Source organism: Camelus dromedarius, chromosome 2 (genome assembly GCF_036321535.1).
Source record: "Camelus dromedarius isolate mCamDro1 chromosome 2, mCamDro1.pat, whole genome shotgun sequence".
In the NCBI taxonomy this organism is placed as follows: domain Eukaryota; kingdom Metazoa; phylum Chordata; class Mammalia; order Artiodactyla; family Camelidae; genus Camelus; species Camelus dromedarius.
The window spans coordinates 67527439-67599527 of record NC_087437.1 but is presented as its reverse complement, the minus strand read 5'-3'; the positions used below and the strand labels follow the sequence as shown (position 1 = coordinate 67599527).

At 35.6% G+C, this 72089-nt stretch overlaps 1 pseudogene; it reads right to left on the bottom strand.

The window, feature by feature from the left end:
- Positions 1 to 23417: 23417 nt before the first annotated feature.
- LOC105093232 (Y-box-binding protein 1-like) lies at positions 23418 to 70027 on the bottom strand (annotated as a pseudogene).
- Between the last annotated feature and the right edge of the window lie 2062 nt (positions 70028 to 72089).

Here is a 72089-nt window from a genome sequence, read left to right as displayed (position 1 = left end):
TACACACAGGAATTTAATTACTGGGTGATAGAGTATATATGTGTTCAGCTTTAGTTGATACTATCAAATAGTTTTCCAAAATGGCTGTATCAACACTCACAAGCAATATGAGTGTGACAGCTATTTCACATCCTTAACTTCATTTATTTTAATTTATTAAATTCTTTTTAATTCTAGCCATTCAGGTAAGCATGTTGAAATACATCACTGTAAATTTTAACTTGCAATACCCAGATAAGAAATGAGGTTGAACTCCTTTTTCGTATATTAATTTGCCACTGGGAATATCACCTTTAGTGAAGTGCCTGTTTAAGTTGTTTGTCCAATTTTAAAATCAGTTTCTAACTTTTTCTTATAGATTTTCTCAGGTTCTTCACATATTTTTGGATATGACTTACTTAAATATATTTTTGTATCAAGTATCTTCCATTCTGTAGTTTATCCCACAATCTTTAAAGGTTTTTGGTATGTTATGATGAACAAAGTATCTTAATTTTGATAGTACAAATAATCAAATTGACTTTTTTTTATGACTAGTGCTTTAAGTCTCACTTAGTTGCATGAAGACATTCTCCTGTGATTTTTTTCCTGCACACTTTAATTTTTAGCCTCTATATTCAGCTCCTTCACATTCCATCTGGAATTGAATGTTTTGTATGGTCTGAATTTGGATGTCAAGATTCATTTTTTTCCATATGGATATCTAAGTGGTTCAACACCATTTTTGAAAAGATACACTTTCACAAACTCATTATAATGCCAACTTTATCATCATAAGTCAAGCGCTTATATATATGTGTGTTGATTTCTAGACTCCTCTTTCTATTTCAACGGTCTATTTACCTATTCTTACACCAATACTATAATAATTTAATTACTACAACTTTAAAGTAGGTCTTGATATCTGCCTGTATACATCCTTAAGTTTTTATTTTTCATGATTGTCTTGAATATACTTGTCCCTTTTCATTTCTGTGTGTGGTGAATACTATGAAGTCTTTCTTAGATCCCCTTTCATTGGAGGAAAAGTCTTGCCTTGAGGAAAGACTCAGTTTTTACACCCCTTGGGGGATTACTTCAACTGAAGAGATACATCTCACCCAGGGTCATGCCCATTTCCTAAGGGTAATCATATCTAATGACTCACCATTGTAAGGTATAAATATCTGACTCCTTTCCTCAAACTCAAGACCAAGTGAAGGGTTATCTCAGCTTCAGAGATACTCATTGAGAATTCATTCTCAAAAGTTCTCTGTTGAGACTACATTTCAGTTCAACTTCTTTTTATCTAATTCTGCTTTTGGGCCCTCCCTTCCTTAGATGTCACTCTCCAGAACATTCCTAAGAAATCTCCTGCTGCTCATCTCCATCTCAGAATGTGCTTCCTTGGAAATTCAATCTGTGACAATTGGTGCCTGGAGTGGTCCAAGAAAGTAGACTGGATCATCCATCATCTGGCTGGTGATGAAAAACTGGTAACTTCTTAAGGTGGAGTACTGACAGTCCCACTACAGGGTAGCAGTGCAATTGTTAAAATCTTTACCAGTGGTGACCTGGGATGATATACTGGTAACAGTGAATACACTAGCAGTATAATGCATCAGGACTTTAAGTAATGTGTGGGATATAATAACTGTAAGGACAGTGAAATTGAGTGACTGTTGCTAAACTCAACTGAAGACAATGAAAAGCTAAAAGTGATTAATCACAGCTAAAAGCTAAGAGCCTCCTTGGTAGTTTAAAAAACAGGACAGCAGAAAAAGATGAGAACTTACCCAGAACTTAATCACAAGAGCAGCAGAGCCTCCAGAGGGTAAGCTCTCAGCCCGAGTAAGCCTGCTGGTCCAAGGTCTAGACCCTGGCTCGGGGATTTCAGGACCATGACACAGGGGGCAGCTAAGTTGAATTACACAGAAACTTTGATTTCCTTGATTCCCTGAACCGCCTGAGCCTACAGAAGTTGCTCACTCCTCCCTCTTAAGGACTGGTACTCCCTTTTTGTTTAAAAATGATGCAAACCTCCTCCCAAACACACACACAACATATGCCAACTTCAGGATCATCCCCAACTCTTCTCCTGGCCACTAGGCTAATAACTAGAGTTACATCATAACATAGCCTGACCAGAGATGAGCTAAGTCTGATTATGTAGGAAAAGGTCTACATGCTAAAAGGTCTACAGGACCTAACCTGCATGTACTGGCAAAGACTGGGAGAATCTGTATGAGACTGGATTCTGAAGGATCTTGATCAAGGGCTGTGGAACAGAAGGTTTGATAATGAAAAGCCAACCCTGTTTAGAGCACTCTCTCAGGAAATGGGACACACTGGCAAGAATTCCAGAACATGGGCTGAACATGCTGCTAGGATGGCTGCTAAAAGTTTGAGAAAAGTGATGGTCAGCACAAAGTGAATGCAAAAACTCCAATGCAGACAGTAGAAAAAGGGATTAAAAGACTCAGAGAAGTGGGCCTGCTAAAGTGGATATACTATTAAAGGTCAGAAAGTCCAGCAGAGGTTCTACTGTACTCTATAGTAGTGCCCAAAGACTGTACCATTTACCAAAGCAATAAAGATTCGCCGGGTAAAGAGAGCACCAACGTCGCTAACATTCTCAGTATTGGTTCTCCCCTGTAGGCTGTACCTTATGTAGGAATTACTATACAGATTTAATGCCAAGAGTATTTATAGGACCCCAAAGCAATGGAAGCCAGGTAGTGGGGCTTAACCATCAGATCCCAGGTGTCTTTCATGAGGTTCAAGGCACAGCTGAGGGTTCTGACCCACAGAGAGTTACAGTGATTTTTAATAGAATATAGCAACCCCAGAGCAAAATAGATAAGCAGCCAGTAAGGGAACTACTCATTCTATGTAATCAAAGAAATCAAAGGAAGGTGAGGACAATCACCAAACAACAGTTTTTGATTCTTTGCCCAGTTTTTGGACGTGAGCCTATTTTCACACCCAGAATGCACTATCTCAAGGAAAAGCCAGGTGCCAAGCAAGAAGAATATATGGTATTCTTCACTCAGCAAAACATGTGCAGCCATTCACCCATTCTTTCCCCAAAGGGGCCTATGACTATTTACTTAAGTTAATATTCATGACCCTGGAGGTAGGAGAGAAATGGCAGAAATTAATGTTTAAATTTAAAACCTAGAATAAAGGGGTGGTGTTTCCGTAATATATACATTTAACTTATCAGTGTGACTCCTGTAAAAACTGAATGAATCAGAGAAGATGAGAGTAAATTACCAAAAATTCAACTAAGTAGCTCAGTGTGCAGCTGCTGTGTCCAGCGTGGTGTCTTTGCTACGGAAGCTTAACATGGCCTCAGGTGCCTGGTGTGCAGCCACTGATCAGGTGAACGCACTGTTTTATGTCTCTATTTTCAAAAATGAGTTTGAATGCACTTGGAATAGACAAGAATATACATGTCATAATATAGCCTAAAGAGATCAGGACAAGCTGGACACCATTCAGAACACCACACTGATTTATAATACTGATGACATCATGCTAATCAGGGAGGAAAAATCAAGAAATTGCTGGTGCACTGGAGGCAAGACAAAACCCATCAATCCCAGAGACAAAGAAAAGAGAAGAAACAAAAATCAATCTAAGTTATAAATGTACTTTTGAGAGTCAGAAACACAAAACAAGAGGAATAATAGTCATCTTACTACTCTGCCTTCAATGGGGGGATATTTTTAATAACTGATCCCATCAGTGCTATACAGCCTCCAGACTCAGCACTCTGAGGCACATGGGAATATGGGGTCTAATATAAACTGATTGCTTGAAAGTCTTTATACACAGCTGTTAGAATAGTAAACCTCTCTCCTACACTTGCACATGGATTATTAATCAACCCTCATGAAGACATACCATTTGTGAAATTTCAGAACACAGAGATAAAGGACATTCTAAAACTGCAGAAAGAAATCTTAAGGTAATAGGAGTCAGAAAGTAAACAGTAACTCTTAATGCCAGAAAAAAGTGGAGAAATGTTTTCCAGATTCTCAGGAAAAATAACTTTCAATATAAAATTCTCCATTCAACTGAATTATACATAAGTGTGAGGAGAAAATAATATCAATTTCAGATATGCAAGAATCCAAAAATATACCTGTCAAAGACTTTGTCTGGAAGTTCCCAGGACATTTACCTTAGCAAAACAACAGAGCAAAGCATAGAGGAAGGCATGGATCTGAAAACAAAAATAACATAAAAACTCTTAGGATGACCGTTTGAAGAAAGACAAAAAGCCAGTACAAATTCCACGAGAAAGAAAGATAAAGAAGGGACGCCACAAGGATGAAGATAATGATGATAATAACAGTGATAAAGTGGAAAAGGACTTATCTAATATGTGTGTATATTTAGAACATTTGTTGCTAGCCTTTTGACAAATCTATTTAAATTTTAGGGGAAAACAACATTATTTTTATAGAAAACCAAAGTAAACTGCATCCAAGAAAACAACATTTATATGTTAAAGGGGAAAAGTAATCATGGTATACTACTTGGCTTATTAAGGAATTATATTTTCATAGTCATAACATGTAAATTCTTTATTTAACCAAATAATAAAAAAATTAGAATATAACAGAAAGATGGGAGAGTAAAAAGAGAATTGATTTCTTAGGTCAAATTAAAGAAAGCCAATAAGTAATGTCTCAGTTTCATAATTTAAGAAATAAAATTATCAATGTGATATATAGAAATGCATTTAAAATACCGAAAGAAACAGCCTCAAGAAAAGAAAGTGGTTGACTCTGAGAAATGGGATTAGGAGAATGGAGCAGGAGATCACTACTTTTTGTTATGAATGCTTTTGCGTTATTTGATAGCTCCAAAATATGCATGTAATAAATTAATAAAAAATAAAATGGAAGTAACATGAATTATATATTTAACTGATGTAAATGATTATCACAACTTTACTTGGCTCAGGTTTTTAATTGTGAACATTGAAATGTCTCAAGAAAATTTTCAGGGATATGATTTTTCTACTGTCATACGCATTCTCATCTGAACAATTCTCTGTGTCCTTCGGAAGAGAACAAATTAGCTAGATAAATCAGTATATATTTTATTTTAAGGGGTTAATGTTTGAGAGAAGTTTGAGATCAAACTGATTTTTCTAATTTGTAGGTAATCTGTTTTTGTCTTTTTGTTTGTGGTCTTGTCTGTTCATGTGTAATATATTTTGGCCTTAACGTTTCTGCTATCATTAAAATCATTGACATTTTCAGAAATACATCCTGCCTGTATCTATGTATCACTCTCTTTTTATTAATTTTCCATAGCACATAGGGATGCAAGTTCAGGACTGCTGCACAAATAGCACTTTTTCGCATTTTCCATCCCCAGGTATATTTCTACACTCTTTTAATTCCTCATAATGATCGCAAGTAAGATGGCAAAAGGGGAGAAGATACCTGTGGGTTTTTCAGCCTCTTATCCATAAATATGGGAAAACTTTATTTTCCTTAGGGGCAGTTCTGTCTTGCTGATGGTTAATTGTCTCAAGTATAAATGTAGTTACAGAAGAAATGCACCTCCTAATTGCTCATATAAGACTCTCTTTGCTGGGCTTTTGATCCCTTCCCTCCCTCTCAGTACCAATTCTCTCATTTATATTTTACCCTCTCCGTTTTTACATACACTCTGTCCTTTCAAGATACAAACATGCATAGATAACACGTCTTCCAGCACTTTGGCAAGAGGTAAGTGTGCTGTTGAAAGGAAATCTATAGCGACTGCTTCTATAATGAGAACAATACTTTTGGAAAAAAAAAAAAAACTTTAGAAAGTACTTCCTAATTTATCTTTTTGGTCAAATTATAAAAATAGATTTAATTAAACCAAGACTGATATAAACCCATAAAATTATGTACATAGATCTTGGTAATAGTTTGAGACATTACGGGAAACAAGTAGAATATTTGATAAAAGTCAGAGTACTACCATCATTTTAAAATATAAAAAAGAATTACCCTAGAAACTACAGTACTATAAGCTTAATTTTAGTATCAGGAAAATGCTAACATAATGCAGTAAAAATCTTATTAATTCTTAACACAGGGGACCAAGAGAAAAAAAAGTACAGAATTGCAATTAACTTGCTTGAGATTATCTAAAATATTTTTATTAAAGTAACAGAGCATCTAGATATCTGGGGACTAGCAGTCCTCTTGCTGTCCTAAATAAACCAATATTGGATTAATAAGGTTTTCTCTTAACACAAAAGCAAAGTTGCAAATTCATGGAAGAAAATGGCATTCTGGGTAACATGGCTTTTTGAACAAAACAATTCTTGTAAGTATAAGAAATATGACTTTGCAATAGGCCTAAATTATTATACAGTTCTGTACAAATTACCTCATAGCAAAATGAAAATTTCTGAAATGCAACTATTGTATTATTTAGAAGAAATACCTAACACTGAAGAGTTTTCTAACAATAAGCAATGATGGGCATATATTGAATAGATAAACAAGATTATACTGTATAGCACAGAGAAATATATACAAGACCTTGTGGTAGCTCACAGTGAAAAAGAATGTGACAAGGAATATATGTATGTTCATGACTGAAATTTGTGCTCTACACTGGAAATTGACACAACATTGTAAACTGACTATAACTCAATAAAAAAATGTTTAAAAAAACCAACAATAAGCAATGATGAGTAATCAAAAAATTTTGCTAAGTACGTGAGAGTGAGGTCAGTTAAATAATACCAACCTCTTCAAAACGTATAGGGACAGTCACAAATTGGTTTGTTTTTTACTATAATAATTTGAGAGCTACAGATTAAAATATGAATTTTATAAATTTATTATTGGTAGAATTAAAAAATACTTCTATCTTTCAACATGTTATAAAAGCTTAAAGAAAACAAATTATGGTCTATAGCTCTGCTAACCCTAAAAGAGTAGCTACTAGCCACATGTGGCTACTGAACACTTGAAATGTGGCTAGACAAAATAGACTACTGAGGGTGTAAAATATATACTGGATTTCAAAGACTTTGTACAAAAAATAATGTAAAATATCTTACATGCAAGTTGTATATAGATTATTTGTTGAAGTGAATTTTTTATATATTGTGTTAAATAAAATATATTAGTAAGACTTATTTCTCCAGTTTCACAGTCTTACTATATAATCCAACAATCATGCTCCTAAGGCTTTCTCAAAATGAATGGAAAATTTAATTCCACACAAGAACCTGAACACAGATGTTCATAGCAGTGTATTCATAATTGCAAAAAAACTAGAAGCAATCAAGATTATCTTCAGTAGGCACATGGATAAACTGGTATATCCATACAGTAACATAATGTTCAATGATACAAAAAAAAAAAAAACCAAACCTATTAATTCATGGGATAATATGGATGAACCTTAAATGAATATTGCTAAGTGAATTAAGACAGTCAGAAAAGGCCTTATACTGTATGATTCCAATTATATGATATTTTGGAAAAGACAAACTATGGAAACAATAAAAAATGGCAATGATCGCTGGGGGATTTATTAAACAAGGGAAGTTTCCTCCCCACCCACCAGAGGTGAAACTATTCTGAATGTTATTATAATGGTCTGTATATGACATTATACATATGTCAAAATCCATAGAACTTTACTGCACAAAGAGTAAGATTTAATGTAAGTAATAAAAGAAACAAACAGAAAACTTCTGGTCAGGGAATCCTAGCATGGACTGCAGACTGACAAAAGTTAACTGTATTACAAATACAGGAAACAAGCCAACAAGCTCACTGAAGGGGCTGGGAGAAAGAGGTATGGCCTAAGTAACTTTGGAAATAACTGGGATCTGTCAACTCAAGGAAAAAACGACGACAACAAAAACAACAACAAAAACCCACTGCCAATAAGCATTGTATTCCTGTTTATAAAGCTGTTTTCCTTGGGTTTACAACTTTCTCATTAAACTCTCAACTCAGTGGGAGTTTACAGATAAAGCAAGAGGAGGAAGCTGGATGCAGTAATTGATTAAGTTGGAGACATCAGTATGAACTAATAAATACAGATGATTACATATAGAGATACTTATGGTTATGTGTATATAAGTGTTAATATAGCCATATGTATTTCCTCGATCTATTAGCTGAGAGGGTTCAGAAGGAATAACACCCCAGTAGCAATGAGCACAACTTGTGCTCAGATCTTGGTTTCTAATGTCATTCTCCAATGAAGGGAACCTGAGCTCCTTGGAGAAATGGCTGATTCTAGGACTAGGGCAAGTAATATACAAGATGATTCTAGAGCATATTGTTGTGCCAAAAAATAAGGAAGTCCTCAACAACATAAATAAATCTCTTACAAATTTTGGTGTATTTCAGAAGGACACAGAAGCCGACTGAACGACCACTGAATGGCCAAACCAAGGGTCATGTGAGCAAGAGTACAAGTAAAACAGTATCAGACTATAACCCAATATGTCAAATAAATATTGATGAGTTTACACTAATATAAATGATTGAATAAATAAATAGAAGAGAAAAGACAAACCTCCCCAAAATAATTTATATGAATATTCCACTCTCAAGGAAATGGAGAGTATCTCTCCTTTCTAAGTGTGGGCAGTACATAATGTCTTCCTTTTAAAAAGAACAGTATGAAAGGGGGGGGGGGGGGGACGAGTGAATTTATAGCGAGAGATCCACCTCAGCCAGGTGAATAAGGTCAGCATAAATAGTAACAAGTAATGTTGATAGTATATATCCTTGATATGATGCTTTTAAAATGGCACTTTACCTCTGTGGTCTTCCTCCCCAAAATATATCAATATAGCCTAATCATGAGAAAATCATGAGAAAAATCCCAATAGAGGGACTTTCTATAAAATATCTGTGTAGTACTTTTCAAAACAATCAAGGTTATCACAAACAAGGACAATATGAGAAACTATCACAGCCAAGAGGGTTCTAAAGAAAAATGACCACTAAGTGTAATGTGGTATCCTGGATGGGATTCTAGAACAGTAAAAGAATATTAGATTAAAACTAAGGAAATATGAATAAAGTAGAGATTTCCATTAATAATATCAGTATTGGTTCATTCATGGTAAAAATTTACCATATTAACTCAAGACATCAATAATAAAGGAAGGTGAGTGCAGGTTTATTGGCACTCTCTGTACAACCTTTGCAATTTTTCTGCAAATGTAAAACTGTCCTTAACAATAAAATTCTTTTTTTTAAAAAGAGTAAGAAATAGCTATATGTTGTATGGAGTCATGTTCAGGAAATATTAATTAAGAAAGCAAGGTATAGAAAAGTGTGCATAATATACTATGTTTGATAAAGAAGATTAGAGAAAATACATGCACACGCATGTGTGTATGTGTTTGTGAATATATAGAATTTTTCATAAAGAAACAATGGGATGTGAAATCAAGAACTAGTAAAAATGGTAACATTCAGAGAAAGGACAGAATGGGAGAGGATTTGGGGGGCAGTTATTGAAGTTAGACTTCTCTTCATCTCTGTTGTTTTGTACATTTAGCCTTGCAGGTATGCAAATATTTTACATAATTTTAAAATAGCAAAGTAATCCCTAAATTCAAAAACAAGCTGGAACAAAGAAGCCTAACTGTATGTCAAATTGTTGGCATAGCCATACAGAATACTATTTCCAGGGATGAGAAGTATGCAAGAGAAGGAATTTGAAACACACAGTATTTGGGCTGCACCTCCCTCAAGAGGAACTATTCTAAAAACAAAATAAGCACAAAGATACGTAAACTGCATTCATTTATCTAATTATTGATAACAATATTTGTGTTGTTATTTTGCAACAGAGAGAGAGAAAGATGATGTTTTATAAGATTTAAAGATCTTTTCGTTTGTTGGTGGTACACACAAAAACAAAATAGATAAAAGGCAGACCTCTGTTATTTACAGCTCCAAACAAAAGAAGGCCAACACACAGGTCCACACAGGGGTTTGCACTAGGGTCAAGGAAACAGCGAGCTGGAGCTGGAGAAAGCAGCTTATGTATGGCAAGCGGGATGAGGTTAGTTAGGTTTCACAGGATTCCAGTGGATTAGCTAATGTGAACAAATTCCTAGGTTCCTGGACATAGGGATTCCCTTGTTTGATAGACAGCCCCAGGATGATTAAGGGCGGGTGCACAGCAACCTCAGAAAAGGGAATTGGTTGTGGTATGAACTCTATTAGCTACTCAAGAGGGGCAAATTACTGGCCTCCAAACAGGACCTCAATATTACAGATAGATATAGATAGAAAGAAAGATGATCGATAGATGAGGAGTGAACAAACACTATTAATATTATGAGGATCCAAGATTTTCAGAATAAGAGGAAAGATATACAAATATTACAGTAATTTAAATAGGGTTGAGTAACAATGTTTTCATTTGAATTAGTAAGATGAGCAGAAACTCAATTTATTTATTTTCCCTTTGTAGAAATTACATATTTTCTAGTTTTGTCCACTCAAAATGGGCTAAAAGCAATAGCAACTCAGTAGCAGTTAGTACCCTGAGTATTCATATTATTATCCCTAAATCCCATTTATAATTAAGAGGATCCAGGATTTCTAGGAAAAATAGCTGAATCCATGTTTGGATGCAGGAAATATAAATGTATGACTTGCTTATGATTTGCTTAAAAGCAAAGCATTATCAAAGACTAGGAGGATCATTGTAAAGAGACACAGGAGTCAAATTTAAAGGACCTCAAATAACCAAAGATAAAATAATTTGATTTCCTAATTATGCTAAAAAATTTTATTGCTAACCACTGAAAGTAATCATTTTGAAAATTGATAAAGAAAAAATTCAAGCATCTATCCTGCCTTTCCCATATGGACAAAATTTCAGTGTAAACAAATAGTTGATCAAATATACCTCCTCTGTAGAAGAATCTCAGCTAATACATGCAGAAGAAATACGAAACTAAGAAATCACCATTTTATAAACCTTAATGAAATAATAGATTTAGATATTTACCAACAATAACTGCTTAAACCATCAGTAGAAACATTGTTGGAGAAATTTAAAGGAGGGAATAGACGAATAGGCCTGATCCTATAGGCCAATCTTAGCATAACTAAAAGTGCAACCACAAAATACCATGGGCCTCCATGTAATGCAATAGGAATAGCATTGTCATCATCAAGAACAACCAATTAACCTGAACATCACCAAGCTTCTAGCTCTATTAGCTTACCGGAAATCTGATTATAGGATACAAAGTTATGTGAGAGTATGAGAAAATAACCAATCAAATTCAAAATGGGGGAAATTCTACAAAGTGACTCTATTTTTTAACAGCATAAAGGAGGTGGAATAAAAGTAAGCTGAATTATTATTGATTAAAAGAAACATAACAGATATGCCAATCAAACATAAACTTGTGAACCATTTGATACTAATTCACACAAACCAATTATTTAGGCATTTCTGAAATAATTTGGAAAAAGTCAACATAATTGACAGCTAGATAAGATTAAATAAATTTAAAATGTTAGTGTAATATTAGTATCACAGTTATAACAGTTACGATTTTTAAGTTCATATCTGTTAGAAATACTGAAGAATTTATCTGTTAAACTCAAAAGAGTTTCACATTTTATTTATATATAAAGACTGGTCCATTGTATTAAAACAAAAAGCAAACAAAAAATATCAAAAAACAACCAAAGAAAAACTCTAAAGAAAGAGTGGGAGATGATATAGACAAATAGAAGATGGTAGATAGATGATAAAGAGATAGAGAAATAGAGAGATAGATAGATAGATAGAGTTTAATACCATATAGTGATCTACAGCAAGAATATTCAGATAGTCACTCAGAGCAAAAATGGTAGAATGTTAACTATTCAAGCTGTGTGAAGTTTATATCGAAATTCTTTATGTTGTATTCTCAAGTTTCATAAATGTCCACATACAAACTTCTGAAGAGTTTTTAAGGTTATTTCACTGTCTGCATGAGTGGTTAAAAAAGGAACAATATGGATACACTTACCTTGGAATACCATTTTAGTAAAAAAAATTTCTTAAAATAACAACTTTTCTTATCCAACACTAATCTTATATATGCAAAACAAATAAATGGAATAAACAATAAATATATTTAAAAAAAAATCTTCCCATTGCTTGCACATGTCCCAAAAATCTACTCCGTATTCTTCCATATTGCCACAGAGACAAAACTTCCATGTAACAAACTTCTGTGTTAGTCAGTATTGCTAGGTTAGGCTGTGTAAAAAATACCCTCCCCCCTCCCCATTTCAGTGAATTACAACTGAGTTTTACTTCTTTCTCACATTACATTTAGGTTGCTGATCAGCTGCAGTTATGTTCTATGCTAGCATTCAGTTCAGATATGTTTCACAAGTCTTCATTCTAGGGTGTGGCAGAAGCAGCATCTCCTATTTGAACCACATTATTCTCATAGCTGAAGGAGAAACCACAAGGGGCTTAACTGAATCATACAACTTTCTTTAAAACAGTTGCTTGATAATTAGATAGCATATCATCTCAATTCCACTAGTTAAAATAAGTAATGAGGGTGGCACAGCCTGAGAATAGGGTAAGGAAATATATTTCATCCACATTTGAGGATGAGATATAATAGTACAATCTATCACAGAGAATTTTCCACAGAAAACATCCTTTCCTCTATGCTATGATCCACCAAAGTGTTCTTAGCCAACAAAAATCTAGGCTCTTGGATGTTAAAGCAATTTAGATTCACCTGCAGGCTTGGTTCCTCTGGGCAAAAGCTTAATCTGAAGATGGCAGGGCTGGGAAAGTTCTTTTTCCACTGTCTCAGGAATTTAGAAGCACATTTCACCTTTAACAACCAACTTAGTGCTCAGATAAGCCCACTGATCCAGCGTATTTAAGCCTTCATGGTAATGTTATTTCAGGAAGATTAGCTATTCCTGGTCACTAGAATCTGGACAGGTCACTCTTGACCACATTGATACCTTTAAGTAACTTAAATCTTGAGGAAGGAAAGCATTTCTCAATACCAGGGAGTCCCTGGTTTTGTTTTGTTTTATTTTTTAACATAAAATGTTTCACACACTCCTCCCTTCCCCCCACCAACAAGCACCCTTCATGCTGAATACATCTTCTTAAGTCCAAAAATAATTTAACTTTCTCCTTACTAAATTCATTAACCTAATAAAAACAAAGCAAAAACTTCAACATTAACAGTATGAGATATTAAATTCAAATAAAAATTTAAAAAGAACAAATGGGGTTATTTTATATTAATAAAACGTAACCTTCAGAATAAAAGAATTACAGAATTTTAGGTGTTGAATGACAGAATAAAATATAAAAAGCAAAAATGTTAGAGATACAATAACATTGTGGGATATCTTAATGGAACTACATATTTTTGCTAGATCAATGGAAAAAATGTACTGAAAAAGGTTGACAAGTTGAAAATATTATTATGAAAGTTATTATGACATACATTTGGATTTTTAATCCTATAAACAGATTGTAGACTTTCTTTCCAAGAATCCATGGAACATTTACAATAATTGACAAGGGCCTAAGCCCTCTCATTGAAAACAAGAAGAAAGCAAACATTTCTTTCTTTAACTGCTACACAATTGTTAGAAATAATAAATATGTTTAAAATTCAAATTAATGGTATTCTAAAACTCTTCAAAATTACTATTGAATCAAAGAGGAAAACAAAATCATAAACTATTTACGGAATAGTAAAAATGAGAACATCACTTATTACAATAAGGGTATGGCTCCAAAACTGATTTTGCCTATCTTCCTATTGATACAGAATGTCACAGAGTTGGAGACATTTTCCAACCTGTTTTGTAGTACAACTGGTTCCAACCTTCTTTGTAACTACAGTTGGCCATGTAGCAACGGTCTGGCCAATGGTATCTAGAGAAATAACTGGTGCAGCTTCCAGGTCAGCATCTTATAAACAAAGTCACTTATTCTGGACTTTTTCTCTCTTTCTATTATGTAGACTAGATTTGAGAGTTGTGTTGTCTTGGTTCTGAAGATGCAGATGAAGACAGTACGGCAGGAATGACGGAATGAGAAAATGAAAGAAACTTAAGTCCCATGAATGATAGCACTTAACGGCTTACTTATCTGGACTATTGTATCGAAGAGAAACACATTATCACCTGTTTGAGCCACTGTATTTTGGGATCTGTTTGTTACAGCAGCTTGGCCTGCCTCCTCACTGAGAAGGCGTGTGGCTGAAACTATTGTTGCAATTGCATAGCATGAAATTTCTTAACAATTAAGGAATAAGGAAAATGTCATGTATCAAATACAAGTAAGGATTTAATATTTTCAAAAGAATAGCTGAAAGAAGGAAAGATGAAGTCAGAGACTAATGAATTAAAAACAGAGAAGTAACAGAAATGTTAACAAATATAGTAAAAAAAGATAAACATCAAAAGTCAAATTAATATAGAACCTGTTAGGGGAGTTGCATGAGAAAAAAACTGTATTTTTTCAATGAGGAAATGATGAGAAAGATTAGAAGACCTGATGGAGTCAATAAGATGCAAACTAAACCCAAATCAAATGTCATGCCCCTCAAAAAAAAGTGATACCTTCCTTTTTGAAGACTCCACAGAACCACAAATTCTGCAATGGATGTTCAAAAAGCTCTACTCGATGCAGCAGCTTGAAGGGCATCATAGTATCTTGATGAAGGCACATTAAACCTGAGATAGCTCTGGAGCTGTGAGCAGTAAACCCATACACACTAAACTCTGATCATTTCAGTGGCCTAATGAGTCACTGTTCAGAGAAGCGAAAACATGCCAGTTCATAGACGGGGCCTCATGGACAACTCATTGCAATGCCAGGCCAAGTTAATCCTTAGGGAGACTGATGATCTCAGCCTGTCTGTTAATGCATAACAAGATCAGCATCAGAAGAATGTTGTTGTTTTCCGACACCATAACCATCTTTTACCATACGTTTAGCCTTAAGGGCCCTTTGCCCCTTCTGAATGACTCACGTTCATGACATACAAAGTAGTGCTTAGAAGAGAGTCACAAGGACACAGTGGGCACTCAAAGAATAAACACCATGTCTTTGCTATCTCCTCCTCCAGCACATTTGAGAATGACCATCACACAACAGACACAAAGCCTACACTACAATCTTGTAGACCACAACAGAGCTCTATCCTATCACAGGTAGAAAGGAATTTATCAGTCAAATTAAGACTGCAGAAGCTTTGCTAGGCATTCCGCTTGATTATGGAGAAATACCAGCAAAATTCCGATAAAGAATGATCCTGGTAAGCTTCTGAAATTCCATCTCTGTCTGAATTCAAGTATGTTGTAAGAAGAATTATTCCAGCCACAAGAAGGCCATAATGAGGATATCAACTACTTGGTGATGAAGCCATAAAGCTTGTGTCAGCATTTTATGAAATTACGAGATTAATCTTCTATGAAGAAATGACAGGACAGGTAGATGAAAGAGAGACAATGGAGCCCCTTTTGACTTTAGCAAAGCTTTACATTCTTTCCTTCATTACACCATTATCAATTTGATGAGAAATTATGGCCCAGACTGCCTAATTGCTAGTTGGAGGGTCATTCAGAATAAATTTCCTCCATAAGAGTAATGTTACCCAGAGGGGACATAGGAAGCAGTGTTCTGCCAGGGTGAATACTGGGACCAATTTTTTTTTTTTTTTTTAAAGTTCATCAGTGTCCTCGGTAATGGGATAAAAACGTAGGTTGGTAGAGATATTTAGCAACATTCCGGTTAAGATGAGAATTCAAAATGACACTGGCAATAAACACAATGGATTTCCACATGTATGAGGCAAGGCTATTCTTTTAAAAGGAAAAATTGCATGGATCTCAAATAGGGAATCAGTGGTTATGGATAAGAGGACTAGAAAATGTTCCCTGACCACAGCAGAGCATGAGCAGAGCAGAAATTAACAAGCTGTGCAGAGGAGGTGAGCTTTAGCACTGTGCCCACCAGCCAGGCAATGGGCTGTGCATGAAAGAACACAGGAGAATCAGGTGTGCCTTTAAAATATATGGCAAAAGGGAAACATAGAAGTGACCATAAAACTAAAAGAGTCCCAAAGAATGTTTCTGTCTAAGAAGTAGTATATTTCACTCACATACAAAATAGTCTGCTCTGCAAATGATTCAGGAACCACCAGTCATCGGAGCCCCCCAGGTGAGCCTCAAGTTGATCTGCTCTGGTATTAATATGTATTACATGATGATAGCTGTTCTTTTGATGTTGACGGAAACAGTAATTTAAAGCTGCACCAGCCTTCCCAGTAATTCAGGTGGGTCAAGAGGGAGAAACTTGGAGTGTTAGCCCACTGAGTTTTGTATTGATATGCTTTCCTGACATCCAGACACAACAAAAGTATGCAAAACAACAGAATATCAAACAAACTATAATTTTGCTTAGAAATATTATAAGGTTCACTTTTCCAAGAAGATTGTTTTAGGGGAAGGTGAGCAATATAATACTATTTGTGTTGTAAAATCACTATGCTGCTACAAATCCTTAGGAGGTTTGAAAAATTCCTCTCAAAATTTATAATTAATAATCCCATGATTATTTTCATTTACCCACTATATCCTCGAGAATCACATAAGCCAAACTTTGCCCCTGGTGCGTGTAGGATCATGGAGTAGACAAAGGAGAGGTTAAGACAGTTCCTGTTTTTAAGGCACATGCAGTTTAGAGACACAAATGCATAAAAAAATTAACAATACTTGTTTATGATAGGATACAAATAAGTAGTTTTCAAAATGAGAACCATAGAAATGTGATATTTGGGCTTGAAATACACTGAGGAATTACAGAAATAATGGGAGTAAAATGGAATAAAGATGACCAAAGGGACAGAAGTCGAGTTACTGCCAGGGTTACCATCCATGGAACAACTGTTCTCGACAAAACACTCATGAAGGCAGCAGTAGAAGTCTTCACAAAGAAGGTGGAACTCAACTGGGAAAGAAGGTGAATGACAAATAAGGCAGTCTGACCTCAATTCTGTAACTAATGTGGAGATAATGAACACTCCTGCCCTCAATATAATCAAAGACATGTTTTAAGAAGATCAATACATTAGTGATGAGAAGGCAGGAGCACCAGGAGAGAAATACTGGGTAAGTCATTGCAGCGTTAGAGGCATGAGATGTTGTAGATCAAAGGGGAAGAAGGCCAGAGTGGAAAAGATGAAAATAGAAGAAATTTTTATGAGAAGGAATCTAAAGTAAACATGGAGAGAGACAGAGGACTACTAAGATCATAGCTCCAAAGTTTGCATTCTAGTTTCAAGGAACAATGTTGACTCTATGAACAAGAATGGAAGAGCAAGAAGAAACTGGTTACAGGAAGACTAATTAATGGCTTTGAGCAAATAAAGTTTTAAAAGGCAGAAAGATATTCATGTGAAATGCCTCCTACTGGATCTTTCTTCCTGCCTTCCTCCTCAGCAATGATTCCAACTTTCTCACCAATGTGATATCCTTGCCTCTCCTCTCATTCTTTATTCTTTCTCTGAGTAACTTCTCCACTCTCAAAGTTTCACTATCACATTCGTGCTGATGTCTCCCAAAGGTCTATCTCCAGCCCGTCTCTCTCCTAAACTCCAGACTAACTGTGCTGGTCTCTACTTAATACTTCCACCTGCATGAACAAGAGCCAACACATACAAAATGGAATCTATCCTTCCATCCAATCCTACCCTTTTTCTTAGTTAACAGCATCACTCTCTGTGATGCCCAAGCTAAAAATTTAAGTAGTTCTTGACATCTTCCATTTCTCAACCACCATCATTTGTCCCTGAATATGTAAAATTCTCCTTGCTTTTCAAAATCATGTGGATACTATTGAAAGGCTCTTAAAACTATTTCCTTTGTTCCAGCCCCCACATTTCACTTGCCTATCTGTTCTATCCTTATTATTTCCCTGGCAGTATTGCAACAGATCTAATTTCTAAAATCTACCTTCATTCCAAACTTTTCCCCAAACTGTATTTTTACAATACTACTATCAATGACTTTCTCAGACACTATATGACAGCCCCTAAACCTAGCACTGACTTCTTCAAGCCTGACTCCAGGCTACTTTGTGACCCATTTCCAGCAATGGGTCTGGCCACACTGGATTCTTCACTGACCCTCAAACACACTACAGAATTCAGTGCACAGATGCTCTGTCTATACTGTTCTTCTAGACTATTAAGCTCTTCTTCCACTCCTGTTTACCACTTAAGTCCTATTCATCCCTCAAGACCTGGCAAAAGTCACATTTTTCAAAGCCTCTCTTTGCCCCAGTTGAAAGAACTGAAATTCTCACCATTTTGTAGAAATAATTTTGCCACTCATGGTAGTACACTGTGGCTATTTATGTAGGTATCCGGTTTTGCTACTAAAATTCTTATGAAGAGGATCTAGGTTTTATTCATTTTGTAATCCCCAGCAGCCAGCACAATATGAAACACGGATGAGGATTTATGTTCCCTGAAGTCAGTTTGAATGGCGCTGACTTGAAGACATCTGTGAGTAGTGAGAAATATTGTAATGAAGTTTATAGAAAGGGTCTGGATGAAGATACTAGCTAAAGTCATTAGAATATCCATGTTTTCCAAGTTTCTTGTAAAGAGAGTGTTAACTCATAGTGGATGATAACATGGAGGTGAGAGGAAGGGAAATATGTAAAGGGAACCCAGTGAAGATTACAGAACAGAAGCAGTTAGGGAAGTAAAATGAGCACCAGAAATTTAAAAATGTCACTGAATGCAGTTCACTGGAAAGCAGACTCAGAAAGAAGGTTTAGAATCATTTCTTTTTTGCCAAGTCCTGAAACCCAGATCATCCTGTTCTAAAGGATAATTTTCTCCTCCCTCTCAAATGAAGATATGTAAATGGCACTCAGATGTTTTAGAATTATCATCCTTTTAATTATTTCCTTAATGTAATCTTTAGGAGACTGTAAATAACATAAATTGACTTTCCATTTGCTCACTTGTATACTAAGTTGGCTGTTATCTCAAGTACCTCGTGATGGGTAGCATTGTATTTGTACCATGTTTGCTTGTTGATGGTTGATAAACTTACTCATTTGTTAATAAATGGGTCTTTCACCTAATTGATAATATCTTTATCCCATTAAAATTTGGATCAGAAGACAAATTCCTTTTGAGTTTAAATTTTACTTTCATTGTTTTTGTTATCTACACAATGATATGTGCAGTAAACAGAATACAGGTTGAAAAAAATGTTCTAATAATTTTTCTGCAATTTGCCTTCTCTACATCATACTCTCAAATTTTTGTGGGTCCTGTTTAACATTAACAGTTCTTTTATTTTTCAGGTTGGCACTCAAAAATTTTGGTTCTGCTTTTTTTTTTTTTAATTGAAGTATAGTCAACTATAATGTATCAATTTCTGGCATACAGCACAATGTTCCAGTCATGCAGATACATATATTCGTTTTCATATTCTTTTTCATTATTTCTGATTCCAGTTAATATGTAAAAGTGTCAGAAATTATATTCTAGGACAAACTTAGTGTATTGCCTGACTTTGGCCCTGACATATATTCCAGTCATTCTTCATAAAGTCAACTTTAAAATCCCATGCTCCTTATTTTCTTTAATAACCAAGTAAAGTTTGTAAGCTGAGATGGCTTCTAGAGATTGTTCTGAGGAGATCTTAGTCAGGAAGTGATTTACTTCAGAAGGAGCTCATGAGTTCTTCAGTCTTCAGATCACTTCCCTCTAGTCCCCAAACTGAGAAATAGTGGCCTCTGTTATGACTCACCTGATTGTCCCACAACAGTGATCCATCTGGAAGATAAGATGCCCATTCTAAACCTCTGGGTGAAACCTGCCAGCCAATCTGTCAATGAACCATTCTTGAGAAATTTCTGAACACAGCCCATCCCCAGTCTTATCCCTGCAGAAATTTCTCCTCTTCAAATGTCAGTAATAAGATGTGTGTTGTAGAGTTATGACTGTGCCAGGTTCTTCTGATTTTCCTTCTCTCTAGTTCTCTCTGTTTGAAATACCCTTTCCCCTTTGTTTAACTATTCATCTTTAAAAGCTCTGTTGTAAATCCCCTGTACGTCTTTAAGAGAGAAAGAAAAGATAGAAGAACAAATAGACAAAACAATTGAATGAACTGAAAATAATATCATACATGAGCTGATACCAAACACTCTGGGGTAGAAAATTTCACATTTTTTATAAATATATTTTTAACCATTCTTTACTTACTTCTTACAGACTCCTAAATGATTTTAATATTCAATGAAAAAACTGTTCTGATACAGATATTCATGGTAATGAGCATTACATTTTATATAACTACTTTGGAAGAGCACTCTGTTAAACCAAAGGAACTAAAAATTCAGCAGTTCTCAAATAGTAATAATAACCATATTCTTCTCTCATATTAAATAAAATCTTTCCCACTTATCTTTCACTGAATACCATCAATCCAAATTCTAAATGTCTTAGAGATACTGTCAACTGATTCCAATTCACCCATGCACATATTTTACTCAGATGTCAAGTCATGCTAATGTTTTTCGATTTCATTATTTTTTTAATTGCAATAAATTATGAGTTTGTAGGATGATTTGGTAACAGTGCCTTTTGGCCTCTCACCACTCCTTTTCCACCTCCCTCCTTAAAGAGAAACTTCATTAAAAGCTAACCTGAAATGTTTTCTTCTAGATTAGTTTCAATGAATTTACAAATGTACCTATCTGCATGTACATAGTTCAATAACAGGATCCTATTTATAAATGTATTTCTGTGACTTTTTCCCATATAGTGTACAACGTGAACAATGCCAGTGTCTCCATGGTAGTGTGAATACATCCATCACCTTTGCAATAGCCACATAGTATTAAATTACCTACATACACCATAAGTAAATTTTACCTTCATGAATGAACATTGTGTGCATGTGTTTTTGTTTTGTTTCGTTTTTTTGCTATTTACAACGACAAACTCAATATCCTTGTATATAAGTTTGTGCCCATATGTGAGTATTTCTCTGGCATAGAGTCAAAACATGAAATTTCTAGGTCAGAGGTTATGTGTGTTTTACATCTGATAAAATCTAGAAAATTGCTTTTCAAAAAAACTTGTGCCAATTTACATTTCCACCAACATTGGAAGATAATCCCTATTTCCTCATAAACACATCAAAACCAAAAATTTTCAATCTTTCACAACATTCTTTCCCATCTGATGTACAAACATTCATGCTGTTTTGCTTTAATTTGCATTTCTGTGATTTTTAGTACAGCTTGTTTTTCCACAAAGTACACTGGTCCTCTGTATTCTTCTATAAATGTATCCATTTAAAAAATTATTTACTTGTCTTTCTTCCTTGCACTATATAAGCGATCCTTATGTATTAAGAATGCATTTTGTCACATATATTGCAAGTATATTGAAAAGTCGGCAAAATACTCTAATACTATCAATAAAAAATAATAATGATGATGATATATAATAATCCAACTCTGTAAAAGGCAGGATTTTTGAGTCCATACACCTAACCTGCCAGTAGTTTGGGGTCTGCCAGTGCAAATCAGTATGTCCAGATCTGGGCTGCACTTTGTTGCCACTTGGTGCCTGTTTGCTGGTCTGACTCAGATGCTGTGGGGAGTATTCTGGGACCTGTGTGTGATGGTGAATTTTATCTGTCTGTTTGACTGTAGGACAAGGTACCCAAATATTTGACTAAACATTATTTCTGAATGTTGGTGAGAGTGTTTCCTGATGAGATTAGCATTTAAATCAGTAGACTAACTAAATCAGATTACCCTCCCCAGTCTGTGTGGACATAATCCAATCTATTGAGGGCCTGAAGAGAACAAAAACCCGAAGCAGGGAAGAACTAACTGTCTGCCTAAGTGCTTGAGCGAGGACACCTGTCTTCCCCTGAACTCACACTAGGGCCACGGGCTCCTTTGGTTCTTGGGGACTCAGACTAGGGCTCCCCTGGTTTTCAGGTCTTTGGGCTTTGACTGTAATCACACTATGGCTTTCCTGGGCCACTAGCCTGCAGATGGAAGACTATGAGATTTCTCAGCCTTTATAATCACATGTTCTAATTCCTTACAATGAAACTCTCTCTATACATGTATATATCTTATTGGGTCTGTTTTTCTGGAAATCCCTGGCTGATACATTGTGGCTCTCTAAGACTGGCAGGACAAAGACAGCAATTCCAGGGTTCCCCTAGCTGGCTGGCACTAATCACACCATCCTGCTCAGGGGAGATTAAACTGAAAGAATATAAGGGAAACTGAATACTTGGGTACCCATCCCCTGCATTCATTTCCTATAATACAAATTTCTTCTTCCCTGCCTAACTTTACTGTACCCTAATATATAACTCTTTCTTCTTGCAGAAAATAATAAGGATTTTCTTCTGAAACCATTCAAAACTGGATGGAATAGAAGACAGAAGCCAATGTCCAAATGTGTCATACCCCAAATCATGTCATCACAGATATTATAATTATATGATGTTGCTATATTTTTCCCATTTATCCATTCATCTGTTGGACATTTGAGTTTTTCCCAGTTTTTAGCTATTACAAATAAAACTGCAGTAAATATTTGTGTATAATTCTTTATGCTGACATATGTTTTAATGTCCGGAAAATATCTGTGACAGGAATAGCTGGATCATGTGGTTGAAGTGCATATACCTTATTCAGAGACTGCCAGACTGCTTTTCAAAGTTGTAGCATTTTACATTCCCAACGGCAGTGTATGAGAGTTCCTGTTTGTCCATATGTTTGCAAGCACTTGGTATTTTATTTTTTGGTTTTGTTGGTTTGTTTTAAATGTTAAGCATTCTACTGGTTCTGAAAGGTTATCTCATTGCAGTTTTAGCTGGCATTTCCCTGATGACTAATGATAAGCCTCTTTTCATGTGCTTACTTGACATCTATATCTTCTTTTATTTAAGAGAAATATTTAAAATATTTTAAAAAAATTTTATTTAACAAGATCTTTAATTTTAATAAATTAGGTTGTTGGTTTTCTTATTAAGGTTTAAGATTTCTTTATATATTCTAGAAATAAATTCTATATTGGATATAGGTTTGCAAGTATTTTCTTCTAATTTGTGGAATGTCTTTTCATTCTCTTAGCATTGTCTTTTTTTTTTTTTAATTACTTAAGACCTTTATTAACAGGTGCTTGCAGTTTGTTGACTTTTTTTGGAAAAAATCAAGCTGTAAACTTTTATTACAAATTAAAAGTGAGATTCTTAAAAATCTCAACTTGACCAGATATGAAATAATTTAAAAACCTTTAAAGGTGTATTGAGAAAAACCAGGCTTTTTTTTTTTTTAAAACACGTTTGTCGTTACCAAAAAGAGACGTCTTTAGGTGAAAATAATAAAACCCCATTCTGCATAGGTAATGCAGATAGTTCTAGTTATCTGGTCAACAGGCAAAAAGCAAGCACTTAAGGTCTTCAGCTTCAATCTTTTGTTCATTTCTTATTGCTGGAATTTCATATTCATTTATTCTTGTTGGATGACTAAACCGGATGATGGTAGAGATGGTAAGCCGGCATTTATTCAGCCCCGCCCTGCTCAGCCTCCGGAGCGGACGAATTCTCAGCGGGTGGATCGGCTGCTTTTGCCTCTTTGCCATCTCGTGGTTTAGGGGTTTTCTGGGCGTCTGCATCAGTAATTGAAGTTGCAGCGGTACCGACGTTGAGGTGGCTGCTGACCCTGGGTCTCATCTTGATTTTCCTTATCTTCTTCATTGCCATCCTCTCTGGGCTGTCTTTAGCGAGGAGGGCCCCTGTGGAATCGTGGTCTATAACCCCGATACATATTCTGCCTCACTGGTCTACCTTGTTCTCCCGCACCTTGGTTGTCAGCACCCTCATCACTTCTCCCTGCACAGGAGGGTTGGAATATTGTGGTCGACGCCCATAGGGCCTCCGCGTGTAGTAAGGTGGGAACCTCCGCCTGCGGTAGGGCCGGTGCTGCTGGGCCTGGCCTTCAGGAGCGCTCTCTGATCCCTCATTCTTTTTTCCACTCTCACTATTCTGGTAGTTCTGCTGGTAATTGCGTGGAGGACACCTGCGACGTGGAGAGCGTCTATAACGGTTACAGTCCGCTGCGTGTTTACTGCCTTGCACTGGAACTCCACCAGGGCCTGCAACATTTGCTGCCTCCGCACCCTTTTCTCCTTCAACAACATCAAACTCCACAGTCTCTCCCTCTCCTACACTGAGAAGGTACTTCCTGGGGTTATTCTTCTTTATGGCAGTCTGGTGTACAAATACATCTTCCTTGGTGTCATTCCTGTTGATGAAGCCATATCCGTTTCTTACATTGAACCATTTTACTGTTCCCAAAACCTTCATTGCGATGACCTTCTTGCCCCCACTGGCAGGCGCCGCAGATGTAAGGCCGCCCGGGCCGCCGCTCCCTGCGCCGCTGCCCATTGTACAGGGCTTGGTGTCTGCAGCGCTGAGGGCGGGGGCGGGGGCGGCGTGCGGCTGCTGAGTCTCGGCCTCGCTGCTCGTGGTTGCGGTGATGGTGACTGGGGCCAGCCGCAGCAGCTGTGGCTCCTCTTGGGGTGAGATGGTAACTAGGCCAGCAGCGGCGGTGGAGCTGCTCAGGGCTCTCTGGGGTCTGCTCTCCGCTCCTGCTACTGATCGAACTGAGCATTGTCTTTTTAAGAGCAATAATTAATTTTGATAGAATCCAATTTGTCAAGTATTTGTTCTTTTATGGATAGTGATTTTGGTGTCAAATCTAAGATGTCTGCCTAATTTAAAATCACAAAGATTTTCTCCTGTTTTCTTCTACAAGTTTTGTAGTTCTAGGTTTTGCACTGTGATTCATTTTGAGTTAACTTTGTCTATGCTATAGGGTATTGATAAAGGCTCATCATTTTATATTTGGATAGCTAACTGTTCCAGAGCCATTTGTTAGGGGGAAAAAAAAACAACCTTTTTTTTCTCTATTGAAGCTCCCTTGTACCTTTATTGATTTTATAAAAATGGATTTTTTTCTTCTGGAGTCTGTATTCTGCCATGTTGTTCTGTCTCTATCTTTGTGTCAATATAACACACTCTTATTTACTGTAGCTTTATAACAAGCTGTTGAAGTCCTCCAATTTCTGTTTTTCAAAGTTTTTGTTTATTTGCTGTATAATTCTAGGTTTTTGCATTTCCATATTCATTTTAAAAGCACCTTGACTGCTAGAATCTTACTGGAATTGCATTGAATGAAAAGGTCAATAGAAAAAAACTATAATAAATACACACAAAAAAGAGAAAGGAATCCAAACAACACAAAAGATAATCACCAAATCACAAAGGAAGAGAACAAAAGAAGAAGGAAGGAACAAAAAGGAACTACAAAAAACCACCTCCAAACAATTAACATAGTGGCAATAAGTACACTCCTATCAATATTACTTTAAGTGTAAATGGACTAAATACTTCAATCAAAAGACATAAGGAGGCTGACTGGATTAAAAAAATAATTCACTTCTATATGCTGCCTACAAGAGACTCACTTCAGAGCTAGATACACACAAAGACTGAAAGTAGGATATGGAAAAAGATATTTCATGCAAACAGGGACAATCAGAAAGCAGGGGTAACAATACACATATCAGACAAAACAGACTTTCAAACAAAGGCTATAACAAAAGACAAAGAAGGGCATTATATAATGATAAAGGGATCAACACAAGGAGAGGATAGTACACTTGTTAACATATATGCATCTAATACAGCAGCATCTAGCTATATAAAGCAAATACTATCAGTCATAAAGGGAGAAATAGAAAATAATAAAATAATACTAGGGAACAGTTACACCCCAATGACATCAATGGACAAATCATCCATACAGAAAAGAATAAAGTAACAGTGGTCTTAAATGACATAATAGGCCAGTTGGACTCAATATATATCTACAGGACATTATATCCAAAAACAGCAGAATACACGTTTCTTTCTTGTGCACATAGAATGTTCTCCAGGATAGATCACAGGCTATACCACAAGTTTCAACAAAGTCAAGATGACAGAAATTATATCGTGTATTTTTTTCTGATCAAAATGACATGAAACTGGAAATCAATTACAAGAAAAATGAGAAAAAAAATACAGACACATGGAGACTAAACAATATGCTCCTAAAAACAGTGGGTCAATTAAAAAATAAAAAAGGAAATCAGAAAATACCTTGAGACAAATAAAAATGGAAGCACAACACTCCAAAATCTATGGTCTGCAGCAAAAACCTTTCTAAGAGGAAAGTTTATAATGATACAGGCCTTCCTCTAAAAATAAGAAAAATTTTAAATAAACAACCTGCCCTACCACCTAAAGGAATTAGAAAAAGAACAAACAAAACACAAAGTCAGTATAAGAAAGAAATAATAAAGATAAGAGAGGAAATACATAAACTAGAGATTAAATAAGACCAGAAAAGGTCAATAAACCAAATCTGATTTTTTGAAAAGATAAACAAAATTGATATATCTTCAGCTAGGCTCATCAAGAAGGAAAGAGAGTGGACCCAAATAAATAAAATAAGAAATTAAAGAGGAGAAATAACAATTACTACCACAGAAATAAAAAAAAATCATAAGAGAATACTATGAGCAGTTATATGACAAAAAATTGGACAACCTAGAAGAAATGGATAGTTTTTTAGAAACATACGACCTGCCAAGATTGAATCAGGAAGAAACAGACAATTTGATCAGACCAATCACTAGTACTGAAATTGAATCTGTAATTTAAAAAAATAGTCAGAAAACAAAAGTCCAGGGTCAGAATTCACACAGGAGTTCTATCAAACATAAAGAAGAATTAAAACCTATTCTCCTCAAATTATTCCAAAATATGGAAGAGGATGGAACACTCCTAAATGTGTTCTCTGAGGCCATCATTACCCTGGTACCAAAACCAGAGAAGCAAACCACAAAAAAAGAAAATTACAGGCCAATATCATTGATGAACATAAATGCAAAAATCCTCAACGAAATATTAGCAAACTGAACCCAACAGTACATAAAAAAGATCACACGCCATCATCAAGCTGGATTTTATTCCAGGGATGCAATGATGGTTCAATATTCACAAGTCAATCAACATGATATGTCACATAACAAAAGAAAGAATAAAAATCACATGATCATCTCAATATAGGAAGAAAAAATATTTGACAAAATTCATCATCCATTCATGATAAACATTCTCTTCAACATGGGTACAAAAGGCATATATTTCAACATAATAAAGACCATTTATGACAAACCCACAGCTAATACCATACTCAACAGTGAAAAGCTGAAAGCCTTTCCCCTAAATTCAGGAACAAGACAAGGATGCCCACTCTTGCCACTTCTATTTAACATAATATTGGAAGTTCTAGCCATAGCAATGAGACAAGAGAAATAAATAAAATGCATCTAAATTGGAAGGGAAGAAGTAAAACTACCACTGCAGATGGCATGATACTGTATATAGAAAACTGTAAAGTCTCCACCAAAAAAAGCATTAGAACTAATAAGTGAATTCAGTAAAGTTGCAATATACAAGATTAATATACAGAAATCTGTTGCTTTTCTATAGAGTAATAATGGAACTATCAAAAAGAGAAGGTAAGAAAACAATCCTGCTTAGAATTGTATTAAAAAGAACAAAACACTTAGGAATAAACCTAACCAAGGATGTGAAAGACTTATACTTGGAAAACTACAAAACACTGGCGAAGGAATTTGAAAATTACACAAAGAAATAGAAAAATATCCCATGTTCTTGGAATGAAATAGTTAATATTGTTAAAATGGCCATACTACCCAAAGCAATGTACAGATCTAATGCATTCTCTGTCAAAATACCCATGACATTTTTCACAGAACTAGAACAAATAATCCTAAAATTTATATGGAACCATAGAAGACCCCAAATTGCCAAAACAATCTGGAGAAAAAAGAACAAAGCTGGAGGTATCATAACCCTGACTCCAGACTATATTACAAAGCCACCATCATCAAAACAGCATGATACTAGCACAAAAAACATACACATAGATCAATGGAACAGAACAGAGGGTCCAAAAATAAACCCACACACTATGGTTAATTAATCTATGATAAAGGAGGCAAGAATATTCAATGGAGAAAAGAGAGTCTCTTCAATAAATGGTCCTCAGAAAGCTAGACAGCTACATGTAAAAGACTGAGATTAGAACATTTCCTCAAACCATATAAAAAATAAACTCAAAATGGTTAAAACACCTAAATTTAAGACTTGAAACCATAAGACTTCTAGAAGAGGACATAGGCAGAACACTCTTTGACATAAATCATAGCAATATTTTTTTATATGTCTCCTAAGATAAAAGAAATAAAATAAAAAAAATAAATAAATGGACCTAATTAATCATTAAAGGTTTTGCACAGCAAAGAAAACCAACAACAAAACGAAAAGACAACCTACAAAGTAAGAGAAAATATTTGCAAATGGTATGATCAAAAGGGGATTAACACCCAAACTATATGAATAGCTAACAGAACCCAGTATCAAAAAAAGCAAACAATCCAGTTAAAAAAAAAAAAAAACAGGCAGAAGATCTATAATAGACATTTTTCCAAAGAAGACATACAGATGGCTAATAGGCATGAGAAAAGGTACTCAACATTGCTAATTATTACAGAAGTGCAATTCAAAACAACGAGCTATCATCTCACATCTGTCAGAATTGCTATCATCAGAAAGTTTACAAATAACAAAAGTCAGCAAGGATGCAGAGAAAAGGGCACACTTATACACCATTAGTGGGAATGTACACTGGTACAGCCACTATGAAAAACAGTATGGAAGTTCCTCAAAAACTAAAAGTAGAACTACCATATGATCCAGCAATTCCACTCCTGAGTATATATCCAGAAAAAATGAAAATATTAATTCCAAAAGAAACAGGTACCCTAATGTTCACAGAAGCACTATTTACAATAGCTACTTATCTGTAAAAATATTGAATCACACAGCTGTACATCTGAAACTAATATAACATTGTAAATCAACTATACTTCAATAAAAAATCAATATAGTTGTCTTTGACATTCAGTAATTAAATCAATATAAACTGATTCAAGTTATTTGGCCTCTCTACTGTAATTTCAGTGTTTTTAATAAGACTGTCAAGTCCCCCTCTACACACACAAACATATTGTGGTTTGGGGGGGAAATTTCACTGAATCTTTATTTCAATTTGAAGAGAACTGATATTTTTACAATATTGGATCTTCCAAGCCATGAGTACCATACGGCTTTTCATGTTTTCTGTAATGTGTTTAAGCAATCTTTTGTGATTATCTCAAAGATGCATTTTTTGTTACTATTATAAGTGGGCATTTTTAATTTATAAACTATCGATTTGTTCTTTTATGGAAATGAAGACTGGACTGTGTCAATCTTGTATCAGGCAACCTAGTTATATCAGTCAGAGACTTACAGATAACAGATACCACTCCTGCCCCTACAAAAAAGGATTTAATACAGGGAATTAAGTGCTTACAAAGTTGTAGAAAGGGCCAGATGAGCAAACTCTAGGCTGAGCTTCCAAGAGTGACACCTGGAATAGCATCTTAGAACTGGCCTGCCAAGGAAATAAATATCTCTGCCAGAGGCTGAATGTTGCGGAATGAAAAAATCACTGTCTACATGCTGACTCCATGACCACAGCTCAGTCACAACCCAGCCATCAAGAAGCATACATAGTTATGGATTACAGAGCCACACTTCCCACCTCCAAGGTGAAAACCTCTTAGCAGCTACAAACTAGGGAGAATGCAAACACTGGGGACACTGTTACTGCCACCCTAGAACACCAAATGATTTTCCAGCTCTCACTGCCGGCAAGAACAACAGAAGCATGTTCTCTGCCTCATTTTTAGTTGTACGTATCTCCTGTGAGTGTCTGCTGTTGGAAGCCAGATCACATGTGGAAAGTGAGCTGAAAGGGAGATTGGTAAATATAATCTTAGGATTTCTAGCTTTTAGTATCCAATAAAGTCATGCTACAAAAGTTTGGAGTAGCATTTAGAAAGCTGCAATTTGCCATCCTGTATAAGTTATTTTTTAATTCATAATATGTCTAAATATTTGGGAGATTTTCTATATAGAAGACGATACCACCCACAAATAAATATACCTTTGTTTCCTAGCCCTTCTTCCTTTTCCTCCTTTTCTTCTCTTATTCACAGACTAAGACCTCCAATAAGTCCTGACTATAATAAAAATGGCGCTAAGGTAAAACCATAAAATAGCCTATTTGCTACCGGCTTCTTGTAAATTCTTTTAATCAAGTTAAGAATGTTTACTGCTATTCCATTTTTACTAAGAGATTGTTTTTTCTTTATTTTGAAAATAGGAATATGTATTGAATTTTACATAATAATTGCTAATGTCAATATGATTGCAGATTTTTCCCCTTAATCTATTAATGCAGTGAATTTCATTAATAGTTTTTCTAAGGGTGACCAATCTTTACATTTCTATCTATTCCATTTTTATGATGCCTCCTGTCTGTCCTTCCTGTGTTCTACTTGCCCTTGTGTTAGTGCATTTCCCCATTATCTTTCACCTGCACCACTGTAATGGCCTCCTAATTGGTTTTGCTGTCAAAAATATTTGGCTTCTGCAACACATTGTTCACATTTAAACCAGAATTATCTTCCTCACTTGATAATCTCACTCTGATCCTCAAAACCCTTTAATACCTCTTCATAACCTAGGAAGGAAGATTAAAGTTAGGCCTTTCCCTATGTTCCATCCTATAATTGCATCAATACATTTTTTTTTTTTATTACTACCACCATGGACGTTTACCATAAATCGGTTGTAACAAGGTATTGGCGAGTCCAAGAAACATGCCACACATGTTCATGTCTCTGAGTCTTTCATTTAGCTCAGAATTTTCCAAAATGTGTTCTAGGGAACACTAATCCTGGGGGATACTTTTGGAATTAATGGTTTCAAAATCAAATAAATTATAAAAATACTTTTTCTATGCTGGTCGTAAAGATTCATATTACTTGTCAATGTAAGAAATACTATGAAATCTTACAATAAATACAGTAAGACTCTTTCAGCTCAGTATTCTCTCCGTATTTATACATAAAAACCTTTAAGTGACTAATAATATTCATTAAAACTAAATTTCTACTGAAAACACTTTGTAGGAAAAAAAAGCCTAATAAGTATTTCCTCAACATAGAAAGCACCTCCTCCCTTTCCCACCCATCAAATTCTACTCATCTTCCAAGGCCTCCTCTTTCTGGATAACACCCATCCCCAAACTGGTACTCATTCTCTAAATTGCCATAGCATGTTGCTATACCTTTAAATTGTGTGCTGATTCTTTTCCCAAATAAATTTAAGCTCCTTAAGAGCAGAGTTTTCACTGCATTCCAGAAAAATACTCAGCATATAACAGGTGCTTAATAAACCTGTATTTCAACCTATTTAAGTCCTTTTCCACTTTATAGATTTGAGCAATTCATATTTGCATCTAAAATTATATTAGATACTGTTAAAGGTACAGAATATATTCGGAATATCACTCTAACCATAAAGGATGTGTTATTTTGGGGAATACACTAGCTGAAGGGTCTAGGGAAATAGATAGGAATACACTATCTAGCTGAAGAGTCTAGGGAAACAGATATCAAAAAGACTTCAAAAATATAAACTGTAACTTAAGTTGCATAGTTTTTAGTCCTTTAGAAGGTCAGAAAAGAGACTTCAAACTAGAATAAACAGAACAGACTGCATGAAAAGGTGGGACTTGGGACAGCCCTGACCAGAGGACCGGGGCCCATGACAAACACGTCCTCAATGCCAGGAAACAAACCCAGACACACTGGTGCTCCCAGACATCCTCATTCTGCTCAGTCCTCATTAGCCTCCTCTGAGCTTCACCAAGCACTGTAGCCAACTCACAACCTGCCCTTTGCTCCATCTTCCCTAGTGACTCTTCATCAAGTTAGAAGAAATATGGTTTAACAAGGGAACTAAGCATGCTGGAGAACAACTGGAGATACAAGAACCTGATCTTATTATGGAAACCTCGGTAAGGAGAACTAAATTACAGCTGTGGAAATAGTTAACATGCATCCTATGCCTTTGGTACTCACGGCAAACAAAGAAAGCCCAGAAATAAGGCAAAATCTTTCTGAAGATCAAGGGACCTTCCTGAAAGAAGACTGGAGATGACCTGATAAAAACAAGGTTACCTGGGATAGTAAACCAGATGTCCCGAGACTGCTTAGCCATGCTCAAATCCAGGCAGCAGTGCACTGCAGTGGGGGGTGGGGGAAGAAGTGTTCTTCAGAAATGGGCATGACAAATTAGTGCTTAGGGTAGCGTTGTCCAAAGGATTTATGTTCTTCCAGGACATGAACAGAAGGTGAAAGCAAAATCTACCAAGAAAAATACCAGACATGTTGGTACACAGCTATACAGTGAAAACTGAAAGAACATTAGGATGATTGCAAGGTTTTGTCAAGTCCTGCCTCATATGACATCTTCCAGGTATTTTGATCTCTTCCTCTCATTCCTTATCCATTGCTGCAAAACTTTCAGTCCCTCACTGTGTCTCCCCACAATCCTCTCTTCATTATCTTTTATAGCCCTGGTCTCTGCTACTCAAGGGGCAAGGCCAGAAGGATAGAGCAGAGTGTGAGTTTAAACACTAGTTTCCTTCATCATCTCTGCCATTCCTTTTGTATATAGGAAAAAGCATGTGTTTAGTTGCTTTAAAATGTCTGAGATAGAAACTAGGACCCCATAGGAGTAGAGATTTAATTTACAAAGATTTTTCAGCCAGCAAAAATCTTTCCATTTTTTGTTATTATAGTTAAAGATATTTCAAGGAAGACAGAAACAAATGCAATGTTTACTTTTTAGCATCTCTTATATATCTAAAGCAATTTTGTTAATTTAGAAGCATAAAAATGTATTAGACCTAATTGGTTTGTTCATAAAATGTTCATGTTTTATATATTAAAATTTAAAGCATAGTTTATTCAATTACAAATGTACTAGGAGAGTGCCTTAAAATGTAGTAGATTAAACTATAAGCTGCTAAACTATAAAAAAAATACATTCTCCATCCTGCCAGTTTATAAGAAATAGGCAAAATTTTGAGGACAGAAGGAACGTCGATACTACAGTTAGATAAAGAAAAGTATTCCATTTTCTTGAATCAGTATCTTCAGTACATCAAGAACTTACAGAGAGCACTTGTTCTCAGAAGAACTTCGGAATAAAAGAAAAATGTTCACTGAATATTTTTGCCATATGAGAATTTGTCTAATTATTATCAGTCTCTGAGCCATCTCTCAGCAGTTCTTGTACCATCTGATGCTTTGTGTTGTAAGCTGAAGACTTTTTTTTTTTTTTTTTTGTAGAAAAATAACTGGTTTAGGGCTAGGTTTCTGGGCTCTAGAACAGTGTGACCTGGAACAAGTCACTTCATTTCTATGGGAATACAAGATCTTGGAGGTTCTTTCCAGCATTATGAGGTAATTACGGAGTAGAACCATAAACAGACTTGACCCTGTTTACCTCCCATGAAGCTGTAATACACCCCGTGCTCATGATAAATGAGCTTAGAGCAATAGGAAGAGTAAAAGGTGGTAATCACAGGAGAAAAGAACAAAAGTTCTGCTCAGAAACCTGTAGGCATTGTTTGTTACCTGTATACTTCAGCATTAGAGGGGCTCTGAATACTGTAGAGTGTCCCCATGGGGTCAGAACTGGAGAGTTAGAATAGTGTGATGTGAGAATGATAATGCCCCAGTTAAAAAAATGAAGAAACCAGTGGTATAAAAGTGGGATTTGACATCTTCATAGATCAACTCTTAAATCAATGTTGATATAATTTCAACATTTTTAAAAAATGTTAATATTATTCTTCAAAGTGCTTGAATAAAACATAGTCAGAAACACCGCCACTTGTTTTGGTGCAATGGTAGCTATTTCCAAAGATAATATAAATCAAATAAACCTGGACAATCACAGGAGTCTTGACCTGACCTCTCTATAAGCAGCTATGAGCAGCACCAGGATTACACACCACTACATCCCCCACTTTATCCTTATTTAATGAGTGCATCTCTACAAAGGAAGTGGTTTCATCCACTGAGCGTAGAAGGGTAAGGAATCTGAGGCAGATGAGGGAGTACAGTTGAGCCTCCAAGGGATTTAAATCTTGCCAAGTTGATACAAAGGCGATGCCCCTGTGTGTGCCCCAAAAGAGGCCTGGCATTTGTCCTCTGCTTCTGGAAGGTAACCTCTAAAATGTCATGTCTGATGGGAGTTTGTCTGGAGGTCTTGGGCCAGGATAGTTTAATAATGTGACTAGGATAGAGGCTTTAGGTTATTCCCAGAAGGGCTGGTCAATTAATCAGTCGTTGATTATAATATGGACTAGAGGTTCAATCAAATTCCCCATTTCAGACAAACTTCCGTGGTGGGCAATACTCCACGTTTGTAAACCAGCACTGAAGTGCTTCTCCCAACTCCACCCTGTGTGCTTTTCCACATACCTAATTTTAACCTGCATCCTTTTTCTATAGTAAATTGTAACCACAGGTGTAACAGTTTTCAGTGAATTCTGTAAATCCTTCCTTCTAGTGAATTATTGAACCTGAACTTAGAGTTAGTGTTAGAAGTGAGAGTGGTCTTGTGTGGATTGTGTTCTGCCTAACTTCACAGTTGGCAAAACTCCTCATCATCACCAAGGCAAAAATCAGACCTTTTTTCTTTCCTCCTTTCTTTTAGCATCTTTATTCACATGCCATAAAATTCACCCATTTAAAGTATATAATTCAATGAATATTCAGAGTTGTTCAACCCTCATCACAACGTAAGATTACAACACTTTCATCACCCCTCCAAAAACTCCCATTCACATTATCCATCTCAGACCCAGGCAACCACTAATTTACTTTCTGTGTCTACAGATTTGCCTGTTTCAGTTATTTCATAGAAACTGAATTATTGGACTGGCTCCTTCCACTTGGAATAATGTTTTCAAGGTTCATCTATGTTGTGCCATGTATCAGTACTGCATTCCTTTTTATCGCTAAGTAACCTTCCATTGAACAATCATACCACATTCTGTGTATCCATTCATCAGCTGACATACATTTGGGGTGTTTCGAATCCATGGCTATTGTAAGTAATGGTGCTGTGAACACTTGGGTACATGTTTCTACACGAGCATGTTTTCATTCCTCTTGGTTGTATACTTCGGAATAGAATTGCTAGGAGATGTGGTAACTCTATGTTTAACATTTTGAGGATATTCCAAGTGGCTACACAATTTCACATTTCTACCAGCAATGCATAAAGTTCCAGTTTCTCTCCATTCTCACCACTTGTTACTGATTGCATTTTTGAGACTAGCCAGCCTAGTGAGTGTGAAGTGGTATCTCATTGTGGCTTAGATTTGCACTTCTCTAAAGATTAATGCTGTGTTTCTTTTCATGTAATTGTCTATCTTTTTTAAAGAAAAATCTTTTCAAAACCACTGCTCATTTTTAAATCAAGTCATTTGTCTTTTTATTATTCTTTTCTAACAGTGCTTTACATATTCTGGGCATAAGACTTTTATCAGAAATATGATTTGCCAAGTTTTCTTTTCACTTTCTTGATGGTACCATTTGCATCACAAACATTTTTAATTTTGACATACTTCAATTTAGCTATTTCTTTCGTCACTTGTAAATGTGATGTCCCATCAAAGACACCATTGCTCAACCAAATGTCACAATGGTTTTCTCCTATTTCCTTGTAAATGTTTTATAGTTTTAGTTCTTACATTTCTATAAGGTATATAATTCATTTTGAGTTGATTTTTGTGTAAGGTGCATGACAGACATCCAAATTCATTTCTTGTTTGTATATGTGTATATCCAGTTGTCCCAGCATCATTTTTGAAAACTATTCATTTCCCATTCTATTCTTCTCACCTTAGTCAAAAATTAAATGGCTAAATATATGGATTTCTAGAACTTAAATTTGATTCCATTGATCTATATCTCTCATTGTCATACTATAGCACTGTAGTAAGTTTTGAATTTGGAAAGTTATCCAACTTTGTTCTTCTTTTTCAAAACTGTTTTGATTATTCTGTTTCCCTCACATTTCAATATGAATTTTAGGATCAACTCATCAATTTCTGGAAAAAAAAGTCAGTAAGAGCTGTGATATAGACTGCATCAAATCTATAGACCAATTTGGGTAGTATTGCCATCTTAACATTAAATCTTAAGATCCATGAACAAGGGATGTATATCCATTTACTTAGACTTCTTCAATTTCATTCAACAATGCTTTGTAGTTTTCAGTGTACAAGTCTCACACTAGTTTGTTAAATTCACTCTTAAGTATTATAATTTTTGGTGCTATTGTAAATGAAATTGTTTTAATTTCATACTCACATTTTTTCATTACTAATATACAGAAATATAACCAATTTTTGAACATCCATCTTAAATCCTGCAATCTTGCTGAATGTATCTACTAGCTCTGATACTTTAAGCGTATTTCTTAGGATTCTCTATATGTAAGATGATGTTACCAGCAAGTACAGACAATTTACTTCTTCCTTTTCACTTTTGATGCTTTTCATTTCTTTCTCTTGCCTAACTGCCCCAGCTAGAACCAGATGCGATATTCAATGGAGATGGCAAGAGTGGATATCCTTGTTCTGTTCCTAATCCTAAGAGAGGAGGCATTTAATATTTAGCCATTTGGTATGATCTTAGCTGTGTTTTTGTATATATGTTACATCAAGTTGAGGAATTGTCCTTCTGTTCCAATGTTATAAAGTGCTTTTATCATGAAAAGCTGTTGGATTTTGTCAAATGCTTTTTTCTGTGTCTACTGATATGATCATGTATTTTTTGTCCTTTATTCTATTACTATGATATGCTAGTGGGTTAATTTTTAGCAGTTAAAATGATTTTGTATTACTGAGATAAATCCTACTTGGTCAGTGTATACAATTCTTTTTATATGTATCTGGATGTGACTTTTTAAGGATTTTTGTGAGAATATTTGATTCTAATTTTCTTTCCTTGTGGTATCTTTGTCAGATTTTGTTATCTGGCTAATACTGTCCTCATAGAATGAATTTTCTTTTTACTTATTAAAAAAACTTCCTTTTATTTATTTAAAAATTTGTGAAGAACTGGAATTCGTCTTGTATATTTGGTAAAATTCACTAGTGAAGGCTGCATATAGGCTTTTATTAGTGGGAAGTTATTTAAATACTAACTCAGTCTCTGCACTAGTTATAAATCTTTTAGATTCTCTATTTCTTTTTGAGTCAGTTAGCTGCATTTCCTGAGTTTGGGAATGCCATTTCTTTTTTTCAACCATTCAGTAGGGGTATGTTGTTTAATTGCAACATTTTTATGAATTTACAAAAATTCCTTTTGTTGGTTTCTCATTTAATTCCACATTGATTAAAGAACATACTCTGAATGATTTTGATTCTTTTAAATTTATTGTTCCTTTTTTCATGATCTAGCATATAATTTATCCTGTAAATGTTTCATAGGTACCTGGAAAAAATGTTTATTTGCTGTTAAGTGGAGTGTTCTTGAGATGTCTGTTAGTCTAGTTGGTTTATACTTTTGTTCAAGTCTTTTATTTCCTGTTAATCATCTACCTAGTTGTTCTATCCATATTGAAAGCAGAGTATTGCAGGCTTCCAATTTTATTGTTGAAATGCCTGTTTCTCCCTTCACTTCTGTCAGTTTTTGCTTCATATATTTTGGAGCTTTATTGTTGGGTGTATGTATATTTTTAATCACTCTATCTTCTTCATGGATTGACCCTGTATCATTTGTAAATGCTCTTCTTTTTCTCTAGTAATTTTGTGGTAAAGCCTATTTTTCTGGTATTAGTATAGACACTCCAACTTTTTTATAATTACCCTTTGTACGATCTGTATTTTTCCCTTCTTTTACTACCAAACTGTTTGCATATTTGAATCTAAAATGTGTTTCCTCTCATCAGAACACAGTTGGAGCTTATTTTTACTTATTATTATTTTCAATCACATGTTCTTTGACTTTTAATTATATCGCTTTATCTATTCACACTTATTACTATTACTGATATGATTAGATTTACTTCTAAGTATTTCCCTTATTGTTTTCTGTATGTCTTATTTATTTTTATTCCTCTGTTCTTTCTTACTGCCTTCTTGGTTCTTTTTAGGGATTTCCTGGTGTAATATTTTAATTCCGTGAATAATATTTAATCATATTTTCTTAAAATGTTTCGTGGTTGCCCTAGAATTTACAATGTACGTTCTTAAATTACCAAAATATACTTTAGATTTTCAATAACTTAATTACAGTGAAATACCGAAAGTTTACTTCTGTGTGGCACCATTTCCTCTTGCCTTACTTGTGCTACTATTGCTGTATGTTTCCTCAATACATGTTACAAACCCAACAATGCATTATTAAAATCGTCCTATGTAGTGTTATGTTGTTTAAGGCAGCTTAGAGAAGAAAGGAAAGCAGGAATTAACTTATAGAGCTTGTTATGTTAAGTATTTATCATTTCTGATTCCCTTCATTTATTCTTATGGACTTGAGTTACCATCTCATATCATTTCCTTACTCCACTTCTGTTTTGTTTCCATCGTTATTTTTTGTGCTATTATTGTCAAATATATTACATTTACATGTTCCGAGTTCAGCAATACATTATACACATAGTTTTATGCAACTACTTTTTCAATCCATCAAGGGAAAAAAGGAAAACAGTTCAGTCATATCATCTTTTAAAATCACCTGCATAAGTACCCTATTAACATTCTTTATTTACTCATGTGGATTTAAATTACTGTCTGATGCTACTTGTTTCTAGTTTGAAGAACAACTGTTAAGTACTGTAAGGAAGATCTGACAACAACGGATTTTCTTATCGTTTATCTATCTGGGAGTCTGTATTTTAATCTTCATTTTTAAAAGGTAGTTTTGCTGGATATAGGATACTTGGTCAATAGTTTTTTACCCTTAGCACTTTGAGTGTGTGATTCCTTCTGGCTCTGTTGCTTCTGGTCACAAGTCTGCTATCAATTTACTGAGGTTCTCTTGTACATGAGAAGTCATTTATCTCTTGGTGCTTTTGAGATTGTCCCTCTATCTTTGACTTCAAAAATGCTGATTATAGCCTTTAATGAAGAAAGGATATAAATGTGAATATATGTATGTATATGCATGACTGGGACACTGTGCTCTACACCAGAAACTGACACATCATAACTGACAGTACTTCAATAAAAAATGTTGATTATGATGTATGCAGGTACAGATCTGTTTGTGGGTACAGATCCATTTGTGGGTACAGACCCCTTGTGTCACTGGGGCTTAAACCCTTTACTGATGAATCTATGTCCAGCTTGGTAATGCTTTCAAGTCTGCCCCACATTCTGTTCTGATCATTCCTGAGTGTTCATAGACTAATGAATTTGCCCAGACATCTCAATCCTCAGGCTTGACTCCAATCCTAGGAAGCTCTTTTTGACTGTCTTTTTCCCTTGTCCCCTCCATTAAATTTCTAGCTGCTCTGCCATTCTGCTTGTTTCTACAAGTAGCATGGGGCTATGAGAATCTCCCTAAGATTGCCTTGTTCGCCGTAACACTCGCAGTCATGGAATTCTCCATGCCCTGATCTGAATGAGTCAGCCTCCTCAGACAGAGCTGTGGCGCTCTTCATCCTATACGCTGCCTCTCTCTCAGGTGGGAAGTCTTTGCCACTATGTAAGGACTGGAGGCAGGAACAGTGATCCCCTTATCTCAGAGTGACGTCGCTGCTCTACAGATAGACACTGGGAGATGGAGGTACCTCTTGGCCTTTTCAGATTGCCCCTTTGATATGGAAATTCTGCCCTATAAGTAAGCTAGGTCAGGGGCAATCAGGTTCCCAGTATTCTCACCCTGCTGTTCCTGGAGTAAAGTTGTCCTTCCTACACAAAAGAGGTGGGTATTTTAAGGGACAGTCTTTTAACAACACAATAGAGCTTCTGCAACATACGACTGGGGAAGATGAGAACCCTGATGGCTTGCTCTAAGTAGAATGACAGCCCTGGACTGGGTCTGGGGAGGAAAGAGAACCCTGTATTCTTGGCTGCATCCACTCAGAGTAAAGCACCCCAAGAAGAGTTCCTATAAAGCAAGGCTAGGATGAAGGATAAGGAAGAAGTTGATGGCTCAAATGCCATTGTCTCTCATGCTTACCCAGGTATAGCAGATATCCTTTAATGTTTCTTCACTTGCTGTATGCCCCTAGAACAACTTCAGGAGACTTAAAACATTTAAAAAACATGTATCTACTTAATTGACTATCTTTGAGGGGGAAAGAGCTTACTGCACTCTGCATGTCATCATTTCTGAATCCTCAGGAATGATTTCTCCTGGACTTTATGTCTGGTCCAAACACCCTGTGATGTTCTGAAACCCCAAGATTTGAAAATGTGTTTTCAATTTCAAATCCTGATTGTGCTGCCTGTTGTTTTTCACTTGTTTATTTTTTAAACCTAGTCATATGTAGCACAATGATATTAGAATTTATAGAGCTGCATTTGAATATAAATTCAAGATATTTTATCAGCATGGGTCAGCTTGGAGCACTTTTCTTGCATTTATTAATAAAATCTTTTTTGTGCCCTTGTTAGAAAAGATACACTTTGCTTCTGCAGAACAGTTGGGGGTTTTTTTAGACCATTTGGTATAAAATGTTTGACAAAAGTGTACTGTTGGATGACTGCTGAGAAAACTGACTTTAGAACCTTGGAGAAGTTCTGTGTTTGAATTCAGAAAGGATCCTCAACTAAAATGGTCTTCACATTTCCATTTACTTTAAGATCCTCAACTATTATTTACTGATGAGGCTCTGTGAAATTTAATGTCATAGATGACATTACGATTCTTCATCAGCTTTTACTACAGAACTTCAGTGTTTTTATTGCTCGCATACCTTTCTTCTTAAAAGATCGTGCTTATAAGTTACATTCTATAGCCTATATACTCTAATTTCCTGTATTTTGAGAAATATTCTGATAGCTGTAGTAGAAAAAATATTTATTACTGACATCAAAGGTAGACTATGAGTCTAAACATGCATTATTTTTCTGAGCGCTGTGGGAATTTTCTGGGTTGGAAAGTGGAGAAAGTAGCCCTTGGAGAAAAGAATAATGCAATAATGCAAAGAGGGAATGTTGCTATGTGAGAAATATGGGAAGAAAATGAGGCCAGAGAAGTAGAGCAGAAGCAGAGCAATGAAGGGACTTGACTTTAATTTTATATATTCAAATTCATTCATCTTTTATTTTATAGCCAATGCTTGTTTCCTTTTAGAAAATAAGAAATATTTTCTATTTGTTTTTTAAATTATGTTTTATATTTAAGTCTCTAATCCAATTGGAGTTGATTACTGAAGTGAGTATTCAGTTTTCTCTTTTCATGTATAACCCTTATTCTACTTCCAGTCGAAGAATATCCCTTTTTCACACTTATCTCACATGCTACCTCTGTCTTATGCCAAACACCATACATCTGTGATTTTGTTTTTTTGCACTTTGTTCCATTGATCAACTGACATATCCTTGCACTAACACCACACGCTGCTAATTACAACAGCTTGATTAGTATTAGATCTGACAAGCGTCTCTTGCCCAAACATCACAGAGGTACCCAGGTAATTCTTTTCAATATAACTTTTAGAATAATCTTTGAAAGTTGTATAAGAAGCTGAATAAAGTCTTTTTTTATAGACTTTTTTTTTTTTTTTTTTTTTGCAGGGGCAGAGGTATTTAGGTTTATTTATTTATTTGGTTTTTCAATGGAGGCACTGGGGATTGAACTCAGGACCTTGTGCATGCTAAGCATGTGCTTTACTACTTGAGCTATACCATCCCACCTTGAATAAAGTCTTAATTAGAACAGTTCTTTATTTTAAACATTATTTTTAATAGTTAATATTTTCACCATTTTCTTTTTTTATTATACATGTTTAATATCTGCCCTTTCTTACTGTTGAATTCTATTAGGGTAATTTTAAAATTTTGGTGCATCTGTTCTAATATTTCTAATTCTGTCAAACTGCTTATTCCAATGTGTCATTTTTTAAAATTCTTAAATGTCTTGTTATTTTAGTCTGTAAGCTCCCCTTCCTCGGAAATATCGATAGTTCTGACAATGCATATTATTTATCTCCAAAACCCCAGGGAGCATGGAGTGGAAAATGGATGAGTTCTATGGTAGACAACCAAGTCACCAGAAAATCACAACCTTGTCTCACCTACAGAACAACTTCACAAATAAAGGCTTTATCTTTTCTCCCAAAGGAGAAGCAGCATCAGAAGAGACACTTCCTAGATTTTAATTTAATAGGCTGTGGATGTTGGAGCAGGAGGGATGGGAAAGTGGCTGCTTTAGCTACTTTGTCCTTACCAGTTCTGAGCACTTCATAAAATCAGGGCTTCTGTAAGTACTGAATTTACTCCTGAGAACTGTTCCAGAGCTCTGAGTCATCATAGGTTTGGGAGGTAGGCATAGCTCATCTCAGGGTAGTGGAAGTGGGGAATAAATAGAAGACCTCTAACATCTACTTTCTTTCTACCTTCACCCACATCATCTCTGGTTGTCTCATTCCCCAGGACAAAGCCTTCAGCTTCAGCTGCCCACCCCCAACACACACACACACACACACACACACACACACACGCAAATTCAAATCAATCCTTTCATCTCGGATTCCTGTGTTTCCTATTCTGCATGGTCTTTGTTTTTTCTTTTTATTCTTTGCTCAATTCTTAATAACTATGTGGCTATTACCATGTATTTATCCCCTCTTCCTACTTTTCACTGCATGGTGCTGCTCACTACCGTCACTGTTCAATAAGTACCCTCTTGAGCCTGCAAATCTGGCCAGGCTGTCTTCCTTAACCCCTTTTCCATAAGTTCCAAATGAATAACATATATCTTCTTAATTTAATATTTCTGAAATTAGCTAACTTACCTTTCTCTCTCTTTTTGTTCATTGAGAGATTTCTCTTTGCCATAAATTCAGCTGAAACACATTTCCTAGACTGAATTTACTGATAAGCCATCCATGAGTTCTACTCAGGCTGAAAACATGTCCGAATTATTACTGTACATTCAATGCTTATATTTGTAAAGTAAAATTTGGGGAAAATACCATCAAAATATATTTTTATCACACTCCTGCCCCTGATTCTTTCTTGTGCCAATTCTAACAAGGATATTTTAATTCTATTACAAAAAACAAACAAAACTAAATAATGGGGAAAATGTATGATAAAATTAGGACTATTGAAACATTTTACTGTTCCACATTTTAATTTGCTGATAATTTTGCACACACACAAAAAGTGGGCCAAGGTGGACAGTATGAATCAAATCAGCTTCCTTTCTAGCCTCATTCTAGAATGTCTTATTGCACTGCCAAGAATGGGATTCTGAACATTACATTTCACAGCCATCACAGCAGCTATGATTCTGGATGCAAATAAGGTTCCATAAGTTAAATGTCATTTCAAGATATTAAAGCAGAAGACAGGTATAGGCCATAGTATTAGTTTCCTAGGACTGCTGTAACAGTACCAAAAGCTGAATGCCTTAAAATAACAAAAATGTATCATCTCACGGTCCAAAATCAAGGTATCAGCAGGACCAGGCACCTTCCGAAGTCTACAGGGAAGAATCCTCTCTTGACTCTTCTTACTTTCTGGTGGTGACTGTCATTCTAAGTGTCCTTTGATTTGTGGCGGCATTACTCCAAACTCTGCCTCCATCTTTGCATAGCATCTTCCCTGTGGATTTACCATTGTCTTCCTTCTGTGTCTGTCTGTGTGTGTGTGTGTCTAAATATTCTCTTTTGATAGAGACAACAGTTTTGTTGGATTAGGACCCACCCTAATGACCTCGCTTTAATTTTACTACATCTGTAAAGCCTTTATTTTCAAATAAGTTCGCATTTTTATGTCCCCGGGGTTAGGACTTCAACCTATCTTTTTTGGGAGATACAATTCAACCCATCTTCCTGACAGTTTTGGTTGGTTTTAACTAGCAAGTAAGGTTGTAGAAACATGAGATTTTCCTATATCACATCTCTAGACCCAGCCAGTTTGTTAGTATGGAGAGGAAGTTGCAGTAGTGACTTCCAAATCCTAGAATCATAATTATAGGTAAGTGTTCTTAAAAATCAAAACTTTCAGTTGCAGTTTCAAAGGGAATAGCTCTTATGGCAAGTAAGTTACATAGCATTCTAGAAATCATTTCTATAGGCCTAGAGCTTGCTCATATTTACTTAACTTTTATGTATAGTCAATTTCCTGTATTAAATAGCTTTCTGCTTAAAATACCTTGAACATTTTCTCTTACCACACCAAGTCCTGACTGGTACACACATCAAATTTTTCGTAATCTTAAAATTCATTTTAGGCATGCATTACACCATCAAGAGTGCTTCTGTAGCTCACTGAATGTTGTGTAATATGCTAAGTGGGTAGACTGTATGGTCGGTGCTGTCTGTACTGAAGCAATATAGCAGCAACAGAATTTCTTTCAAAAGTCAAGTTTAAGAAGAACTACCACTTGACTTGTATCATTAAGATCATGCTTGAAACAATTAACAATTTTAAGTAACTACAAGATACATCTTACACACAGAGTACATTTGGTCATCCTACTAGCATTTGCAAATGCATATTTCATTTGACAGCATTTGCAAAACCCTTTTATCACCTCAAAATAACTTGTGGAATGTACAGACTTCCAAGTGTTAAAAGTTAGTCTTACAAATTTTTTGCATGTAAAAGTACAATTTGGCTTGTATATAAAAGTAAAGCTGTAGTCCATACTGATGTTGTTGTTGCATCTTCTCAAAATCAGTCATGAAAATTCCTGCTTCTACAGTCTTCACTAAACTTTTGAGGTTGTGAAGGCAGTTTTGCCACAAACCTAGCAATTACAAGAATTCAATTATTATAGTGTATTTTTTAGGTATTATTATGTTTTAATAGTATTATTATGCCAAGAAGTGCTGTGGCACAATTTTTGTGGACTTATGCTTCCTTATTTGATTTTCTATAGTCAAGATTTTTATTTACATATGCAGGAAAAATGTTATTTGGTTAAATAACTCAGAAGAGTAATGAAGGTCTTTGCTCAACTATTTTGTTTCTACTGTTTTCTCTGATTGTGAAACTCTACTGACATATTACTACAGATGTCAAAATGAAAAAATAAAAACATATAACTTAGACAAATGTAAACCCATCTTTCAGACCCTTTGTGAATTTCTCAAGCCTATACTACTGAAATGAATCAAAGCTCTGACTCCCTTCTGATTCCAGGCTGTTATACTTGCTCTTATTTTTCTTTGTCTCATGTCATATAAGAAACCAGAAAAATAAACTTAAATTTCACTGTTGGAATAAATGATCAGGGTTCAATCTTCTTCCCAGCCCATTGAAGCCTTATCAAAAGACATATATGAATCAACCCAAATTTTGATTAGGAAACGTTAAGTGAAAATACACAGGGATAGAACTCTTCTTCCTTCTCTTGTGAAAATCTGAATCCTGTTCTCCAGAGATTCCCAACCTACAGCAGAAATGCCTTTTGCTTTACATCTATTTTTAAGGTGTTACAGAAAGAAAACACATATACTAAAAAATCAAAAATTCTTATAATTATGTTGTATTAAACTACATTGGTAGAAATAAATTTAATTCAGATATAAGTTAGATCCAAAGTCTTATTTTCTAAATAAAAATAAAAGGTATAAATGTATTTTACAAAAATAAAAGATGATAGCTAGCAAAGTGAATTACATAACACCTGGCATATATAAAAGATAAAACAGGATACAGGTAGTTTTGAAGAAATCTGAAAAACAAACAACTGAAAATAGCAAGAAAACTGAAAAACATCATCAGTGTTACAAAACATACATGAAAGTTATTTCAAAGCAAGATGGCAAAATATAATCAGACTAAATATTGTGAAATGTGGATTCCACAGTTCAGTAGGAATTTCTGAGATTTCTCATTTCACACCAGGATCACTCATTCTTTAGTCTCTAGATTTCTGTTGTCTTACTCTGAAGAAAAGCAAGGTACTAAAAAATTATGTGTTGCTTATTCCAAACTCCAATTGTAAGGTATCAATATCTACTCATACAATAAATTATACATAAGTGTAATTAACATATGTTCACAGAAAACATTGAAAAAGTTCTGAGAAAATCTCCTTCATGGTGCAGAACTGGCAACGGGCATAGCAGCTACTGTGAGAGGGGAATGGAAGAGCACAAAAGATTAGCTGCAAGAATTGGGACTATGTTAGTGAAAGGTCATATTACACTCCATGTGAAGCAGTACTTGAAACAATAAGGAAATATTACACTGAATGTGTGTCTGTAAGTTTGACAAAGCCACTAAAATGGACCAGCTCCTTGCAAGATATATACTTACCATACCTCACTTAAGGAAAAAATGATCACCTCAGGAGTACTATATTATTGAAGAAACTTATTTCATAATTTGATAACTTCAAACAAAGTAAACTCCATATCCAGATGGTGTTACTAGCAAATTCTACCAAATATTTAAGAAAGGAAAAAATACCAATTCTATACAAACACTTCAAGATTTGAAAATCAATCATGTGTACCCTATTAACTGACCAAAGTAGAAAAATCACAAAAATATTTCAATAGAGGGAGAAAAAGCATGTGACAAAATTCAACATTCACTCATAATAAAAACTCAGTAAATGATGAATGATAAAAAGATGTCTACATGAAACTTATGACTAATATCATATGTAATGGTGAAGGAATGAATGCTTTTCACATAAGATTGGGAACAAAGCAAAGATGTCCTCTCTCTGTACTACAATTCAAAACTGTAATATAAATCCTAGCCAATATCACAGGGCAAGGAAACCAAATAAAAAAAACATATTGACTGGAAAGAAAGAAATTAAATTGTCCCTACCTACATATATGTCTACACAGAAAAGCCTAAAGAACTTACAAATAAACCCCTAGAAATAATACAGGAACTTAGCAAAGGCACAGGATAGGCAAAAATCCACTATATTTCTATATACTAGCAATGAACATTTGGAATCTTAAATTTTAAAATGCCACTTAAAATACCACCAAAAGTGAAAGACTTTAATTTTAATCTATCAAATCCATGTTCAGGACTTTATGATGAAAACTATAGAACACTAGGAAAAAATTAAAGAAGACTTAAGTAAATGGACAAAGATACTGTGTTCCTCGATTGGGAAACTCAATACTGATAAGATATCAATTCATTCCTTCATTAATAAAATACATATCAACAAGCTGATTTTAAAATGTACATGGAAATGTAAAGGAAATAGAATACTAAAAATATTTTGGACCAAGGGCAACAAAGTTGGATGTCTCATACTATTGGAAATCAAGACTTGGCATAAAACTACAGTAGTCAGGAAAATGTGGTTTGGCAAAAGAATTAGCACAAAGATCAATGGAACTGAATAGAGCCCAGAGATAGATCCACATAAATACAGTCATATATTTTAACCAAAGTGCAAAACCAATTTATTGAAGAAAGAACAATCATTTCAACAAATGGTACTAGAACAATTACACATCCATATGCATGAAAATAAACCTCAAACTTAACTCAAATGTTTTACACAAAATAACTCACAATAGATTACAGACCTAAAAGTAAAAAGTAAAACTATAAAACTTCTAGAAGAAAATATTGGGAAATATTTTCATGAACTTGAATTTGGCAAAAAATTTCAGATGTGACACCAAAAACATAATCCATAAAGTAAAAACTGATAAACTGTATTTCATCAAAATTGTAGTTGCTCCATGAAATGCACCATTAAGAGAATGAAAGGAAAGCTACAGACTGGCAGAAAATATTTGAAAACCGTGAATCTGATAAAGGACTTGAATTAATAATATGCAAAGAACTGTCAAAACTCAACAATGAGAAAACATCTCAGTAAAAATGGGCAAAAGTTCTGAAAAGACATTTAAACATAGAAATATGCAGATAGTAAATAATTATAGAAAAAGATGCTCAACATCATTAGCCATTAGGGAAATGCAACTTGAAACCCCAATGAGACAATAACTACACACCTATTACAATGACTATATTTAAAAACAAACAAAACAAGTGCCAGTCAGGATGCAGAACAAATGGAACTATCATTCATTGTTTGTAGTACTGCAAAATGATAAAGCCACTTTAGAAAACAGGAAGGCTTTTTTTTCTTTTAATAAATTAAGCATACACTTGCCCTACAAACCAGCAATCCTACTCCTAGTCATTTACTCAAGTCAAATGAAAACTTACGTTAATACAAAAATCTGTACATAAATATTTATAGAAGCTTCATCCATAATTACAAGGCCCTGAAAACAACCCTGATGTACTTCAAGAAGTGAATGATAAGCAAACAATTCCATGCAATGGAATGCAGCACAACAATGAAAAGGAAAAACTGATCCATGAATCTTAAATGAAGTTTAATAAGTCAAAGTGGAAAGACCCCTCCAAATCTACATATTGTATGAGTCTGTTCATGTAAAATTTTAGAAAAGCCAAAACTATTGATACTTAGATAAGTGTTCCCAGGGTTGTATGAAGAATGAGTTGACTAAAAAGAGGTAGCAAAAGAAATCTGGGGGGTGATGGAAATGTTCTCTTTGGTAATCTCTGCATTTTTTAGAAACCACAGAACTGCATACCACAAAAAGTGAATCTTACTGCACTTACATTTTAAAATATCAACCAGACTGTGTGGAGGACTACAGATGGAATGCAGACTGTGACAAATGCAATAAACTGTAATTCAAATGAATGATGTAACCACACTGAAGTTGTTCCGAAGAAATGAGTTGACCTAAGTGACTTTGAAAAATCATTGTTTTGACTGGATATTACAATATTAAATAAAAAAAGAACTGTACACAAGGACTGTGGTAACCTGTTTTTCACAGTGCTATGCATTAATAATCCTGGAACTACTTTGTATGTATACTAGGTTAAACAATAAGTAAACACATTACAGATATTAACAGCCAGGTTTCTCATTGTTGGAGGAAGAAGTTACAAATAAGCAAAGGTGGGCTGCCAGAATGAACCCTGGGTTGCTAGATCGGACTTAGAGGTAAGGGAGTGTCCTCATGGAGTATTGGGAGAGGGATTTTTTTTAAAATAGCTATTCAGATAGATTGACACATTAATAAATATTTAGGTAGTATGTGTAAAAGTCTCGTAGATATACAGATATTTCTTAGCTCTGTCTGCTGAGAGCAAGGATACCTTAGTAGCAATATGCACACTTAGCACCTGGATCTTGGTTTATAAATAACTATTTTCCTACAAAAGCAATCAGGCTCCTTACAGAAGTGGTTGATTCCAGAGCCAGGGTAAAGAAAATCCAACATAAGCCTGCAAGATCTAGTGGTCTAGAAAGTAAGGAAGTGCTCAAAAAGTGGGGAAGAGAATGAGAATATATAAAAAAGACTCAGGAGCCAACCTACAAGAGCACTTGAGGGCCAGAATTAGAAAGTTCTGAACAAAAATATAAATAATGATAGTATTGGATTGTGAACAAAGAATAAATATCCATGAAACCATATTGACAGAAATAAATGATTGAAGTAATAAATTAAGGGAGGAGCAGGAACAGCTTTTCATTATAGAAGCATTACAATCACTAAATGTAGAAGGAATCACAGAAATCAAATGTTAGCATTAGAACAAGGTTTACTGATGAAAATTTACGAACAAGATACTCGCATAGTCTCAAAGCATTTCCTCCGAATACTTACTAATTATGAAGAAAAAATTAGTAACTTTACAGTGGAGAAACCTGGAAGACACTAACTCAACTAGGTTAACATCACCAGTAGTAAGTCCCATCGACATTATGGAAACCCTAATACACTGCATTAAGAGAGCTACATCACCTCTGTGGAATGCTTGCTAAAGATGCAAACCTAGGCCTAATTAAACAAAAAAAGCAGGCAAATCCAAACCAAGAAACATTTTACAACTGATCACTACTCTCCAAAACTTTTAAGTTCACCAAAGTGAAGGAAAGACTGAGGAAGCGTCAGTATTAGAGGAAACTAAAGAGATATAACCACTAAGTGCAGTAGAGATTCTAGACTGAATCCTAAAACATAAAAGGGACATTAATTGAAAGACAGGTGAAAATTAACGTATGTAATTTAGAAAATAGTACTGATAATTGTACGGTGATTACACAAGATGTTAACCTACAGAGAAGCCAAGTGAAGTGTAAATAGGAACTCTCTGTACTATTTTTGCAATTCATTCATAAATCTAAATTATTTCAAAATAACAAGTCTTTTTCTTAATTAGGTCAACTAGAATTCCAGGTAGCATCAGGAGGAAAAACTATTATAAGCAAACATCTAAGACACAGGATCTGTCTTCTAGAATAGTCAAGAGGTCCTAAATCCTGAATCCTGAGGTATGTGGACTGGGTTTCATTAATTCTATAACTACTGGATTTTCCATAACAATCTTGGGTTTTCCCTGCCCTAGCTCTGGAATCAAACACTTTTTCAAGGAGCCTAGTTCCTTTTACTGGAGAATGGTACTGATAAACCAAGAACTAGATGCTGGGTAAAGTCATCGCTATCAAGGTATTATTAGTCTCGGCAGACAAAACTAGGAAATACCTCTTTTCAACATTAGCTTCACAACACAAAAGTAACCATAAGCCTGGAGGATATGTTCCCCAAGTCAAGAGTCTGAAGAAACACTAGATGATTTTCTACTGGTGGTCAACCAAGAGGAGTACGGGAATAGAACCACACATATTTGTTAAAAAAAAAAAAAAAAAAAAAAAAGATTGGAAAAAATAAACATGAAAGAATAATAAAAGATATGTAATTGAACAAAAGAAGAAGGGCAAACCACTACTATTACACCTCAGAAAAGTAGACACAGGAAGAAATGTCACATTCTAGCAATATCTAAGTTTAATATTCACCATCTCCTGTCCCCAAAATTCAGTGAACCTATGTTGCACTCCAACTGAAGACAAAGCTCTTCAGCTGGATATTCAACATATTGCATGATCTGGTCCCAGTGCTTTCACTTTTATTACCCAAGACCTTCTTGTCATACACTGTACCCTAGGCACACCGGACTAAGCCCTGTAGCATCTCTCGCCCCTCTGCCCTTACTTGTATTGTTCCCTCTACATGGAAATTTCTCTACTGGTCAATAAACAACTCAGACTTCAGGTCCACACTAGATGCCCTCTCCTTTCTGAAGTCTATACTGTTTTCTCTAATTTAATGTGGTCTCTCCCTCCTTTGAACCCTCTAGCAGTTTCTTTCAATTCCTTTCATGTTCTAATGTGTGTTGTTGTTTGTATCTCGCCCCGTCCCCGCCCAACAATATTTACTTCTTTAGAGAAAGGCACTCTTACCTACTTATCTTAACATCCCCAGAGGGATCAGTATTATTTCTACCAGGTACGTGTTCCTTCAATAAGGAATTGCAGAATAATTTAATGAACTACCCGAAGCTGGACTCAAGCTTGAAAAAAATCATCAAGTAATGACTATTTCTACCACAGATTCCTTCACTCCGAAACAGTCTTAGATTTTCTTGATCATAATTTTTGGTCAAGGGAAGATCACATTATCATTTCAGTGAGCATGGTTCTATCCCCAGAGAATTCTAGTGGGAGTCACTAATTCTGTTGCTAGGGGAACTGCTGGACCAATTTTAGAATAGAAGGGCCCAGTTTGCCGATGACTTCCAATAGCCACAGCAGGAGTTAGTTTCTTTTTCCTTTGTCGCTGAGGAGAGAGTACTGTGGAATGGAAAAAAAGAAAAGTGGCTCCAGTGTGTGATACAAATCGAAAGAATTTGTCCCTACCACCCCCCAAGCCAAGGGAGGTACATGTATCTTCCTTGATGCAGAAGGGGAGGCTGGGGTACCTTCTTTGATGCAGAAGGGGAGGCTGGGGTCTACGTGATGGGAAGAAGCTTCAGAGTGAGGTCAAGATAGGGATAGAACCATGCTCACATAATGTGATCTTCCCTTGTCCAAAAATTATGGTCAAGAAAATCTATGGGGATTTAACTGAGTCCTGGTCTGTCTGGTCTTTGTGCCAAGAGAACTGGTGGGAGGTGAGCAGAGAGAGCAGGGCCCTTGTGAACGGAGTATACAGTGGACACACACTGCTGTGGGTAGTGTTACCGGGCAGACACCCAGTATGGTTCCTCTGGAAATTAAAAAGAGTATCCAGAAAAGAGCCCATGGTTCTTGCTTCCTTCTCAGCAAGAATCACTCTCACCTCTCTTCCCCTCTGAGACCTTGGTCGCCCCAAGGACATTTCACTGGAAGCAGAATCCAGGACTGGACTCAGTCCTGCACAGGGACAAGGAGCAGTAGACTTCTGCTCTTGTCTCCTTCCTTCTTCTGTCCCAGAGACCACACTGCTAATAGTCATTTTTTAAACCTCTTTTATCTGTAATATTACAAATGTACAGAAAAGTACATAAGGCATACATGTGTAATTTAATGAACTGTAAATGAAACACCTGTTTAACTTTTCTCCAAGTCAAGAAATTGAATATTAACAGGATTCCAGAAGCCCTCAGCATGTTCCTTCTCAAACAAAATCCTTTCCTTCCTCCCTAGCAGTACCAATATACCGAATTCTATGGAATTCAATTTCTGTGTATTTATTCAATAGTTTTACTACTGAATTGGACATTCCTGAACAGTGTAGTTTGATTTTACCTGTTTTCAGAGGTTTATATAAGGAGAATAATAAAGTACTTATTATAATATGTTTGGCTTGTTTAATTCAATATTATGTCTCACAGTTCACTCTTGTATGTATCTATAATTCATCATGTTCATTGCAGTATGACATTGATTGCATGTCTCTGTTACAGCTTATTCATTCTGTTCTTAATGGACACTCAGGCATTCCTCTGGTTAGTTTTGTGAAGAGGAGTACATAAGGCTACATATTCATCACCAACTGTTCAAGAGCATTGTAATGTATTTCTGAATCAAGACCTCGAGGGTTACGTGTCAGAGCTCTGTATGAAGTGTGTATGCCAAGACCACTAACCTTACAAGTTTTTTGCTGTATTACGTGCACAAGATGAAGCACTACATGTTAGGAGAGCACATATCTGTAGGAGTTCTGTCAGGGCTACACCCAATGTTATACTCCTAAAACAGGTGTTCCTGGCCTGCATGCATGCATAAAGATGGAAACACAGGTTACATCTCTTTTTTAAAAGACCTAAACACCAGAGAGGCATAGATTCTACTTTAGAACCACCACTGACTTTTAACACATTTTATATTAAACATCGTTATTTTAAGATTCACTTCTGTTTCCCAAATCTGTTTTAGCAAATTTCTTCTCTCATGAGTTACCTTTTAATGAAAAGGGTTGATATAGGAGCGTCTAATGGCAAATCAGATGTATGCAGACTTTCTGGAGCTTTTAATGCAGGAGAGATATAGACTTGGAGATGAAAATAGGAGTGAAATCAGAACCTCATTTGAGGCTTTGAATCAATGTGAGGCCACTTTTGGCTCAGTTGGGGACACCTCTGAATTTCTTCATAGTATATACAATTAAATCTCCTTGTTCACCTCAAATATTTTGAGGTGGAGTTTCTCACTTGTAACAGAGAGGCCTCCGACTAATACAGGGGGTCCAAAGTTATTGCTGGGAAGCAATTTGAACTAGAGAACTCACTAATAATTTAAGCCCTTAGGTTTAGGTGTAGTGATGAACAGGCCATCCCTTTCTATTAAATTCTTATGATCTAATCACATTAATCCCTGGGGTATGAGACACTTTTCCTAGTGAAACTCCTGGTCTTTTGCATTACTTCTCAGCTAAGTCCTATATCCTTCACAAAAGACACTGCCTGTGAATTTACAGAGTTTCTTTAATAAGGCCTTAGTGGAGAGACTGCATCTCCTGAGAAGCAGAGCCATATGTCCAATTCTCAATCAGATATTTCTTTCACTCACTTACTGAATTTTGATGAGACTCCACTATGTCTTACAGGCAAATCAAACCTAACATATCCAAAACTAATGCTCTCTGTATATGTTTTATATAATGTCCAGCCCTCCCTATTTCCTACTCTGAGTAGCATCAGCTTGGCATTAGATAGAATCAAAAAAGTTATCACCATTCCTTCAACGAAGAAACCAAGTATTTCTAAGTCGTCACCTTAAGATATCTCATATGCATCCTACACTCTCAATGTTTTCTTGCTTCCACCTAAGTTAAGGTCCTACTATGGTCTGAATGTGTGTACCCCTAAAACTCACATGCTGAACCCTAATCTCCAGTGTGATAGTATTTGGAAGTGAGGCCTTTGGGAGATGATTAGGTCATGACAATGGAGCTCTCATGACTGGGATTTGTGCTTTTGTAAAAGAGACCCCAGAAAGATCCCTCGCCCCTTCCAGCAGGACACAGAGAAAAGACACTGTCTATAAACCAAGAAGTGGGCTTCAGGCAAACACTAAATATGTGAGCAACTTGATCTTAGACCTCTTAGCTTCCACAACTGTAAAATAAATGTTTATAAGCCACCCAGGTTATGATATTTTGTTATAATAACCCCAAACAGACTAAGAAAAGTCCTAATCATCTCTTATGAGCCACAGAAGTCACATCCTGACTTGTCTCTGATCCTTTACTTACATTAAATTTACTAGAAAACTCTGTGAATTTCACTGCCTCAGTAATTGTCACCACTATACTGTGAACCAGTCAGATTCACCTGTATTAACTCATAAAACTGCCCAAATACAGTCATGACGTAGATATTATTATTCCCAACTTCCAGATGGGAAAAACAAAGGCTCTGTGATGTAAATCATTAATATGTTGAATATTCAGAATTAGAAACCAAATCTTTTCCATCCCAAACCAGACTTTATTAGGCTGCACAGCCTCCTAGCCATGTCACTGTCAAACAACCAGACAAAAAAAAAAGAGGAAGGGGAGGATAAGACAGATGTTTCTTGTGAGAGCAGGACAAGGGTTTTTAAAAGAGCAGTTTGAAAAGTGGTACAAATACACAGAAAAACGCAATTACTTGGAGGTATAATTTAGTGAGGTCCACAGAATAAGGTGGCAGGAAAGAGATACTGGTGGTACATTTCATTGCACAAGTCTCACGATGTGAAACTGCCCACTGCTGAGACTGCTGAAAGGAATGTCAGGAGGCATGCCTATCACATTAATGGAATGCTTTTTGAATCAGATGCTGGTATTGTTGGTCATGCCTTTAATATATAACAGGGAAGAAAAATATGCTCACAGATTACTTACCTGTTAAATATGATAGACTACTTCTTCAATTTCGAGAGAGCCAGCAGGTAGCCTGTCAGAGCACATCACGAGTGTGACAGCTGTGAGTCAGACAAGGAACTGGCAGGGATAAGTGTGGTCAGAGGGAATACAGTTCTCAGATAAAGAGTGGCTTTTTCAAAGTCCACAAATAAATGCTGGAGAGACAGGGTGTGGAAAAAAGAGAATCCTCCTACACTGTTGGTGGGAATGTAGTTTGGTGTGGCCACTATGGAAAACAGTATGGAGATTCCTCAAAAAACTAAAGATAGACTTACCATATGATCCAGCAATCCCACTCCTGGGCATACATCCAGAGAAAATTCTAATTTGAAAAGATACAGGCATCCCAATGTTCACAGCAGTAGTATTTACACTAGCCAAGACATGGACGCAACCTAAATGTCCATCAACAGATGACTAGATAAAGAAGATGAAGACACACACATGCACACACACACAATGGAATATTAGTCAGCCATAAAAAAGGAACAACATAACACCATTTGCTACAACATGGATGGACCTAGAAATTATTCTACTAAGTCAGAGAAAGACAAATATATGGTATCACTTATACGTGAAATCTAAAAAATGATACAAATGAACTTATTTACAAAACAGAAACAGACTCACAGACATAGAAAACAAACTTATGGTTACCAGGGGGGAAGGGGGTGAGAAGGAATAAATTAGGAGGTCAAGATTTGCAGCTACTAACTGCTATACATAAAATAGATAAACAAGGTCCTAAAGTATAGTAGCACAGGGAACTACATTCAAAATCTTGCAATATTCTATAATGAAAAAGAATATGAAAAAATGTGTGTACATATATAAATGTATGTGTTTGTGTGTGGAGGTGTTTAACTGAATCACTTTTCTGTATACCAGAATCTAACACATTGTAAATCAATTATACTTCAATGAAAAAAAAAGTGGCCTTTTCAGAGATTAAGAAAAAAACACAGGACTGAGAACAAGTAACACCACCTACACTGAGTCGGATGAGCATAAACAAGCTGACATATTTACAAAAGACATTATGCCAGAGAATTAAACACAGCAAATAAGAATAAGCAAGTAAATAAGTGATTTAATTGTTAAAAGTTTGTGAAGTTTTGTCTTTGAGTCAGGGAATATTACTAAATTACTTACTAGTGTTGTTCATCTATTATCTAAACATTAATGACAAAACTATTTAAAAATAAACACATCAGAATCCTGACAGGAATAACACTCCAGCCAGCTAACTAATTCGATGACATGACCGTACAGCCAGTCACCTGATGTCAGGGTCATGCCCTGAGGAACAACTCTTCAGAAGGAAGTTATTAAAAGTATCACCAGGAATGGCCTCCAATACCCTTGAATTTCTGCCACTCCTAGATGCATCATTGTTTATAACTCATTATTCTCTGCAATAAAAAAATTTTAATCCCAGATAATCTAGTTTATTGTTAATATTTGGTCTAGAAATCTATTATATGGTTATCATCACAGTAAGTTTACTCTTCTAATTAACTGTTGGCCCCGTATTACTCAGTTTTAAATGAACGAGATAAAACTGATACACAAAATGTTATCTGTTTTCTGTTTCCCTAACTTAGAAAAGTTCAGTTGAATACATTCTGTCTGAAAATGCATCTTCATGTTTTAATATCCTCTGAATCTCATCACCGGAGCTGGGAAACTGTAATTTCCTCTAATATGGCTTTGCTCATCTTCTAAGTCACAGGGCCCTCCTATAAAGCATGAGTCTGCACTCGTCCCCATGCCCATCTGGTTAGGCAGCTTGTCCCTGCTCCTGCTCGAAGCGCTTCTTCACCTGCTGTGCTCCCACAGACCAGGCATTTCCACAGACTGGTGCTACTAGAGGAAGCAGATTTCTAGAGAAACCTAACTTCTGAACTGAGTGGCTTGGGGATATTTACCACGGTACTATGTAAGTGAAGGCTGTGGCATGAATGAACACAAATCATGGAGCTGGTCCTGGGGGAGACAGACAAACAAGTCTTTAGCAGGATGGGAGTGAGCTTTGCCATTTTTGACATATCTGTGGATAAGAAAAGTCTTAGTGGAAGTTATTGGGGCTTTAACTGTGTCGAAAGATATATTTAACTGATCATTTTGCATTGAGTTGAAACTAACGTTGTAAATCAGCTACACTTCAATAAAAATAAGAATCTTTTAAAAAGAAAAAAAAGATAGGGAGGCAGTGTTGATGGGTACAACTGATTATGCTATAAGACAATTACTTTCTGGAGCATAAACGGGGGAATTAAACAATGCCTTACTTCTGTTACGTATTAACAACTCCCTGTACTATGGACTCCTTTTCAACCTCTAACAACCCCTTTTATGTGAATTTGCTCTGGGTAAATGCAGGAACACCAAGCTGTGAAATGTAAGCCGGGTGGTCAGACTGATGTCCACTGGTGGACAAAATGGTCAGAGAACTAACTGCTGCTAAAGGGAGAAGACAAGACAGAGTGGCCAGAGGGCCACAGTGTGTCAGGAAGACTGACTCAGATGAGGGGAGCAGTGAAATCATAGGGCTCTGGAACCCAGGACCACAGTCAGAGAATAGCTTTGCACTTGATCCTATGCACAAAGTATTATGGGAAATGGCAATAACTTAATTGGTCTACAATGGCTGTACCTCGTGATTTGTGAACTACTTCAAAATATTTTTGGATAAGGCACGGGAGAGAGAAATAAATATATGAAGAAAGGGGGAGAGAAAGAAGGTAAAAAGAAATGAAGGGAAAAAGGATAGAAGGGAAGAAGGAAGGAATATAGGAAACACTGAGTAACATGCAGGTGAAAGGAAAGAAGACATAAAGACAGAGAAAGAAGGAAAGATAGTGGGAGGAAGGAAACATGTTGAGGGTTTATTATCATATTTATTATACTTTACATAAATCTACTACATTTTTCCTATACTTAGTCTAGAGGGAGGTACTACTATTATCACTATTTTATATATGGAGAAACTGAGGCTTAAGGAAGTTGAGAAAACTCTTGAAGTTCCTGTATCTGGTCAGTAGCAGAGCAGAGGTTCAATCAACAAAAACTAACTCCAGTATAAACAAACCATAATATAGTAAAAGGAAAAGTATATTCTCTAACAGATGTTCTGAAAGCACAGAGGAGGAAACAAGGTTAATAGCATAATCTCATTCTACTCCCTGGGACTCTTGCAATTAGTATGGTTTAGGGTACTTTTCGGTATTTTTGTTTAAATTTATTTGCAAATTAATTTTGTTACTTTACTCCCTTTTTATTCAGAAAGAGCTATAACTACATACTAATTTCTAACAGGAACTGAAAACACTTAACAAGATATGCTCTATTGTGTATAAGGTGTTAACATTGGGGCTTACATAGATTTTCTGTAGTATTCTGTTGCATTTGTTTGATAATTCTTAATAAACACACCTACTGATTCACACTTGTCACTCAGCAGCTACCCATTCTGTATCTTTATAGCTAAATTATGCAACTGAAATAGATGGTATCTAAACAGAGATATGTTGTGCACATTTTTACCTAATTCATTTAAATATATATTATGCACACATGGAAAAAAATGCAAAGGGAACCAAAATGTGTACCATGAAATATATATAGGTGTCTCAGCCATTCAGTCACCTTTCCTAGAGGCAGCTGGTATTTCCAATTTTTAGGATACCCTGCTGAAGATATTCAATGCATAGGCAAGCAAGTGTAGATACAAATACAGAAACATACTCATGAATGGTGACTTTCCTATTTGAATTCTTTTTTCACCTACTGATAGAAAATAGAAAAGAGGAATAGTTAGCCAGTTAGATAGATAGATAATAGATATAAAATTATTTCATATTGATAATACAGAGCTGCTTCATTCTTTTTAGTGCCAAAGTATTCCATTTAATAGAATATATATATATATATACACACACATACATGTATATAGTTTAGTATTCCCATTAATTTCTCTATCTCTCCTTGTTGATGAATATTTAAGTTGTTCTCATTCTGTGCTATTATAGATCATGTTGTAATGCCTCTTTTTGAATGAATGTCATTTGGGACATGTGTAAGTGTATTTGTAGAATAAATTCCTAGAAATAGAATTGCTGAATCAAAGGATATTTACATAATGCTGCTATGAACATGGGATGCAATATATTTTCAAATTAGTGTTCTTGTTTTCTTTGAATAAATATCCAAGAGCAGAATTATTTTTAATAACCAAGATATGGAAGCAACCTAAGTGCCCATTGACAGGTGAATCAAGGAAGAAAATGTATGCGTGCACACAAACACATATATACAATGGAATATTACTCAATCATAAAAAAGAATGAAACTTGCCATTTGCAACAACATAATGTACCCAGAGGGTATTATACTTAGTGAAGTAAGTCAGAGAGAGAAAGACAAATACTGTATATTTTCACTTACATGTGGAATGTAAAAAACGAAACAAACAAATATAACAAAACAGAAACAGACTCAGATACAGAGAACAAACTTGTGGCTACCACAGGGAAGAGAGATGAGGGGAGGGGCGAAATAGGTGACAGGGATTAAGACATACAAACTACCAATTATAAAATACATAAGTCACAGGGATGTAATATACATATAGGGAACGTAGTAAATATTTTATAATAACTTTGTATGGTATGTAATCTATAAAGATATCAAATCACTATGTTGTACACCTGAAACTGATACAATTTTCTAAGTCAACTATATTTCAACAAATAAAACTTCTAAAAATTCAAAAAAATCAATTTTTAATAAATATTTGTCAAATTGGCTTCATAGACATTGAATCAATTTACATTCCTTCAGCAATATGAGTAACTACTTCATTGTATCAGTTATTTTCATGTATGATTTTGCCAAGACAATAAGTAAAAAATGAAAGCAGTAATCCATTATTAATTCAATTTTTATTTTTTAATGAATAACCTTAAACTTCTTTTCATATATTCAAGAGCCAATACACTCATGCCTTGTGTATGATTTTTTTTTTAATATCCTTTACTCATACTTCCACGGGCTGTTGATTGGGGCTGCCATGAATAGCTGTGTAAGATTCACTTCTGTATGACTGGCTCCCCTAGAATTACACAGGACATAATCTTTGCAGCTTGTCTGGAGCCTTGTTGTTAGTCATTCTCTATTCATTTGTAGGCATTCTTTATATGTTATAAAAATTCATATTTTGTACCTTGATGTGAATGAGAAATAGCTCAGGTGATCAATTATCTTTTGACTCCATTTAAGTTTTGGTTGTTGAGTTTGTTTCTTCTTATGAAATCTAGTTTATCACTCTTTGATTTCAGTGTCTCTGGCATTTTGTGTCATATTTAAGAAAGTCTTTTCTACTCCAATAGAATAAATATAACTCTTTTATATTGTCTTCTATAACTTTCATGATTTCATTTCTTACATTTTAGTGTCTGATATAACGAATTGCTTCAGATGTAAGAAATAAGAAAATGACATTTTTCTGCAAGGTTACTCAGTTATCCAAAAACCATTTACTAAATAACTTGTATTTTCTCCACTGTTAGATGCAATTCATCTCTAACATATACTAAAACTCCATAACATTTGGATCTATTTCTGGAATCCTCATTCTGTTCCATGGATCTGTCTATTCACACATTAGTGCAATCCTGCCTTAATTATAATAGTCTCAAAATTGTTCCCCTATGATTGCTCTTTTTCAGGTTTTTCTTGGATATATTTTTCCATGACCTTCAGATTCACACTGGTTGGTCTTAAGACCTGTTGATATTTGGAGGGGGGACTAACGTTTTATTTATACATTAATTTGAGAGAAAAAACATCTTCATGAGAGTGAGTATTCCTATGCAAACAGAAGGTAAGCCTTCTCATTTGTTTGAATTATCTTTTGCACCTGCCAATAGTGTTCGTGTATTTTTTCTTCTTGAACATGTCTTGTTAAATTTATTCCTATAATTTTACTGTTTTTGTTGTGACTGTTATAAATGGGATCTTTTAGACCATCGTTATTTTTCTTACTAGCTTTGTTTATCTATAGGAAGGCAACAGATTTTGGTTCATTAGTTTTATATTATGATACCTTATTGAATTCTTTTCATTTATAGACTTTTTTTGGTTAATTATCTTGCATTTTCATGTAGACAGTTTTCAAGTAGACAATTATAACATCTGCAGATAATTATATTCCTGTGTTTTTATTTATACATATTCTGCTTCTTTTTATTGTTTATTCATATTCCTATTACCTGAGGGAAAAAGTTTAATAATCTAGGAGTTAACGGGCATCCTTGCTTTATCCCTGATGTTAGTAGAATTTTTTTTCTAGTATTTCATCAATAATAATGATGCTGGTTTTTGGTTTGAGGTAAATATATTTCTATTTTAAAAATTAATTTTTGTCAAGAATAGATTTTATCAAATGTCTTTCCATCATCTAAGACGAGTTCTCCCTTACAATCTATTAATGTGGTGATTAATCAATAGATTTCCTAATATTTACCCATCCTAATATATCTGGAATAAGGTTCCATTTGGTCAAGGAGCATTATTATTTTACCATGCTGTTTGGTTAACACATCTCGCTTGTTAATATTTTCCTAGTAGAATACCACTTGGTTTTTAGTATTCAAACTTTATAAAACATATATATCTCTCAGTATGTTTTCCAGCTGATATTTTTATAGGAAACTATATTGACAGCTCCAAAATTCAATGTATCGTAGCTAACAAAATGATGTGCAGAAAACCCTCAAGTTACATTCCTCATAAAATTGGCACAATGTGTCGAATGTCAAGAAGGAGGATGTGCATAATAGTAATAGAAGAAACATTTAAAAGTAGTCTATTGTCAGTTTTCCATTTCCCCCTTTTCTTCTTTCTCCTTTTCTTTCTTCCACTTCTCTTCTCTACCTGAACAACTCGCTCCAAAAGGCATTAGGTGGAACCAAGCAACACAGGTGTCTGCACAGTGGTAAGAAGGGGCAAAAGCGGTGGCCCTGACTGAGGTGTCACAGCCTGAGGAGAATGAAGATGACATCCACATGGGAGCGGAAAGGAGTGCCCAGCAGGGGTTTCATAAACTGAATGTGTTGAGCAGAGTGTACATGAAGGCTTAGGCAAGTGGCTCAGCATGAGGAGTTCAAACACAGGCAGCGTAAGAAGAGCTTCCTCACAACAAGATGGGCCCATGTAGAGTAGGGAGGGATAAAAGAGGGCAGTCATGTTATGCAGGAGAGGCAGGAGCAGCAATGCAGTATTGGTTATACATGCATAAAAAAGATAAAGTGAGTAAAAATATTAAGAATAAGGAGAGTCTAACTTTTCACTGTCAGAGAAGATAGTTAACAAACATTCATAGGGAGAAAACTAAAGTTAATACTGTGGTACTGGGTTAGAATTGGGAGGTGTTAGTAAAAATCTGTAGATCTCAAGATACAGAGATAACTACAGATGCAAATATAGATGCAGACATGCACATGTGTATGCATATATTATGTAGCTTTGTTCATCAAGACAGCCTAGGGGCAGTGACGCCCCAAAAGTAATGAGGACACCTAGCCCTCAGACCTTGGTTTATAAATACCATTCCCCACTACAGGAAACCAAGGATCCTTAGAGAAATGGCTGATTCCAAGGTTAGAATGGGAATAGTACAAAAGAATCAGGAATATCTCGTCGTGAGAGGAAGAAAGTACTTAAATTATGACAAGGACATGTCAAAACCAGCTTGATGGAGCTCTCAATAGTTAAAACAGATAATTTGAGCATAGAAATACACACTGGTATTAACAAATTATGACCTATTATTCAAAATAGGAATCCATGAATTCATATTGATATAGGTTAACAAATATGTTGAAAGTTTGATGACGATCACAATATTTACATGGTTCCAAAGTACAACCCTCTCCTTAAATATTTATTAATTGTGAAGGGAAAAGAGTAAGTTACAATGGCAAAGTCTTGCATAAACCAACCTTATCAAGTAATCAAAGATAATACCATCAGTTATGTGATAAATTGAATCATGCATCCACCTAATAGGAGGTAAAGAGAATGCAATGTCATTTCTGTAATATCTAGATGGGAAGAACATGGGAGGAGAAGAAGAGATTACTAGTTATTCCAATATTGCTAATAGTAGGAAATCAGTAGAAAATAACTAAGTAAGAAAAAAAAAAAGAACTTAGAAAATAACATAAAAGTGTTGGTATAAAAGTAAACATTAGTATAAAAATGCAACCTTCCTGAACATCAGAAAGTATACTCAAAATTATTTAAAAAACAAATAATGGAAGAATAGATCATAACTTTTTCAGTGGTTATTTAGAAGAGACAGAATAGTGTGAAAGGAATAGGGAAAGAAGTTTGAGATCTTTGAATATATCTTTTCAAGATATGAGTTAGGAACTATAGCAGTATTTCCTCAAACAACTTTAACAATATTAAAATTATAAATCAATCCCTTTAATTAAAAATAAAATAAATAAACCTAAATATGTATTCAGTCGAATAAACCATTCCAAGAGACTTTAAAACAGTAATTCAATGTTACATGACTAATAGAATATATTCTAGAGAAAAAAAAATACGAACAGGGTCTTCAACTTTTTTTTTACTAATCAAAATTATTTGTATTAGTGTAGTAGCAGATTTTTGCATCTGTGTATTCAGGGATAAAGCAAATGAATAACTGAGGGACATTTTTACCATTTTCAGCACCACCACTGAGAACTGTAATTTCTTCTATGTAAAAAAGGCAAGATAGTTGAAAGAAACAAGTAAAAACCCTCTTATTCTTTCTTTCAAACTCATAGAAGTATCAAAACAAACTCATGATATATTTTATCTTTAAAAAATACATCCTCGTTCTGTTCACTGAATACATTTAGAAACAATGTCCAAACCAGTAGCAATATGCACTCCTACTGTCCAAACTGTAGTCTCTATCTGCCGTTTTATACTTAATGGAACCAAGACTTCTTAGAGAACTGGCTGATTCATTTCTGTATGAATCTGTAACACTCTGACATACCAGAGAAACTACCAAAGACTATTAAGTTGGGGTCAGAATAACTTACGAGCCAATCTGAAAAGGCTTTGACTATCAAAAATGGGGAGACCTGAGCATCAATTAGAACTAAAACTGTAATGACCTGAAACATACCAAACATATTTCAAACTATTAGTTCAAATAATAGTAAAAAAAATTTAACCTAATTGTTCAGTATGCAAATAGTCCCAATTTATTATTTGAAAACTGGAAAACAGAAGGAAATAATCAGATATCCATGGAAATTTTCCCACATATCACCACACAGTAATCATGTCAAGATAAAGGGAAGTGTCTTTTTATACAAATACTCTCAGTAATAAATGAAGAAGAAATGATAAAAGTAAAATATCACCATAACTAAATGGATTAATAACTGATCTAAGTAGTGAGTGTCAGGGACTGCTAGTAACCAGGCATTATATGCCTCCTGGTGGAAGAAGACAGAATCATGAATAAAACAGTCATGCTGACAACTTTGACACGCAATCTGATCAAACTACCAATTTACAGGAAATAAGTGATGTTAAACTCCACCAAGGGGATGCAATTAGCAAAATTTAGAGTGTGGGAAACTCTCCAGAATAAATTGACCCAGGTTCTTCAACACAGAAATTACAAAATTAAATAAATAATACACAGGAGGAAAAAATGATTAAAAAAACAGAAGAGAGAGCCAGGAGATTAAGAAATTCTGGCACGTGAGAGGGTGCTCCCCTTATCTGCTATATCTGGACTACACACGGAGGCTCATGTATATAATCCTAGATCTGCTGAAGACCACCATGTAGAGACAAGTTGCATCAGAGTCAGGGCATCCCAGAAGAAAGCACTGAAGAGAAAAAGACTGTGTCCTGACGATGTCACATACCTCCCTCTGGAACCATCCAGCTATAATTAAACAGGGTTCTCTGTACTTCAAAAATAGTTTTTAAAAGAGTATTTATTGCTAAGTGTCAGTAGATTTTGGTCAATTCTCTCTTAGCATTGTTGGAGACATAGGAACTCGAAGATGGTAGTTACTTGAACAGTTATACAAAGAATACAGATAAATAATAGTTGTAGACCTGAAGGGAGGATTTGTTCTCCAATACTCTTAGTCTGTACTAATCAGCATTTTATCATAATACAAAAGGCATACCTATCAGTTTTCACATGCACAAATCTAGGAGTCATCAATAAATAACATAAATTTAAATGAAGATTTAGAGATATAATATCTAGAAAAAATGAATTACAATGGATGCAATTCTATTTTATATGGATAAATGAATAGCTCTGCATAAAACCTAAAAACATCAATTTCACAGGCACAGAGAAAGAAAAAAAAGAATCTAACAAATCATGAGTAAAGGCCTGGAATTTCAATTGGATGCAAGTTCAACTGATCTGTCTATAATTGTGGCCAAAATAAAAACATACATATATATATAAAATTTTAATAGGAGTAGTATCTCTAAATCAACTAAAATAATAGTCCCACAACGGCATTTTTGCCTTTTGTCCTTGCCAGAGTATCAGTTCTTATTAACATATTTAAGGAAATAATTTTAAAAGTGGAAGACTCTGTAAGAGGGGAAAGGATGATTATCAAGAAAGCCTGTAATGGTTAATGATCTCAGACTGTTTAGCCTAAGGAAAATCAGACCACATGGCAACTCTGTTACTTAATGAAAGAAGTGAAGACATGTGAGAAAGGTACTCAATTTATTCTATGTAGATCCAAGAACTGGAACCCAAGGGTGGAAATTACAGAGCTGTAGGTTTGAGCTTAAGAAACGATTTTCTAACTATCAAAGCTGTCTGAACTCAGAAGTTTCCTTATGGAGGCAGTAAACTCACTCATCACTGCAAATGCTCCCAATGATCCCCCTTTAGGTCTAGGTACCTCCCCACTAAAGGGAGGTGGGAATTTGAGCTAAATGACCGTTATAGGCGCTTTACAAGTTAATATCATATTATTAAATAAACCATACTAATAGTCAAATAGATCAGGTTTATTATCTGGCATTTTATAAACCTTATCTTTAATAATAGGGTGATATTATTTTATGTTTGCTATTACCTATTCCTTAAAATTTATTAAGCCTGAAGAACAACAAACAAGAAAAACTCAGTTTCTCATATGTATTTGCTCCTGTTTGACTCCTATTTTTCCCCATCATGTCTCTCAATCTAACCAACTCAGCTAATCCACCAAGCATGCCACTTCATGCAATTAATAACATCTAATGTGCTGGCCAAAGTTTCCATTAAACTCTTACATTTTGTGAATCAGCAGCTACTAATTGATTTAAGTTGCTTCTTCCTTACTTTACTGATTGCCAAGGAAAAGTTCATAACAGATATATGAACATACTCTGCTGAGCATAATCTAAAACCACATAACATTTCACAGCAAAAATCAAGTGAAAACTTGCCTAGATTCAGGGCACCTTATATGTTTAAAACTTACATTTGTAATTTATTGCATAAAATGGAATAAAAAAGCATATTTCTCCTTGTTCCTTTTAATCTAAATATTATAAATTACATCAGAGTATATTTCGCCAAACTTGGGTGTTTATGATGTAACCCCAAATATCTCTAGTCTGTGTCACTCTAGATGGATGATTCATGAATCTGTAACTCAACTTATGCATTAAGTTTTTATTGAGTGGCTATTTGTCACATCTTGTCCTATACTCTGGGAATAAAAGAGGAACAAAACAGTCATGATCCCTGTCTTCATGAAGCTTTATATCTAATAGAATAGACACCACTCATTATCACATCGATATATTATCAAACATAAAACTTGAGTTGTGATAACTGCTACAAATGAGAGCTACAGGGTGCTGTGAAGGCCTATGAATAATAGGATTAGACCTGATGAAGGTCAATGGTCGCTCCCCTAAAGTAGTGACAAGAGAGCTGATCTAAAGAATGAGTGAAAGTTCTCCCAGACACATCAAAGCACTGTGCAATTACGACATTGTTAAAGCTTTCTGGTGAACCAACTATTTCATGTATAAATGAATGGAAGAAATCTGTGTGGCTAGAACCAAGAGGGGCATGAAAAAAAGAGCCTAGATCAAGATGAAGATGGAAAAACAGGTAAGGCCAGACCAGACATACCCTTCAAAGGTATGTAAATATGTTTGGGATTGGATAAGCATTTCCAATTGCCACAGATCATTTGGCAAGAGGTGAGAGGTGTGATGAGGGAGAGTAGAAGGCAGTAAACCAGTTAGGAGGCCCTGTTACTTGTCCATTTGAGAGAAGGGTGGCTTGGATCGGATTGACCGTACAAGTAATGAAATTGCATTCAGGAGATATTTGGAAGGTAAATGTGTTAGGATTTACATAAATCTAAATCTATCTTTTGCCTATAAATTAAATTTAAATAAACTGAGTTGTCTAGTGCCTCTTTATCCAAAGAATTCCCCGAATTTGTGAGCTGTATCAGTCAGGGTTCTCCAAAGAAACCAATCGGATACTCAGCAAAAGAGATTTATTCTAAGAAATTGGCTCACACAATTGTGGAGACTGGCAAGTCCAAAACTGGTTAGGCAAACCAGCAGGCTGGAAATTCAGGCAAAATCCCATGTTAGTCTGTGGGCAGAATTCCTTCTTCTCAGGAAAATCTCAGATTTAGTTCATAAGACCTTCAAGTGACTGAATGAGGCCCACCTACATCATTTATGGTGCTTTACTCAAAGTCAACTGATGGTAAATGTTACTCACACCCACCTTCACAGCAACATCTCAACTAGTGTTTGCCCAAATACCTGGGCACCATAGCTTAGCCACATCGACACATAAAATTAAACCATTTCATGAGCCATGTATAAATTTACCTCTTTTGGTACCTCAGAGGGTCCCTCTGAGTTTGGCACTGAAATCTAGTGAACGAATCTATATGAACATTTCATGAATTTATTAGCTCAATAAATTAACTTTAATAAAATATTATTTCAGGCTTAGGCTTTCCAGGATTAAAAAATATATATTTTGTTTTCAATTTCCCTGATGTTAGGCTGTCTGTTATACTTATCTCCTTCCTCCAGCAACTGTAAGCTTCCCTGGATTGTCTAGAGTAACATAGATATTAAGAATAAGGAAAGATATATTATGTTAACTTTGATGCATGTCTTGGTCTAAGTTCAGTTTAACATGACCAAGGAACCAAGCTACATGACACTACCAATCTGTCCAACTTCTCAGCACATCTGTTAGGAATTTGACCATTGCAAGGTCCTCAGTGGATTAGCAAATCTGGAGGTTTTACTGAAAACTCCTAAGAAATTTATTAAAAGTTTTCATGAGGTCCAGTCATACCAAATACCTGCGGGAACTCATTTTAACAATCCTGGAGTCAAAGAAATGATCAGATTTTTCCTATATTTTGGTATGCTGACTTCCTCATTTCTTCTCCTATACGAATCTCCCAGGTGTAAGTAACATCACCAACATCAGAACGATAACTTCTGTATGTGTATGTGTGTGTGTGTACACGCATTTCATGTAAATCTTTGGCAAAATCTTAAGTCAAAATAAAGCATGCTTACTGATTTCTCTTTGCTGGAGTGTTGGTTTATAACTCATGGCCCCCAGCACATCACTGCCCCTCCCCCATCAAGACAGGCATACTGTGGAACTAATAGACACCTTTCCCCTGGTATTTCTGTAGTAAAGGCAGAATATCAATCTGTAGAATGAATGCAGTTCATCTTCCTGAGGGTAAAGAGTAAGCAGAATAATCTTCCTTTTTACTTCAAACTTTGGAGGACAAATGTCAAATAACTAGCTGGAATTTTTAAACATATCTTTTGTCTCTTTCTGGGACTTACTATCTTTACTTACTACTTCTACTCTCTAATTTTTCTATTAATTTTTCTGGCCTTTATTCTTCCCTGCCACTGACTAAAAAATTTCCTCAATCTGAACTCCCCTCACTGTTTCATTTTCAACTGTATCCATTCTACTGTTTATCTCAGCTTCTGTGATCTTGATTCCACTATTTTTTTTAGACCTAACATTTTTGTTTGATCGTTTGTATGAATTTTTCTGCTTCATTGCCTCCTGTAGCTCATTGAGCATGTTATTTTGCTTACTGTAAATTCTTAATTCACCAGTTCCAGTAATTCCATCTTGTATGGTCTGTTGTTTTTCTTTACCGTAGTTCAATGTCTCAATTGCCTGGTTATTTTGGTCAGTGGACTTACGTGCCCCTGAGTCTATCAGCTACCATACCAAGTAATGTGTAAAGGAGAAGGTCCAATATCCAGTCCTTAGTTTTGTCCTTCTTGGTGAGTTGTAGAAGTGAAGCGAAAGCCCTGGGGAAGATTGCATCACAGGCGGCATTTCCTGCTCCCATTTATTGCCACATTTTACTAATTAGCAATCCATTTCTTAACCACCAGAATAAACCAGCACTGGGAAGGGGCAGCCTCTTTACTAATTACCCAGCTGCCCTGGGAGTTTGGAGAAGCAAATACTTGAGAGCAGCCAGGCAGCCAGTCATTGGGCATCAGCTACTTACCCCAGCAACTCTTTTTATGACTTCATATCACCATCCAACACCCGGCAGCCTGAGCAGTTGTTGAGGTGACGGGGTCAGCAATGATTGCCCAACTGTGGAGGAAAAGCAAGAGCAGGATTTACAAACCGCCATCTTCCACTGCTGTGTCTGGCTGACCTCTACTCTGAGCTACTGTGACCTCCAACTTCAAGGTTTCTCATAGTTTTTGTGTTCATTTCTCAGGTTTAAGCTGCCCTCCAACCTCTACAATTGGTTGGTTTTAGAGAAGGAGCTCATAGCTCATGCTATATCACTTTTTTCAGGAACCAGAACCAAAACATAGTTTAGCTCCTAAAGCAAATATTATTATGTAGTAGAATGCAAGATTCACACAAAAATATCAAATAAAATACAAAAATTAAAATGCACTTTTGTTCTTACAGGAGATTTATTCAAATTATGCCCAGAATGTACCATCGTCAACTCCCAGGGTGTTACCTATTCAATCTACTTGGCCATGTTAAGTCATCTTTGGGAAAGTCTCAGAAGTGCTGACTCCAGTGATCAGTGAACAATCCTCTGTTACAAATCCCACCAGTCTGCCTAACAAAGAATGAGATCCATTGGTCTGTAACTCTCGGGTCTCCAGGGATCCCTTCTCACTCATGGTTGGGAGTTTCCTTGGCAATCACATAGCAGAGAGGCTTCTTTATGGCAGCATGCATATTTATGCCAATGACTCCACAATTTCACCCCTGAGTTCCATTAGCAGCAGAGGGCCTAAGAGATCTGAGAGATGCTAGGACCACAAAATAGGGAAAGAGAAAACAGATCCCTTACCAAGTGCTGGAGTGTAGGCAAACAACATCGTAAGCCCGATATGCGGTAGGTCTCAAGTGCATACACTTACAAAGGGCAGACTAAGAGAGATTCTAGAACCCAAAAGGTCAGTGATGGTGCATGCGGGTAGACAGCGTGCTACTAGGAGCCTGGCTGCTACGGAGGAAACAGGAATGGAAGACACAGCAGAGAAGAAAGCAGGGTCTCTACTGAGATGTCTCAGAGGTTGACCAGCTGCCTTCACGCTCCTCTCACCTGGGTGTGAACCAGTCTGTACTGAAGCTGGCCAGTGGGAGACACTTGCAAATATCTACCATGCTAGACAGTGAGTTCAAGAGTAGGTGGAGCAAAGGCATTTTTGTGACAAAAAAAAACTAAGATGGATGATATCAGTCCAAGTTATTTGTCTTCATCTACTTTTTCAATTACATATAGAACAGACATAGCATTTCCTGGCGTTTGATCTAGTATCTCTGATCTGTCTTTGTTAAGATATAATTTGGGAGTGGAGATTCCTTTAACGTCTTCCTCAGAAAACCCCAAAGCAAAGAATTCATTTATTCTCCTTGCTCTCTCTCTTCCTTCCCAAGTCCAGCCTTCACAGAACCAATGCCAAGTGCTTGTTTCTCTGGTTTTCTGCATTTGGTGTGCTTAAAGAAATTATTATTGGCATTAGGGAATCTTGCAGATTTTCCTTGAATTGTTTTTTTGACATGCCTAATGTTTATTATGCCCTTGACCTGACACAATTTTGAGGTACCCTGGTCTCATCTTTTAACTGATTTTCCTCTTTCTGCAAAGATAATTTTCCTCATTGTAGGGTTCCTTTTTGAAAACCTGACTTTCAGGCTTACTGTGATTTATGTGCTTTCAATTGTTTTCCCTTTCATGGTATCCTTAACATCTTATTCTGTCTATTTTCAATCTCTAAATCTCAATTTTATGATGAATGTCTTTTTGCTCGCTTATTTTCCTTTCCCCACAAGATCACTGTGTTAAATTTTGGTGCTGCTTCTTATTTATCCTTACAGATAAATAAGGTACAAGTTTTTGTTCCCTAAAAAAGAATCAAGCCGAT